A 72,089-nucleotide genomic window follows, 5' to 3' on the forward strand; every position below is an offset into this window, starting at 1 on the left:
GTCAGGTTATAGTGATGACTGGCTCCCTCCCTCTAGTCAGGTTATAGTGACGACTGGCTCCCTCCCTCTAGTCAGGTTATAGTGATGACTGGCTCCCTCCCTCTAGTCAGGTTATAGTGATGACTGGCTCCCTCTAGTCAGGTTATAGTGATGACTGGCTCCCTCCCTCTAGTCAGGTTATAGTGACGACTGGCTCCCTCCCTCTAGTCAGGTTATAGTGATGACTGGCTCCCTCTAGTCAGGTTATAGTGATGACTGGCTCCCTCCAGTCAGGTTATAGTGATGACTGGCTCCCTCCCTCTAGTCAGGTTATAGTGATGACTGGCTCCCTCCCTCTAGTCAGGTTATAGTGATGACTGGCTCCCTCTAGTCAGGTTATAGTGATGACTGGCTCCCTCCCTCTAGTCAGGTTATAGTGATGACTGGCTCCCTCTAGTCAGGTTATAGTGATGACTGGCTCCCTCCCTCTAGTCAGGTTATAGTGATGACTGGCTCCCTCCCTCTAGTCAGGTTATAGTGATGACTGGCTCCCTCCCTCTAGTCAGGTTATAGTGATGACTGGCTCCCTCCCTCTAGTCAGGTTATAGTGATGACTGGCTCCCTCCCTCTAGTCAGGTTATAGTGATGACTGGCTCCCTCCCTCTAGTCAGGTTATAGTGATGACTGGCTCGCTCCCTCTAGTCAGGTTATAGTGATGACTGGCTCCCTCCCTCTAGTCAGGTTATAGTGACGACTGGCTCCCTCCCTCTAGTCAGGTTATAGTGATGACTGGCTCCCTCCCTCTAGTCAGGTTATAGAGATGACTGGCTCCCTCCCTCTAGTCAGGTTATAGTGATGACTGGCTCCCTCCCTCTAGTCAGGTTATAGTGATGACTGGCTCCCTCTAGTCAGGTTATAGTGATGACTGGCTCCCTCTAGTCAGGTTATAGTGATGACTGGCTCCCTCCCTCTAGTCAGGTTATAGTGATGACTGGCTCCCTCCCTCTAGTCAGGTTATAGTGACGACTGGCTCCCTCCCTCTAGTCAGGTTATAGTGATGACTGGCTCCCTCTAGTCAGGTTATAGTGATGACTGGCTCCCTCCCTCTAGTCAGGTTATAGTGATGACTGGCTCCCTCCCTCTAGTCAGGTTATAGTGATGACTGGCTCCCTCCCTCCAGTCAGGTTATAGTGATGACTGGCTCCCTCTAGTCAGGTTATAGTGATGACTGGCTCCCTCTAGTCAGGTTATAGTGATGACTGGCTCCCTCCCTCTAGTCAGGTTATAGTGATGACTGGCTCCCTCTAGTCAGGTTATAGTGATGACTGGCTCCCTCCCTCTAGTCAGGTTATAGTGATGACTGGCTCCCTCTAGTCAGGTTATAGTGATGACTGGCTCCCTCTAGTCAGGTTATAGTGATGACTGGCTCCCTCCCTCTAGTCAGGTCATAGTGATGACTGGCTCCCTCCCTCTAGTCAGGTTACAGTGATGACTGGCTCCCTCCCTCTAGTCAGGTTATAGTGATGACTGGCTCCCTCCCTCTAGTCAGGTTATAGTGATGACTGGCTCCCTCCCTCTAGTCAGGTTATAGTGATGACTGGCTCCCTCCCTCTAGTCAGGTTATAGTGATGACTGGCTCCCTCTAGTCAGGTTATAGTGATGACTGGCTCCCTCCCTCTAGTCAGGTTATAGTGATGACTGGCTCCCTCCCTCTAGTCAGGTTATAGTGATGACTGGCTCCCTCTAGTCAGGTTATAGTGACGACTGGCTCCCTCTAGTCAGGTTATAGTGATGACTGGCTCCCTCCCTCTAGTCAGGTTATAGTGATGACTGGCTCCCTCTAGTCAGGTTATAGTGATGACTGGCTCCCTCCAGTCAGGTTATAGTGATGACTCCCTCCCTCTAGTCAGGTTATAGTGATGACTGGCTCCCTCTAGTCAGGTTATAGTGATGACTGGCTCCCTCCCTCTAGTCAGGTTATAGTGATGACTGGCTCCCTCTAGTCAGGTTATAGTGATGACTGGCTCCCTCCCTCTAGTCAGGTTATAGTGATGACTGGCTCCCTCCCTCTAGTCAGGTTATAGTGACGACTGGCTCCCTCGGTCTAGTCAGGTTATAGTGATGACTGGCTCCCTCCCTCTAGTCAGGTTATAGTGATGACTGGCTCCCTCCCTCTAGTCAGGTTATAGTGATGACTGGCTCCCTCTAGTCAGGTTATAGTGATGACTGGCTCCCTCCCTCTAGTCAGGTTATAGTGATGACTGGCTCCCTCCCTCTAGTCAGGTTATAGTGATGACTGGCTCCCTCCCTCTAGTCAGGTTATAGTGATGACTGGCTCCCTCCCTCTAGTCAGGTTATAGTGATGACTGGCTCCCTCCCTCTAGTCAGGTTATAGTGATGACTGGCTCCCTCCCTCTAGTCAGGTTATAGTGATGACTGGCTCCCTCCCTCTAGTCAGGTTATAGTGATGACTGGCTCCCTCCAGTCAGGTTATAGTGATGACTGGCTCCCTCCCTCTAGTCAGGTTATAGTGATGACTGGCTCCCTCCCTCTAGTCAGGTTATAGTGATGACTGGCTCCCTCCCTCTAGTCAGGTTATAGTGATGACTGGCTCCCTCCCTCTAGTCAGGTTATAGTGATGACTGGCTCCCTCTAGTCAGGTTATAGTGATGACTGGCTCCCTCTAGTCAGGTTATAGTGATGACTGACTCCCTCTAGTCAGGTTATAGTGGTGACTGGCTCCCTCCCTCTAGTCAGGTTATAGTGATGACTGGCTCCCTCCCTCTAGTCAGGTTATAGTGATGACTGGCTCCCTCCCTCTAGTCAGGTTATAGTGATGACTGGCTCCCTCTAGTCAGGTTATAGTGATGACTGGCTCCCTCAATCTAGTCAGGTTATAGTGATGACTGGCTCCCTCCCTCTAGTCAGGTTATATTGATGACTGGCTCCCTCCCTCTAGTCAGGTTATAGTGATGACTGGCTCCCTCCCTCTAGTCAGGTTATAGTGATGACTGGCTCCCTCCCTCTAGTCAGGTTATAGTGATGACTGGCTCCCTCCCTCTAGTCAGGTTATAGTGATGACTGGCTCCCTCTAGTCAGGTTATAGTGATGACTGGCTCCCTCCCTCTAGTCAGGTTATAGTGATGACTGGCTCCCTCTAGTCAGGTTATAGTGATGACTGGCTCCCTCCCTCTAGTCAGGTTATAGTGATGACTGGCTCCCTCTAGTCAGGTTATAGTGATGACTGGCTCCCTCTAGTCAGGTTATAATGATGACTGGCTCCCTCTAGTCAGGTTATAATGATGACTGGCTCCCTCCCTCTAGTCAGGTTATAGTGATGACTGGCTCCCTCCCTCTAGTCAGGTTATAGTGATGACTGGCTCCCTCCCTCTAGTCAGGTTATAGTGATGACTGGCTCCCTCCCTCCAGTCAGGTTATAGTGATGACTGGCTCCCTCCCTCTAGTCAGGTTATAGTGATGACTGGCTCCCTCCCTCTAGTCAGGTTATAGTGATGACTGGCTCCCTCCCTCTAGTCAGGTTATAGTGATGACTGGCTCCCTCCCTCCAGTCAGGTTATAGTGATGACTGGCTCCCTCCCTCTAGTCAGGTTATAGTGATGAATGGCTCCCTCCCTCTAGTCAGGTTATAGTGATGACTGGCTCCCTCCCTCTAGTCAGGTTATAGTGATGACTGGCTCCCTCCCTCTAGTCAGGTTATAGTGATGACTGGCTCCCTCTAGTCAGGTTATAGTGATGACTGGCTCCCTCCCTCCAGTCAGGTTATAGTGATGACTGGCTCCCTCCCTCTAGTCAGGTTATAGTGATGACTGGCTCCCTCCAGTCAGGTTATAGTGATGACTGGCTCCCTCCAGTCAGGTCATGTTGACGACTGGCTCCCTCCCTCCAGTCAGGTCATGTTGACGACTGGCTCCCTCCAGTCAGGTCATGTTGACGACTGGCTCCCTCCCTCCAGTCAGGTCATGTTGACGACTGGCTCCCTCCCTCTAGTCAGGTCATGTTGACGACTGGCTCCCTCCCTCTAGTCAGGTCATGTTGACGACTGGCTCCCTCCCTCTAGTCAGGTCATGTTGACGACTGGCTCCCTCCCTCTAGTCAGGTCATGTTGACGACTGGCTCCCTCCAGTCAGGTCATGTTGACGACTGGCTCCCTCCGGTCAGGTCATGTTAACGACTGGCTCCCTCCGGTCAGGTCATGTTAACGACTGGCTCCCTCCAGTCAGGTTATGTTGACGACTGGCTCCCTCCGGTCAGGTCATGTTGACGACTGGCTCCCTCCAGTCATTTGTGTGTTTAAATTATTTAATCAAATAGCATGCTTAAAGCATCAGACAAGTTCAGTACATATAGTTGATAGTATAAAAACACATGGGGCGATTTGTAGAAAGAACAGATGACTCTTGGTTGACCAAGATGTATTTTAGTTGGGGACAGCACTAGAACATGATTTTGGGGCTCCCGAGTGGCGCAGTGGACACTGCATCTCAGTGCTTGAGGCTTCACTACAGACACCCTGGTTCAAATCCAGGCTGTATCACAACCGGCCGTGATTGGGAGTTCCATAGGACGGCGCACAATTGGCCCAGCGTTGTCCGGGGTAGGAAGTCATTGTAAATAAGAATTTGTTCTTAACTGACTTGTCTAGTTAAATAAAGGTTACATTTAAATACATTTAAAAAATAGAGTTTCATGACAAACCATTTTTTACAAATCCGGCAAGGCACCAATTTTTAGAAGGGTATAAAACAAAGGTTTCAAACCAATTCATGAATGTAATTGAATCTAGGTATGTCTTGCCTTTAATGTGATGGCATGAAAAACAATTGGCTGAATATTATACAATGACTTAACAGCTCTAATAATTTGCCTCCACAGGAAATCTACACTGGCAGTTATAGAATATACTATATATCCTAGAAACCTGGTTAAACTATCATTATGACATCCTGGATGAATTCTAGAATATACTATATAGCCTAGAAACCTGGTTAAACTATCATTATGACATCATGGATGGATTCTAGAATATACTATATAGCCTAGAAACCTGGTTAAACTATCATTATGACATCCTGGATGAATAAATTTGAGTGGTTACACTCCTCCTTCCCCCATCCCTCAGCTGTTTACCAAACCAAGCCTCTGGGCAGCCATTTTGTTACTGTTGAAAAAACCCACACAACCCAGCAATCTGCCGTTCATACAACAACAAATCTGTCATTCCACCACTGTTTTGGTTATAAGATGATTATGGGGTTGGAGAAATGTAACTACTTTCAAATTCATAGACAGACCTATGGATGCAAGGACTGACCATCCATGATATCAACATTATAGTTTTAACCATGTTGAGGCTATACAGTGTTGGTTTACATTTCTAAACATTGGAGTAAAAAAAAAGCTTATTTGTGGTTCTGATGGGGAACAACAGTTGAACTAAGCTCATGAGGCATGTGGTATATTCTTCAACAATCAATGGCTATAAATTAATAATTTAAAAGTCACAATATGGATGTAGCTATTGCATATTTCCGCTTTAACACCACACATCAGTTCAACAACTGCAGAGTTTGTGCCTCTGTATTGAAGACAGTACTTACTAGTGTTAATCAGGGAACGGTTTCTCAAAACCATCTTATGGCTAATTTCACCGTTAGAACCATTGGACGCCTTAAGATGCGTTTGGGAAACCGGGCCCAGATGTCCAGTTTCCTCCTCTATGGATGTAACAGTCATCTCCCCCTCTTCCTCTTTCACTCCATAAACTGCATCCTCCTCTTCTTTTACTGTAACATCCTCCTCCTCTTTCACTCTGAACGCGTATTTTTCTTCTTTCACAGTAACGGCCTCACCCTCTACTTCTTGTTTTACTGTGATGTTCTCTTCTTTAGCAGGAGAGTAGCTCAGTGACCGCATGGTTGGGAATGTTAGCTAGCTAGGCTAATGCTAACTTAACCAGCCTGCTAGCTGAATAATAACAACAACACCGTAAATATGAAATTAAATCGGATAACTAACTAGAAGACAGTAGTGGGTTTAAAACACAGAGGCTAATATACACTAACACGTCTAATGAGCTTTATCGGTTCGGCTATTTTGTCTAGCAAGCTACCGTGGTGTCTGACTAACTGTTGCTGCTGTTGAAAGAAGAGTTCCGTCCACTAGATTATACGTCACACCAACAGCATTACCTTAAATTCCCAGACCGCCATCTGCTGACTGGAGTGGGTAACGCAGTTGAGTAAAATGTTAATTTTGTCAGACAAAAGTTAAAGGGTAGGAATAAGGGACATCGCTGGTCCTAAAATATTCATTAGCCCCCCCCCCACCCTAAATAAATCAATATCAGTCAATATATTTTTTCTGTGATTTATATTTTGTCGTCAACCGTTCCATCGCATCTTAAACTTCCTACCGGGCCGACACTAGGACCGGGGGAGGCTGCTGCTGCACTAGTGACTGTTAGACTTTCTTCAGCAATACTAGGAGAGAGGGGTACCCCTACACAGAACTGAACTGGATCAAAGATGGCGGACAGAAATACTAGGAGAGAGGGATACCCCTACACGGAACTGAACTGGATCAAAGATGGCGGACAGAAATACTAGGAGAGAGGGGAACCCCTACACAGAACTGAACTGGATCAAAGATGGCGGACAGAAATACTAGGAGAGAGGGGTACCCCTACACAGAACTGAACTGGATCAAAGATGGTGGACAGAAATACTAGGAGAGAGGGGTACCCCTACACAGAACTGAACTGGATCAAAGATGGTGGACAGAAATACTAGGAGAGAGGGGTACCCCTACACAGAACTGAACTGGATCAAAGATGGCGGACAGAAATACTAGGAGAGAGGGGTACCCCTACACAGAACTGAACTGGATCAAAGATGGCGGACAGAAACACTAGGATGGAAGCAAATGTAAGGGATTATAACGTCATAACGAATCATGCAAAAACATGTACAGTTGACAGGAATGTTAGTTAATGTAGAGACAAACGATTATGCTTTTTTTTAATCATAAAGTTCATTTACGAAAATCGCGATTTAGCAAGCTAGCTGACTAGCTAACATTAGCCAACTAGCTGACTAGCTAACATTAGCCAGCTAGCTGACTAGCTAACATTAACCAGCTAGCTGACTAGCTAACATTATCCAGCTAGCTGACTAGCTAACATTAGCCATCTAACGGACTAGCTAACATTAACCAGCTAGCTGACTAGCTAACATTAGCCAGCTAGCTGACTGGCTAACATTAACAAGCTAGCTGACTAGCTAACAATAACCAGCTAGCTGACTAGCTAACATTAGCCAGCTAACGGACTAGCTAACATTAAACAGCTAGCTGACTAGCTAACATTAACCAGCTAGCTGACTAGCTAACATTAACCAGCTAGCTGACTAGCTAACATTAGCCAGCTAGCTGACTAGCTAACATTAACCAGCTAGCTGACAGCTAACAATAACCAGCTAGCTGACTAGCTAACATTAACCAACTAGCTGACTAGCTAACATTAGCCAGCTAGCTGACTAGCATTATGGGTGTTGTGACATGAGTATGTAATTGTCATTCTGGTTGTTTTAAGGACTCCTGAAACAACCAGCAAACCTGGCTGTCGTTTTGTGAAACAGTGGATGTATATAATCTAGCTAGCTGAAGAATTTACTGAAAATTGAATGTACAATTGTGTTAACTTGCCTTGCTGATATTTGCCATGCAGATAGATGAAATAACGTAGCTAGCTATGTTCTTGCTTATTGTGCAGTGGATGATTAAAATACCTGTATGCCTATGGATGTGTAGCTAGCTATCTAGCCGATCTGTGTATGGACCCAAACGTTTGGTATACATATTAGTTCAGAACCTATGAACCTCAGCTATCATAGCCAGTTGTATCAACTTCAAAACAGCCTGAATGACATTAATGAAGCCTATGGATTGAGTAGAATATAATATCATGTTGTGCCAAGGATGCAAGTCGTATATACATGTAGTTATTACCATGCATGAGATCCCAATGGTTACACATTGTAACTAATAGACTAGAAACAGGATTTAACTAGTTAATTCATATATACAGAAATATAATGTTAAAAAACAGAACACTACACTTCCTATGCATCATGTAAATACTCAAACACTGGTTCATCTCAACATCTAATGCCCTTCATCTGCATTGATCTGATAACCACAGGATAGGTGGAGTATTTCATCACATTACACTTCATTTCAACCAGTAGAGAATGTGAAACGCTTTATTGAAAAGCTCATTATCCAAGTGTTATAAATACAAGTTCAATCTGTCCTTCAATGCACATCTGTTGTGCATTATAAAAACAGAGGAAGAAAGAGGAGGTGGTGAGAGAGGTGTAAAAGACAGAAAGGGAAAGAGGTAAGCACATAGGAGCAGGGAAGGCAGCACATGATTAATGAATCACAGTGCTACATAAATATTCTCTCAGTTCATCACAATTACATAATAGTGTCTCTCGTCGACCCAAAGGTTCTTAAAAGCAGGTGAGGTGGTGATGACGGGACTGGGGGTTGGCATCCTCTCACATCAAAACATATCTGCAGACGAGAGACAGATGGAGAGAGAGAGCATGTTTAAACCTTGTGTTTATATTTTTTATTCTAACATTGTTAGTCATCAATCAGGAGGTGAAATGCAAAACTGACCTTGGATCATTAACTCTGGGACTACTGCATCTCTATCTGTATTTCAATGTAAAGCATCTCTTTAATAATACTTCCTGTATAATATAAACTGACCTGGGATCATTAACTCTGGGACTACTGCATCTCTGTCTGTATTTCAATGTAAAGCATCTCTTTAATAATACTTCCTGTATAATATAAACTGACCTTGGATCATTAACTCTGGGACTACTGCATCTCTGTCTGTATTTCAATGTAAAGCATCTCTTTAATAATACTTCCTGTATAATATAAACTGACCTGGGATCATTAACTCTGGGACTACGGCATCTCTATCTGTATTTCAATGTAAAGCATCTCTTTAATAATACTTCCTGTTGACCTGACCAAGTGACCTCTCACCTCTGATCATGCTGTGCCCTCTATGTAGCCAGTTCAGATGCAGGAGGGGTTCACCGACACAGCTGATATAACCTAGAGGATTTAGGGAGAAGAGGAGAGAGGGATGAAGTGAAAGAGAGAGACTGTTATTGAGAAAATAAGGTAGTTAAAGCGACAGTGTTCAACAGGAATCTGTGTGTGGCCTCACCTGGTGTCCACACCACACTAAGTGGCTGCAGAGTACTTTATGCTGAAAAACATGAACGGACACACAAGGACAAACAATATAGCGTAGTTATAGAAATAATGAAGTGTCTAACTATTCTCCATGGTTGGCCCTCTTGCCTATTCTTTGATGGTGGAAGGAGCCACAGTTATACACCTGAGCCTGTTTACTGCACAACACAATCCATCAATCAGATAGATACATGAGTGTGTAGGTGTGGGTCATAGGGTGTCTAATTGTAAAAAAAAAATTCAATATGGATGATTTAAAATAGCCTGTTTTGTTTTTGTACAGACATCACACACCCTTACCTGAGAAGTAGAAATCAAAGGGAGAGAAACTGTGAATTGAATAACTGCAGTTGACATAGCTCAGTAAATGGAAGAATACTCTTATTGCAATGTGAATGGCTCTTAAAAGAGCCTTTGGTTGTGCATAGTGACGTCTATGGTGTTGTCAGGGAACAGCACCCTCTTTGATGAAGTAGGAGGTGAAGATCTCCTGCACACGGATTGCCTCTCTTGCTGCGTTGTTGGACCCCATCCTTGAAACATCCTGCAGAGCAGCAGACTCCTCCTCTGGCACACGGCGGCGAGCTGCAGATCCCCTCCTGGTCCTCGTGTCCATCCTCATGAAGTTACGCAGGACACAGGTAGCCTTCACACACCTGAATTCCTCCAGGAGGCAGTCCCAGATGACCCTGGTCACCCAACCTTGCAGTGCCCTACACGTTAACTGTAGGCAATCGTTATGAAGGAATCTCCAGTTACAAGGTCTCTGTAGGAATATGGAAGACAATGTAATTATTAGACTGTTACATCACCAGGTCATTGTGGATTACTAAAGTATAATGTCCCTGATAACAAATCATGATAACATTGGATTGATAGATGCATGGGCACACATATGTACATGTGTAGCATGTGACAATAACAGAATCATATCAAGGATGGCATCACAAATGAATACATAAATACCACTTGAAGCTTGATAATGAGTTTGAATCATTTGAATCAGCTGTGCAGTGTGAAGGCAAAAACAAAAATGTGCCCCTCTTTGAGTCCCCAGGACTGAGAACCACTGCTCTTCATTGGGACCTCTTCATATGTAGACTGGCTTTCATAGAGCTCTTTATCTGAGGACAGAAAACCTCACAAGAAACAGACTTCATTATAGTCAGATTACACCACACTGAATATTATGTTACTATTATCTCCGTCCTCACTTCTAGGGACAGGAACTACACAAAAGTACCTGCCCTATCCAGAATAGCCTCCTCTCTCACTGACAGTTGGGGCTGCTATCCTTTCACCCTCCTCCATGGCTGTTCTACATTTGGAGTTTGTTTTTTTACAGTGATAAATAGATAGCTGGTCAGATGTGAAGGAGGAGGTTGATCATCAGGAGTCAGATGTGAAGGAGGAGGTTGATCATCAGGAGTCAGATGTGAAGGAGGAGGTTGATCATCAGGAGTCAGATGTGAAGGAGGAGGTTGATCATCAGGAGTCAGATGTGAAGGAGGAGGTTGATCATCAGGAGTCAGATGTGAAGGAGGAGGTTGATCATCAGGAGTCAGATGTGAAGGAGGAGGTTGATCATCAGGAGTCAGATGTGAAGGAGGAGGTTGATCATCAGGAGTCAGATGTGAAGGAGGAGGTTGATCATCAGGAGTCAGATGTGAAGGAGGAGGTTGATCATCAGGAGTCAGATGTGAAGGAGGAGGTTGATCATCAGGAGTCAGATGTGAAGGAGGAGGTTGATCATCAGGAGTCAGATGTGAAGGAGGAGGTTGATCATCAGGAGTCAGATGTGAAGGAGGAGGTTGATCATCAGTGAACCTCTAGGATTGTGGCTGGGCTGGTGTTTACACTTCCAGCTTGGTCATATATTTTGATACATTGAATGTTGATATTGTGAACCTGTTATATATTTGCACCTCCTGTTTCAGGAAGTGATGTCACTAAGTACTGCCCCAATTTATACAGTGCTGTCGGAAAGTATTCAGACCCCTTCACTTTTTACACATTTTGTTACATTATTCTAAAATTTATGAGGAAAACATTGATTTAATCCATCTACACACAATACCCCATAATGACTTCACAATACCCCATAACGACATCACAATAGCCCATAATAACATCACAATACCCCATAATGACATCACAATACCCCATAATGACAAAGCAAAAACCGTTTTTTAGAAATGTTTGCAAATGTAACAAAAGCAACAACTGAAATATCACATTTACATACAGTACCAGTCAAAAGTTTATACACATCTACTCATTCAATGGTTTTTCTTTATTTTGACTATTTTCTACATTGTAGAATAACATTGAAGACATCAAAACTATGAAATAACACATGGAATCATGTAGTAACCAAAAAAGGTGCCACGTCCTGACCAGCAGGTGGAGTAGGTGTATAGTTTTGGTCAGGGCGTGGCAGTAGAAGTTCTGTTTTCTATGTTCTGTCTAGGTTGGGTGTTTCTATGTAGAGTTAATTGGGGTGGACTTCCAATTGAAGGCAGCTGTGTGGTGTTGCCTTTGATTGGAAGTCCTATATTAGTTGGGTGTGTTTGTCTGTGTGTTTGTGGGGAATTGTTTTTGCACTGCGTTAGTATAGCCTGCAAAACTGTTGCTGTCGTGAGTATCGTTTTTTTTTTTTTTTTTTTCTGTGGATGCTTTACTCTTGTTTTTGTGAATTAAAAGAATGAGTATCCACAACTCTGCTGCATTTTGGTCTTCCCTGCAACACCACGACATTATTTGTGACAAAAGCGTTAAACAAATCAAAATACATTTTATATTTGAGATATTTCAAAGCAGTCACTCCTTGCCTTGATGACAGCTTTGCACACTCTTGGCATTCCCTCAACCAGTTTCATGAGGTAGTCACCTGGAATTAATTTCAGTTAACAGGTGTGCCTTGTTAAATGTTAATTTGTGGAATTTCTTTCCTTCTTAATGCATTTGAGCCAATCAGTTGTGTTGTGACAAGGTATGGGTGGCTCTCATGAGGATTGCCACAGGAAATGAAGACCCAGGGTTACCTCTGCTGCAGAAGATATGTTCCTTAGAGTTAACTGCACCTCAGATTGCAGCCCAAAATATATGCTTCACAGAGTTCAAGTAACAGACACATATCAACATCAACTGTTCAGAGGAGACTGTGTGAATCAGGCCTTCATGGTCGAATTGCTGCAAAGAAACCACTACTAAAGGACACCAATAATAAGAAGAGACTTTCTTGGGCCAAGAAACATAAGAAATAGACATTAGACTGGTAGAAATGGACATTAAACCAGGGAAATTTGTCCTTTGGTCTGATGAGTCCAAATTTGAGATCTTTGATTCTAACCGCCGTGTCTTTGTGAGACGCAGAGTATGTGAACGGATGATCTCCGCGTGTGCGATTCCCACCGTGAAAAATGGAGATGTGATGGTGTGGGGGTGCTTTGCTGGTGACACTGTCTGGAATTTAGTCAGAGACTGCGTGAATCAGGCCTTCATGGTTGAATTGCTGCATGCAAAAACACTGTTTACAAATAATGTGCTTTTCTTAAAAAAAGGATATTTAAGTGACCCCAAACATTTGAACGGTAGTGGCGTATTGTTACACCATGTAGGAGCAGTATAGACCTAGTCTGTTCATTATATACATCTACATGATGTATTGTTACACCATGTAGGAGCAGTATAGACCTAGTCTGTTCATTATATACATCTACATGATGTATTGTTAGTCCATGTAGGAGCAGTATAGACCTAATCTGTTCATTATATACATCTACATGATGTATTGTTACACCATGTAGGAGCAGTATAGACCTAGTCTGTTCATTATATACGTCTACATGATGTATTGTTACACCATGTAGGAGCAGTATAGACCTAGTCTGTTCATTATATACATCTACATGATGTATTGTTAGTCCATGTAGGAGCAGTATAGACCTAGTCTGTTCATTATATACATCTACATGATGTATTGTTACACCATGTAGGAGCAGTATAGACCTACAGTAGCTGGCTACTTATTTATATGTTGTTTGACTGAATGAAACTGCCTTAAATGTGCTGTAGTAAACATTTTTTATTCTCACTAATCAATCACCACATTCCTGTCTTTGTATGTCTCAATAGTATTATTTAATTAAATCCATGTAAAATAATCTTTGTCTGAAAATAAAATCTGATCCTCAACTGCGTTTCCCTCCAGTCAGCAGACGGCGATGTGCGTCTTTCAGGCGATGCTGCAGCGTGACGTATAATCTAGTGGACGGTTCTTCATAAACAGCTCGTCAACCACCTCGGTAGCTTGCTAGCCAACATAGCCGAAAGATTCAAGCTATTTAGACGCTTTCGATCTATATTAGCTACTGTGTTTTAGACACACTTCTGTCGTATCTACTTGTTAACCTATTTAATTTAATATTACGTTATTTTTTATTAGTCAGCTATAGTAGCTGACTGGTTAAGTTAGCATTAGCCTAGTCGCTAATGATAGCTAGCTAGCTAACATCCCCGAACATGAGCTCCCTAAACTACTCCTCTCCTGTTAAAGAAGAGGAGGTCTGCTGGACGGAGAAAGAAGCTCTGGGGCTGAACATTGTCGTGAAAGAGGAGAAGGAAGAGGAGGATGTTACAGTAAAACAAGAAGTAGAGGGTGAGGCTGTTACAGTGAAAGATGAAGAGAGAGACGTTTCAGTTAAACAAGAGGAAGAAGAGGATGATGCTGTTTTTGGAGTGAAGAAGGAAGGAGAGATTACTGTCACATTGAAAGATGAAGAGGAGGAGACGGGAGATCTGATTAACACCAGTAAGTACCGCCTTCAATTCGTTTTTAACTTTGGATATTCGGAGTTGGCTCGTCAATACCTCTTCAACGGAGGGCCCTGGGATGATGACTGATATGTCTAGAATCAGACGACGTAGAGAGCAAGCTACCCCTTGTTTTCTCCGTTCCGTTTCCAAAAAGTGACTTAACATATATATTTGATGAGGGTCTATCTGCTGACCGCAGACTGGGGGCCACGGCATGTAGTGATTTTAATGTAGTGATGTTTTACTACACACCGTTCCCCCCATGAGAGCCATGTGAGAGTTGGGTTGGCTACACCAAAGATTATGGATATACTGACAAGATGTCTCTCCGTCCTAACAAGGGGAGTCGTTGTCCACAAAGCTGCACTGCGGGTCTTCTAGCTCCCGTTTATCTTTTCTTTGGAATGGTGGATACATCTTATTATTGTAATCTATTGTTTATATTCTATGAGGGTTGTTGTCGTCAACCGCCTGTATTCAATGGAGAGAGATGCTAAGCTACTAGCATGAATATGCATAGCGATCTGAAGACAACTCCTATAGTGTTTTTATCAAAGTTGTCGGTATGTCACGTGTCCACGTAACAACTTAATCATTACGAAACTTCTGTTAGATCAAGTAAACCTCACGTAGCAAATAAGCCATTCATTTTGTTGTTGACCAAATTCAACACTTTCCACATTGGGTTGATAATTGTTTCCACTTGGATACAACCTACTGTAACCTACTGGCATGACCTAGAGAGATACAACCTACTGGCATGACCTAGAGAGATACAACCTACTGTAACCTACTGGCATGACCTAGAGAGATACTACCTACTGGCATGACCTAGAGAGTTACAACCTACTGTAACCTACTGGCATGACCTAGAGAGTTACAACCTACTGTAGCCTACTGCCATGACCTAGAGAGATACAACCTACTGTAACCTACTGGCATGACCTAGAGAGATACAACCTACTGTAACCTACTGGCATGACCTAGAGTGTTACAACCTACTGTAACCTACTGGCATGACCTAGAGAGTTACAACCTACTGTAACCTACTGGCATGACCTAGAGAGTTACAACCTACTGTAGCCTACTGGCATGACCTAGAGAGATACAACCTACTGTAACCTACTGGAATGACCTAGAGAGTTACAACCTACTGTAGCCTACTGGAATGACCTAGAGAGATACAACCTACTGTAACCTACTGGCATGACCTAGAGAGTTACAACCTACTGTAACCTACTGGCATGACCTAGAGAGATACAACCTACTGTAACCTACTGGCATGACCTAGAGAGATACAACCTACTGTAACCTACTGGCATGACCTAGAGAGTTACAACCTACTGTAACCTCCTGGCATGATCTAGAGAGATACAACCTACTGTAACCTACTGGCATGACCTAGAGAGATACAACCTACTGTAACCTACTGGCATGACCTAGAGAGTTACAACCTACTGTAACCTACTGGCATGACCTAGAGAGTTACAACCTACTGTAACCTACTGGCATGATCTAGAGAGATACAACCTACTGTAACCTACTGGCATGACCTAGAGAGTTACAACCTACTGTAACCTACTGGCATGACCTAGAGAGATTCAACCTACTGTAACCTACTGGCATGACCTAGAGAGATACAACCTACTGTAACCTACTGGCATGACCTAGAGAGATACAACCTACTGGCATGACCTAGGGAGTTACAACCTACTGTAACCTACTGGCATGACCTAGAGAGTTACAACCTACTGTAACCTACTGGCATGACCTAGAGAGATACAACCTACTGTAGCCTACTGGCATGACCTAGATATATATATATATATATATATATATATATATATACAAGCATTTCTAAACTTTTTTTCTCACTTTTATGGGGTATTGTGATGTCTTTATGAGGTATTGTCTGAAAATTGATAATTGAAAAAAAAATCTATTTCATAATAAAAATATGTAAAAAGGTGAAGGGGTCTGAATGCATGTATGTTGTATGTCCTAGGGCAGATTTTAAAAAAAAATAGTATTTTCTTTCTACCAATTGATTGGTTGAAATGTTATGACGTGTATTTGTTCATATAGACACTCTCCATGTGTTTAATAAAATCAACTGTATGTGCAGAACTTGAATTGAACTGATGCTTCAAGCGTTTGATTAAATAATTAACACACACAAATGACTTGAGGAATCCAGAGGTCAATATAACCAGAAGAAAATAACCAATTCCCCACCTGCTGCTGGCCTTCGTTAATTCTGACGTAATGCTCCTGGAGTTTCCGGTAAAATAGGCAAACTTTTTCCATTTCCGTTTGAAGTGCCAATTTATCTTACCATTTCTACCGATCTGCTTGCCAGTTATGAACGAGTTACAACACCTGTTTGGCTCCTCCACTTCCTGGGTCGGTGAAGTGAGGTATTACATTTAAGGATTAAATCATTTAAGGAATATATCCAAGTCTCACGCTCATCACCTGTGGAATGCGGGGCTTCCAGCGAGGTGTGGATTTAACCTGTTAGGGCTAGGGGGCAGTATTTAAACGGCCGGATAAAAAACTTACCCGATTTAATCTGGTTACTAATCCTACCCAGTAACTAGAATATGCATATACTTATTATATATGGATATAAAACACCCTAAAGTTTCTAAAACTGTTTGAATGGTGTCTGTGAGTATAACAGAACTCATATGGCAGGCCAAAACCTGTGAGATTCCTTTACAGGAAGTGGCCTGTCTGACCATTTATTGGCTTTCTTTGACATCTCTTCCCAAAACAACTCTGCGGTAACGTGACACTTCCCACGGCTCCAATGGGCTCTCAGAGCCCGGGAAAAACCTGAATGACGTAATTCAAAGCCCTGGCTGAAACACACGAGCGCTTTTGCTAAGTGGTCTATCAGAGGACAAAGGGCTTAGGCTCGTGCACTGGCCTCCCCCGTCTTTCTGTTTTTCCCTCTATTTACCGAAACGTAGATTCCCGGTCGGAATATTATCGCTTTTTTACGAGATAAATTGCATAAAAATTGATTTTAAACAGCGGTTGACATGCTTCGAAGTACGGTAATGAAATATTTAGAATTTTTTTGTCACGAAATGCGCCATGCGCACGACCCGTATTTACCATTTCGGATAGTGTCTAGAACGCACGAACAAAACGCCGCTGTTTGGATATAACGATGGATTATTTGGGACCAAACCTACATTTGTTATTGAAGTAGAAGTCCTGGGAGTGCATTCTGATGAAGAACAGGAAAGGTAATAACATTTTTCTTATAGTAAATCTGATTTTGGTGAAGGCTAAACTTGCCGGGTGTCTAAATAGCTAGCCCGTGATGGCTGGGCTATGTACTTAGAATATTGCAAAATGTGCTTTCACCAAAAAGCTATTTTAAAATCGGACATATCGAGTGCATAGAGGAGTTCTGTATCTATAATTCTTAAAATAATTGTTATGCTTTTTGTGAACGTTTATCGTGAGTAATTTAGTAAATTGTTAGTAAATTCCCCGGAAGTTTGCGGGGGGTATGCTAGTTCTGAACGTCACATGCTAATGTAAAAAGCTGTTTTTTGATATATATATGAACTTGATTGAACAAAACATGCATGTATTGTATAACATAATGTCCTAGGTGTGTCATCTGATGAAGATCATCAAAGGTTAGTGCTGCATTTAGCTGTCTTCTGGGTTTTTGTGACATTATATGCTAGCTTGAAAAATGGGTGTCTGATTATTTCTGGCTGGGTACTCTGACATAATCTAATGTTTTGCTTTCGTTGTAAAGACTTTTTGAAATCGGACAGTGTGGTTAGATTAACAAGAGTCTTGTCTTTAAAATGCTGTAAAATAGTCATATGTTTGAGAAATTGAAGTAATAGCATTTCTAAGGTATTTGAAAATCGCGCCACAGGATTCAACTGGCTGTTACGTAGGTGGGACGATTTGGTGCCACCTAGCCCATGGGCCTCAGAGCTTGGACTCGAACCCAGAATCTCTAATGGCACAGCTTAGGCCACTTGCTCACCATTTTTGCTCCAGGCAGATATACTACATACATAGCTAGCAGTTTCTGCATTAGCAGGGAGGTGTTTCTGCAATCAAATTGTGTGTGCATCGCCCTTGTCGCAATATTAGGAAACACAGAAAGGTGCCTATATTTGAGAACAAAAGTCGCCTGGCACACTGCTTAGGAGTTCAACACCTTTTACTTATTTCTAGTTACTACTAATGTGAAAACAAGACTAAATATGACTATTGTTGCTCACTTGACTGTCTTAAGACAATTGTCAAGTAATTTTAACATTCATTACAGACGTCAATTGTTGTACAGTATCATGGCTACGCTGTTGGCATCACCTTTTTCAGTGGATTTCTGCTGTTGTGAGCCTTTAACTATCTGTCTGACTTGTTCACACAGGAGAGAGACGTGACTATCATGGATCCTCTGGGGAGCCTCAACATCATGATGCTAACGAGTCAGAGAAGAGTCTGTCCAGATTCTATCACCTCAAGAAACACCAGCAGAGACCCACAGGGAAGAAATCTATCTGCTGCTCTGACTGTGGAAAACATTGCAAATCTTCATCAGAACTTAAAATACACCAGCGAACACACACAGGAGCGAAATCTCACCACTGTTTTGATTGTGGGAAGAGTTACTTAAGATTAAAAGCACTAAAAGTACACCTGAGAATTCACACTGGAGAGAAACCTTACAGCTGTGATCAATGTGGGAAGAGTTTTACTACATCTTTCTCTCTGACTCTACACCAGAGAATACACACAGGAGAGAAACCGTACAGCTGTACTGAATGTGGGAAGAGTTTTACTCAGTCAAGCAACCTGTTATCACACCAGAGGATACACACAGGAGAGAAATCTTTTAGTTGTAATCAATGTGTGAAAAGTTTTATTTCATCTAGTGACCTGACTGTACACCAGAGAACACACACAGGAGAGAAACCTTATAGCTGTGATCAATGTGGGAAGACTTATATTTCATCTTGCCATCTGACTAGACACCAGCGAGTACACACAGGAGAGAAACCTTATAGCTGTAATCAATGTGGGAAGAGTTTTACTCGGCCAGACAGCCTGATATTACACCAGAGAACACACACAGAAGAGAAACAATATAGCTGTGATCAATGTGGGAAGAGTTTTGCTGCATCTGGCTCTCTGACTCTACACCAGAGAACACACACAGGAGATAAACCTTATAGTTGTGGTCAATGTGGGAAGAGTTTTACTACATTTGGCTCTCTGACTCGACACCAGAGAAGACACACAGGAGAGAAACCTTATAGCTGTGGTCAATGTGGGAAGAGTTTTACTACATCTGGCTATCTTACTCTACACCAAAGAACACACACAGGAGAGAAACCTTATAGTTGTGATCAATGTGGGAAGAGTTTTACTACATCTGGCTCTCTGACTCGACACCAGAGAAGACACACAGGAGAGAAACCTTATAGCTGTGGTCAATGTGGGAAGAATTTTACTACATCTGGCTATCTTACTCTACACCAAAGAACACACACAGGAGAGAAATCTTATAGTTGTGATCAATGTGGGAAGAGTTTTACTACATCTGGCTCTCTGACTCGACACCAGAGAAGACACACAGGAGAGAAACCTTATAGCTGTGGTCAATGTGGGAAGAATTTTACTACATCTGGCTGTCTCTCCAGATCAAAACACCTCAAGAAACACCTGCAGAGATCCACAGGGAAGAGATCTCACTGCTGCTCTGACTGTGGGAAGAGATTCACCTCTTCGTCAGGCATTAAAATTCATCAGAGAACCCACACAGGAGAGAAACCTTTTAGCTGTACTCAATGTGGGAAGAGTTTTACTTCATCTTTCTCTCTGACTCTACACCAGAGAATACACACAGGAGAGAAACCTTTCAGCTGTGATCAATGTGGGAAGAGTTTTGCTGCATCCTGCTCTCTGACTCGACACCAGAGAAGACACGCAGGAGAGAAACCTTATAGCTGTGGTGAATGTGGGAAGAGATTCTCCGGTAAAAGACATCTGATCAAACATCAGAAAATACATGAATGAGTTGTTTCATGATATCAATGATATAATGTCACAATGTAGAATGTTTAAACATTGTAGAAGGAGTATTTTAATGATGTCACAATGTAGAACCCTAAACGTTTGTCCCCTGTTCTATTGATTTCAACATGATATGGATATTAGCCTCAGGGGGAAAATCCAGGCTCTGAAATGGAAGAGTTACTATTTATGAGATTTAACAAAAAGTGATTAACAAAAAAAGAGCTGTGTTACACTTACCATGTTGGTGACCCACTTGAATCAAAATGCAACACTTCAAAATGTAGCTAGCAGCTTTCTACAAGTTGTCCTCTGACCAGGGATGTACACATTATTCCCAGATTCCATGTGGTTTTTCAGCTGTTCGTTTTAACAGGATGTGCAACCTCATGTCCCTCCTCTTGCATAATTGATTTCAACATGATATCGATGAGTGATGACAAATAAGTTCCTTTGTTTAGCGACCCCTACATTTAAATGCATCACTCCAAAATGTAGCTGACTGTCTTCTGCAGGTTGTCCTCTAATCAGTGAGGTAAAATATATCTCCCATTTCCATGTGTTTTGTTTAGTTCTGTTAGTTTCAACATCATGTACAACCTGATTTCCCCCCTAATTGATATCAGTGATTTATTGCTACTTGTCAAAACAACAGCGTTTCTGGTGCAGTTTATAAGGTGCTTGTTTTAAAAATTACAAGTAATATGATTATTGTGGCAGATGTTTGTGTATATAGCACATTTTATGTTTAGGTTTTCAATTTATCACAAACTGTTTCTGCTTATTGGTTATTGATTTGGACACGTTAAAACTGTGTTTTGACATCGGGGATATCCCATCTAGCAACATGTAATTGAAAAGAAGACTATGCCCCGTTTTTTCAGTGACTTGAAAAAAACTTAATTTCAACTTTAGTTGCAGGTAGCCTAGTGGTTAGAGCGTTGGGCCGTCATTGTAAATCAGAATTTGTTCATAACTGACTTATTGACAATTATTGCCTACCGGGGAACAGAGGGTTAACTGCCATGTTCAGGTGCAGAACGACAGATTTACCTTGTCAGCTCGCGATTCAATCCAGCAACCTTTCGGTTACTGTTAAATGAAGGTTAAAATAAAGAAATAAATACACATGGACGCAGTATAATCATTTGGTCTGTAATCAATTTTATTAACAATCCTACATCACTCCAGTATTTCTTCACAACATTCAAGCGTTAATTGTCTTTATTCCACTACTGAAGAATCATGTCTCAAATCACCTCATATTTCAAACATTCAGCCTGACAAAATATACGTTTTATTATTCCATGCCTCACCATTAAGTTAATTATTGCCAATACATATTAACCAAGGGGTGTACATTTGATCACAATTCATTTTGACTTTTTCCGTTTTGCAGATGTTTTGTTTGGGCTCGTTCCAAGTGGACCAGAGTTCTAGAAGCTAGTGAGTTTTAGGAAGACGAGAGTTCTAGAAGCTAGTGAGTTTTAGGAAGACGAGAGTTCTAGAAGCTAGTGAGTTTTAGGATTCTATAGAAAGAAGAGAAAAAGGAGAAAAAAATATTTCAATTGTATATTATTATTTAGAAATAAGTGTGTTTTTCTTGTTTTTAATTGTTGACAGGAGGTGAAGCATTTTAGTTGATTTTAATATGAAATGGAAGTTGTTTTCTGTTGGTGGTGAGCAAACTTGTCCAACAAAAATATAGGATATATTTGTTGTCTTAAGGGGAAGGTGTTACAGGCTTTGGTTTTTCCATTTATGTTTTGAGGTTGGACTTTAGCCCGTCTAGCTCGTTAGCCCGTCTAGCTCGTTAGCACGTCTAGCTCGTTAGCACCACTAGCTCGTTAGCCCGTCTAGCTCGTTAGCCCGTCTAGCTCGTTAGCCCGTCTAGCTCGTTAGCACGTAGGACTCACTGATTGGTGTCACCTCGTTAGTCAGTATGTGTTACACCTGTGCTGGCTTGTCCATCTCGTTAGTGGGAAGGTGTTTCACCTGAGCTGGTCCAGGTTCTATTTAAGAGTGTCTGGCCCAGTGCTCCAGTTGTCTTGATACATGTGGAGAGTCAACACCTTTAGTTGCTCCACCTTTTTGGTTTGCTTCCTGTCTTTAAGTTTGGTGTGGGTTTTTCTTTTGTTTGCCTCTTCTTGGGCAGATTTAGTGGGTCTCATGGTGGGTGTCTTTTATGTCCCAGTTGTTGTTACTAGTCAACTTCCAGTGGACACCCCCATAGTGTCTTTCAGAGCCCCTCCTAAAAAACAAGCTTATATTTTGGGTTGGATGTTGCATCCAATTAATATTTTAATCAATGGCATTTCCATAGAATGCTCATTAGTCTTTCAGTTGTTAGTCTTCTGTTTGTTGTTTACTAAATATTTCTGTTTATTTTCATTTTTAAATTTTTTTCCTGTGAAGCCATTGTGTTGCATCCATGTCTGAAATGTGCTGTATAAATAAAGCTGGATTTGATTTCAACAAATTAACCCAATGACTGGCCAATCAACAGACTCTTGGTATGAAAAACAGTATCACGTTTCCAGCCTGCTGAAGGCGTGGTGGAGTGGTAAACACCACCCCCGGCTCTACCAGGGGCTTGAGGTGGTCTCCCACAGCTCTGCTTATGTCATGTTCTGTGGCCTTGCTGTTCCATATCTGACTGCCCCTGCAACACAGAAACACATTTAGTCATATTATATACAACACTCAAAGTAATGGATATGGAGCATCTATGGCCTCAGTTACACCTGGCACCTAAATGTGACTTCTGTCATCCGATCACTCCAAGCTGCATTAGGTTCAGATCTACCAGGATGGGCCTTTGACATAGTCTGGACGCAGTCAGGCCACTGATTATGCATAAGCAATGTAAAGAGGTGGGGTGAATGAGGGGAAAAGTAAATTTGACACAAATTACCTTCATAATAAATCAAATGTTGTTGGTCACATACAGGTGTTCAGCAGATGTTATTGCAGGTGTAGTGAAATGCTTGTCCTTCTAGTTCCCACAGTGCAGTAATATCTAACAATTAATATCTAACAATTTCACAACAAATACCTAATACACACAAATCTAAGTAAAGGAATGGATTTAGGAATATATAAATATATGGATAAACAATGTCAGAGCAGCATAGACTGAGATACAGTGGGGGAAAAAAGTATTTGATCCCCTGCTGATTTTGTACGTTTGCCCACTTACACTTTCACTGACAAAGAAATGATCAGTCTATCATTTTAATGGTTTATTTGAACAGTGAGAGACAGAATAACAACAACAAAAAATCCTGAAAAACGCATGTCAAAAATGTTATAAATTGATTTGCATTTTAATGAGTGAAATAAGTATTTGACCCCTTTAACTTGTTGTCTGAAGATAAAATGTACATTTTACTGAACTGCGTCCAGTCAGCAGATGGACTAGATGCCTCTTAGGCCGCCCATTGTGACTCCGTCAAGAATTCAGCAGAGCAAGTTTGTATGAAGGTCTGGTTCTTAAATGGGTATATAGTTCAATAGTAATATCCTCTAAAACGCTCTGGTGACAAACTTTACTGCCCTGTTTCCAGTTGTCCACATGGCTGGGAGAACCTATTCAAGTAAGTAAGTAAATAGATTATGAAAATGTAAAAAAAACAACAATGTATTATTAGCTAACTAACTACAGTGCAGGCTAACTCAGATGAGCTGCTAAATGAGCTAGCTATCTATCTAGACAACTACACATACTGTATAGATAGATAGCTAAGTGAATGAAATATCACCATCTACCTAACTACATATTAGCTAGCTATCTTGATGTATTTATCACTGTAAAAAACAAACTCCACATGCATTTGTAGGTAGCTAGCTAACAGCCATGGAGGAGGGTGAAAGGATAGCAGCCCCAACTGTCAGTGAGAGAGGAGGCTATTCTGGATAGGGCAGGTACTTTTGTGTAGTTCCTGTCCCTAGAAGTGAGGATGGAGATAATAGTAACATAATATTCAGTGTGGTGTAATTTGACTATAATGAAGTCTGTTTCTTGTGAGGTTTTCTGTCCTCAGATAAAGAGCTCTATGAAAGCCAGTCTACATATGAAGAGGTCCCAATGAAGAGCAGTGGTTCTCAGTCCTGGGGACTCAAAGAGGGGCACATTGTTGTTTTTGCCTTCACACTGCACAGCTGATTCAAATGATTCAAACTCATCATCAAGCTTCAAGTGGTATTTATGTATTCATTTGTGATGCTATCCTTGATATGATTCTGTTATTGTCACATGCTACACATGTACATATGTGTGCCCATGCATCTATCAATCCAATGTTATCATGATTTGTTATCAGGGATATTATACTTTAGTAATCCACAATGACCTGGTGATGTAACAGTCTAGTAATTACATTGTCTTCCATATTCCTACAGATACCTTGTAACTGGAGATTCCTTCAAAACGATTGCCTACAGTTACCGTGTAGGGCACTGCAAGGTTGGGTGACCAGGGTCATCTGGGACTGCCTCCTGGAGGAATGGACACGAGGTTCATAGGTTCTGAACTAATATGTATACCAAACGTTTGGGTCCATACACAGATCGGCTAGATAGCTAGCTACACATCCATAGACATACAGGTATTATAATCATCCACTGCACAATAAGCAAGAACATAGCTAGCTACGTTATTTCATCTATCTGCATGGCAAATATCAGCAAGGCAAGCTTACACAATTGTACATTCAATTTACAGTAAATTCTTCAGCTAACTAGATTCTATACATTCACTGTTTCACAAAACGACAGCCTGGTTTGCTGGTTGTTTCAGGAGTCCCTAAAACAACCAGAATGACAATTTCATACTCATGTCACAACACCCATAAAGCTAGCCCAGCTAGCTGGCTAATGTTAGCTAGTCAGCTAGCTGGCTAATGTTAGCTAGTCAGCTAGCTGGCTAAAGTTAGCTAGTCAGCTAGCTGGCTAATGTTAGCTAGTCAGCTAGCTGGCTAATGTTAGCTAGTCAGCTAGCTGGTTAATGTTAGCTAGTCAGCTAGCTGGTTAATTTTAGCTAGTCAGCTAGCTGGTTAATGTTAGCTAGTCAGCTAGCTGGTTAATGTTAGCTAGTCAGCTAGTTGGCTAATGTTAGCTAGTCAGCTAGCTTGCTAAATCGCGATTTTCGTAAATGAACTTTACGATTAAAAAAAAGCATAATCGTTTGTCTCTACATTAACTAACATTCCTGTCAACTGTACATGTTTTTGCATGATTCGTTATGACGTTATAATCCCTTACATTTGCTTCCATCCTAGTATTTCTGTCCGCCATCTTTGATCCAGTTCAGTTCTGTGAAGGGGTACCCCTCTCTCCTAGTATTTCTGTCCGCCATCTTTGATCCAGTTCAGTTCTGTGTAGGGGTACCCCTCTCTCCTAGTAAAAAATATATTGACTGATATTGATTTATTTAGGGGGGGGGGGGGTAATGAATATTTTAGCGATGTTCCTTATTCCTACCCTTTAACTTTTTGTCTGACAAAATTAACATTTTACTCAACTATGTTACCCACTCCAGTCAGCAGATGGCGGTGTGGGAATTTAAGGCGATGCTTTTGGTGTGACGTATAATCTAGTGGACGGAACTCTTCTTTCAACAGCAGCAACAGTTAGTCAGACACCACGGTAGCTTGCTAGACAAAATAGCCGAACCGATAAAGATCTTTAGACGCGTTAGTGTATATTAGCCACTGTGTTTTAAACCCACTACTGTCGTCTAGTTAGTTATCCGATTTAATTTCATATTTACGGTGTTGTTGTTATTATTCAGCTAGCGGGCTGGTTAAGTTAGCATTAGCCTAGCTAGCTAACATCTCCGACCATAGGGTCACTGAGCTACTCTCCTGCTAAAGAAGAGAATATCACAGTAAAACAAGAAGTAGAGGGTGAGGCCGTTACTGTGAAAGAAGAAAAAGACGCGTTCAGAGTGAAAGAGGAGGAGGATGTTACAGTAAAAGAAGAGGAGGATGCAGTTTATGGAGTGAAAGAGGAGGAGGAGGAGGAGATGACTGTTACATCGATAGAGGAGGAAACTGGACATCTGGGCCCGGTTTCCCAAACGCATCTTAAGGCGTCCAATGGTTCAAACGGTGAACTTAGCCATAAGATGGTTTTGAGAAACCGTTCCCTGATTAACACTAGTAAGTACTGTCTTAAAAACAGAGGCACAAACTCTGCAGTTGTTGAACTGATGTGTGGTGTTAAAGGGGAATTAAGCAATAGCTACATCCATATTTGGACTTTTAAATTCTTTATTTATAGCCATTGATTCTTGAAGAATATAACACATGCCTCATGAGCTTAGTTCAACTGTTGTACCCCATCAGAACCCCAAATAAGCTTTTTTTTACTCCAATGTTTAGAAATCTAAACCAACACTGTATAGCCTCAACATGGTTAAAACTATAATGTTGACATCATGGATGGTCAGTCCTTGCATCCATAGGTCTGTCTATGAATTTGAAAGTAGTTAAATTTCTCCAACCCCATAATCATCTTATTACCAAAACAGTGGTGGAATGACAGATTTGTTGTTGTATGAACGGCAGATTGATGGGTTGTGTGGGTTTTTTAAACAGTAACAAAATGGCTGCCCAGAGGCTTGGTTTGGTAAACAGCTGAGGGATGGGGGAAGGAGGAGTGTAACCACTCAAATTTATTCATCCAGGATGTCATAATGATAGTTTAACCAGGTTTCTAGGATATATAGTATATTCTAGAATTCATCCATGATGTCATAATGATAGTTTAACCAGGTTTCTTGGCTATATAGTATATTCTAGAATTCATCCATGATGTCATAATGATAGTTTAACCAGGTTTCTAGGCTATATAGTATATTCTAGAATTCATCCATGATGTCATAATGATAGTTTAACCAGGTTTCTAGGATATATAGTATATTCTAGAATTCATCCATGATGTCATAATGATAGTTTAACCAGGTTTCTTGGCTATATAGTATATTCTAGAATTCATCCATGATGTCATAATGATAGTTTAACCAGGTTTCTAGGCTATATAGTATATTCTAGAATTCATCCATGATGTCATAATGATAGTTTAACCAGGTTTCTAGGCTATATAGTATATTCTAGAATTCATCCATGATGTCATAATGATAGTTTAACCAGGTTTCTAGGCTATATAGTATATTCTAGAATTCATCCATGATGTCAAAATGATAGTTTAACCAGGTTTCTAGGCTATATAGTATATTCTAGAATTCATCCATGATGTCATAATGATAGTTTAACCAGGTTTCTGGGCTATATAGTATATTCTAGAATTGCCAGTGTAGATTTCCTGTGGAGGCAAATTATTAGAGCTGTTTATAAGTCATTGTATAATATTCAGCCAATTGTTTTTCATGCCATTACATTAAAGGCAAGACATACCTAGATTCAATTACATTCATGAATTGGTTTGAAACCTTTGTTTTAAACCCTTCTCAAAATTGGTGCCTTGCCGGATTTGTAAAAAATGGTTTGTCATGAAACTCTATTTTTTAAATGTATTTAAATGTAACCTTTATTTAACTAGGCAAGTCAGTTAAGAACAAATTCTTATTTACAATGACTGCCTACCCCGGACAACGCTGGGCCAATTGTGCGCCGCCCTATGGGACTCCAAATCACGGCCGGTTGTGATACAGCCTGGATTTGAACCAGGGTGTCTGTAGTGATGCCTCAAGCACTGAGATGCAGTGTCCACTGCGCCACTCGGGAGCCCCAAAATCATGTTCTAGTGCTGTCCCCAACTAAAATACATCTTGGTCAACCAAGAGTCATCTGTTCTTTCTACAAATCACCCCATGTGTTTTTATAAAATCAACTATATGTACTGAACTTGTCTGATGCTTTAAGCATGCTATTTCATTAAATAATTAAAACACACAAATGACTGGAGGGAGCCAGTCATCACTATAACCTGACTAGAGGGAGCCAGTCATCACTATAACCTGACTAGAGGGAGGGAGCCAGTCATCACTATAACCTGACTAGAGGGAGGGAGCCAGTCATCACTATAACCTGACTGGAGGGAGCCAGTCATCACTATAACCTGACTAGAGGGAGCCAGTCGTCAACATGACCTGACTGGAGGGAGCCAGTCATCACTATAACCTGACTGGAGGGAGCCAGTCATCACTATAACCTGACTGGAGGGAGCCAGTCATCACTATAACCTGACTGGAGGGAGGGAGCCAGTCATCACTATAACCTGACTGGAGGGAGGGAGCCAGTCATCACTATAACCTGACTGGAGGGAGGGAGCCAGTCATCACTATAACCTGACTAGAGGGAGGGAGCCAGTCATCACTATAACCTGACTAGAGGGAGGGAGCCAGTCATCACTATAACCTGACTAGAGGGAGGGAGCCAGTCATCAACATGACCTGACTGGAGGGAGCCAGTCATCACTATAACCTGACTAGAGGGAGGGAGCCAGTCATCACTATAACCTGACTGGAGGGAGCCGACCAGTTCTGAAAGCCTTTAGCCGTGCCCTCATCCTACTCCTCTGGTGATGTAGACGTTATCCCAGGCCCTGTGTGTCCCCAGGCGCTCTCATTTGTTGACTTCTGTAACCGTAAAAGCCTTGGTTTCATGCATGTTAACATCAGAAGCCTCCTCCCTAAGTTTGTTTTACTCACTGCTTTAGCACACTCCGCCAACCTTGATGTCCTTGCCGTGTCTGAATCCTGGCTTTGGAAGGTCACCAAAAATTCTGAAATTTCCATCCCCAACTACAACATTTTCCATCAAAATGAGAGGAGTTGCAATCTACTGCAGAGATGGCCTGCAATGTTCTATCATACTTTCCAGGTCTAAGCCCAAACAGTTCAAGCTTTTAATTAAAAAAATTAATCTCTCCAGAAATAAGTCTCTCACTGTTGCCGCCTGTTACAGACCCCCCTCAGCTCCCAGCTGCCCTGGACACCATATGTGAATTGATTGGCTCCCATCTATCTTCAGAGTTTGTTCTGTTAGGTGACCTAAACTGGGATATACTTAACCTCTCTAGGGGGTTTTCAAAACGTTTGAAATGCTATTACTTCAATTTCTCAAACATATGACTATTTTACAGCTATTTAAAGACAAGACTCTCGTTAATCTAACCACACTGTCCGATTTCAAAAAGGCTTTACAGCGAAAGCAAAACATTAGATTATGTCAGCAGACTACCCAGCCAGAAATAATCAGACTACCCATTTTTCAAGCTAGCATATAATGTCACAAAAACCCAAAAGACAGCTAAATGCAGCACTAACCTTTGATGATCTTCATCAGATGACACACCTAGGACATTATGTTATACAATACATGCATGTTTTGTTCAATCAAGTTAATATTTATATCAAAAAACAGCTTTTTACATTAGCATGTGACGTTCAGAACTAGCATACCCCCCGCAAACTTCCGGGGAATTTACTAACAATTTAATAAATTACTCACGATAAACGTTCACAAAAAGCATAACAATTATTTTAAGAATTATAGATACAGAACTCCTCTATGCATTCGATATGTCCGATTTTAAAATAGCTTTTCGGATGAAGCACATTTTGCAATATTCTAAGTACATAGCCCAGCCATCACGGGCTAGCTATTTAGACACCCGGCAAGTTTAGCCTTCACCAAAATCAGATTTACTATAAGAAAAATGGTCTTAACTTTCCTGTTCTTCGTCAGAATCCACTCCCAGGACTTCTACTTCAATAACAAATGTAGGTTTGGTCCCAAATAATCCATCGTTATATCCAAATATCCTCTGTTTTGTTCGTGCGTTCTAGACACTTTCCCAATGGTAAATCACGGTCGCACGCATGGCGCATAACGTGAAATTTTTTTGAAATATTCCATTACCGTACTTCGAAGCATGTCAACCGCTGTTTAAAATCAATTTTTATGCAATTTATCTCGTAGAAAAGCGATAATATTCCGACCGGGAATCTGCGTGTCTGTAAAATGAGGGAAAAACAGAAAGGCGGGGGCGGCCAGTGCTCGAGCCTAAGCCCTTTGTCCTCTGATAGACCACTTAGCAAAAGCGCTCCTGTGTTTCAGCCAGGGCTTTGAATTACGTCATTCAGGTTTTTCCCGGGCTCTGAGAGCCCATTGGAGCCGTAGGAAGTGTCACGTAACAGCAGAGATCCTTTGTAATGAATAGAGATGACAAAGAAGGGCAAGAAATGGTCAGACAGGGTACTTCCTGTACAGAATCTTCTCAGGTTTCGGCCTGCCAAATTAGTTCTGTTATACTCACAGACACCATTCAAACAGTTTTAGAAACTTTGGAGTGTTTTCTATCCAAAGCTAATAATTATATGCATATTCTAGTTTCTGGGTAGGACTAATAATCAGATTAAATCGGGTACGTTTTTTATCCAGCCGTGAAAATACTGCCCCCTAGCCATAAGAGGTTAACCTCTCTAGGGGGTGTGGGACGCTACCGTCCCACATGGCCAACATCCAGTGAAATTGCAGAGCACCAAATTCAAAAACAGAAATACTCATAAGAATTCATAAAACATACAAGTGTTATACATCGGTTTAAAGATTAACTTCTTGTTAATCAAACCACGGTGTCAGATTTCATAAAGGCTTTACCGTGAAAGCATACCATGCGATTATCTGAGAACAGCGCCCAGCAGACAAATCATTACAAACAGTTAGCAGCCAAGTAGAGGAGTTACACAAGTCAGAAATAGCGATAAAATGAATCACTTACTTTTGATGATCTTCATATCGTTGCAACTCACAAGACTCCCATTTACTCAATAAATGTTTGTTTTGTTCGATAAAGTCTCTCTTTATATCCAAAAACCTCCGTTTTGTTCATGCGTTTTGTTCAGTAATCCACAGGCTCAAAGGCAATCACAACAGCCAGACGAAAAATCCTAAAAGTATCAGTAAAGTTCGTAGAAACATGTCAAACGATGTTTATAATCAATCCTCAGGTTGTTTTTAGCCTAAATAATATATAACATTTCAACCGGACAATAACGTCGTCAATATAAAAGGTAAACAAGAAAGGTGCGCTCATTCAGAGTGGTCTTACTCTCTCATTTTTCAGGATGCAAGCCTGAAACTATTTGTAAAGACTGTTGACATCTAGTGGAAGCCATAGGAAATGATATTTGAGACCTAAGTCAATGGAATCTGTATAGGCAGTCATTGGAAAACTACAACAACAACAAATCCCACTTCCTGGTTGTATTTTTCTCAGGTTTTCGCCTGTCATATCAGTTCTGTTATACTCACAGACATTATTTTAACAGTTTTGGAAACTTTAGAGTGTTTTCTATCCAAATCTACTAAGTTTACTTTGGCACGCTTTTCATCCAGAGGTGAAAACAGTGCCCCCTACCCTAGTGAGGTTAACACCCCGGCCGTCCTACAATTCAAGCTAGATGCCCTCAATCTCACACAAATTATCAAGGAACCCACCAGGTACAACCCCTAAATCTGTAAACATGGGCACCCTCATAGATATTATCCTGACCAACTTGCCCTCCAAATACACCTCTGCTGTTTTCAATCAGGATCTCAGAGATTACTGCCTCATCGCCTGCATCCGTTATGGGTTTGCGGTCAAACGGCCACCCCTCATCACTGTCAAATGCTCCCTAGAACACTTCTGCGAGCAGGCCTTTCTAATCGACCTGGTATACATATTCGTCGCCAAACCCACTGGCTCCAGGTCATCTATAAGTCTTTGCTAGGCCGACTTCACTCAGCTCACTGGTCACCATAGCAACACCCACCCATAGCACGCGCTCCAGGAGGTATATCTCACTGGTCATCCCCAAAGCCAACACCTACTTTGGCTGCATTTCCTTCCAGTTCTCTGCTGCCAATCACTGGAACGAATTGCAAAAATCACTGGAGTTGGAGACTTATATCTCCCTCACTAACTTCAAGCATCAGCTATCTGAGCAGCTTACCGATCGCTGCAGCTGTACACAGCCCATCTGTAAATAGCCCATCCAACTGCCTACCTCATCCCCATGTTTTTATTGACTTTTTTTGCTCTTTTGCACACCAGTATTTCTACTTGAACATCTATCACTCCAGTGTTAAATTGTAATTACTTAACTACTATGGTCTATTTATTGCCTTGCCTCCGTACTTCATTTGCACACACTGTATATAGATTTTTGTATTGTGTTATTGACTGTTCGTTTGTTTATCCAACGTGTAACTCTGTTTTTTTTTGTCGCACTGCTTTGCTTTATCTTGGCCAGGTTGCAGTTGTAAATGAGAACTTGTTCTCAACTAGCCTACCTGGTTAAATAAAGGTGAAATACATTTTTTTTTTTTTTTAATCTTAGCTTTATTGACAACACTCAAATGGATACTGTCATTAACGCAGTTCTTCAATAATTACACATAATACTTAATACTGTAGATGTTTAGTTACAGTCACATGATCAACTATCAGAAGATCCAGGAAATACTTTTCTGAATGACAGTCAAATTACAAACATCACGACATGCAACAACAACCAAAGTGCTTCTTCATTCATTACTCTGGTAAAGACAGTTATGCCGTGCTCCATGTTGGATCCAACATCCCTAACAAATTGATGTTTATAAAGTGTTATTGTCTACTTGATTTACTGTAGGGTCTCGTTAGTCTGTTTGGAAACGGAGATACTTAGCTCATAATGTGTAGAGAACTGTTCCTTGATGGATAGGCTATTGTTCAACACACAGAGCTATTTTCCTATATTTGTTGTTAGGTGTAGTTATGGGTCCTACAGTAGGTCTATGTTATTGTTAGGTGAAGTTATGGGTCCTACAGTAGGTCTATGTTATTGTTAGGTGAAGTTATGGGTCCAACAGTAGGTCTATATTTGTTGTTAGGTGAAGTTATGGGCCAATTTGGCAAACAGTGTACAAACCCTCATTGTCAGGCTGATGGAAAAGCCAAAGAGCATTTTACTGGTTGAAGTGTTTAAGTACAAAGCGGTTGATTTGCGATGACGACACAAACATTATATTAAGCAGGAGATTCAAGCGAGCCTGACAATTATAATCCAAAGTAGTGTGAAATGAACTCATAAGCAACCTGGTAATGGAGGTTACTCCCCTGAGCAAACATCTTTTCTCACCAGCAAACATAGAAAAGGGCCTCCAATCTTAGATGTTACTACTAATGTGAAAACAAGACAAAATATGACTATTGTTGCTCATTTTAAGACAAATGTCAAGTAATCATTACATTCATTACAGATGTCAATTGTTGTTCAACATCATGGCTACGCTGTTGGCATGACCTTTTACAGTGGATTTCTGCTGTTGTGGGCCTTTAACCATCTGTATGACTTTGTCATTCACACAGGAGAGAGACGTGACTATCGTGGATCCTCTGGGGAGCCTCAACAACCTCATGATGCTGATGAGGCAGAGAAGAGTCTCTCTAGATCAGAACTCCTCAAGAAACACCAGCAGAGACCCACAGGGAAGATAATTAACCTCTCTGACTGTGGGAAGAGATTCACCTCATCAGGCATTAAAATTCATCGGAGAAGCCACACAGTAGAGAAAGCTTATTGCTGTACTCAATGTGGGAAGAGTTTTGATACATCTAGCCATCTTATTGTACACCAAAGAACACACACAGGAGAGAAATCTTATAGCTGTGATGAGTGTGGGAAGAGTTTTGTTCAATCTGGAGAACTGAAGATGCACCAGAGAAGACACACAGGAGAGAAACCCTATAGCTGTACTCGATGTGGCAAGAGTTTTGTTCAATCTGGCAAACTGAAGATACACCAAAGAACACACACGGGAGAAAAACCTTATAGCTGTGGTCAATGTGGGAAGAGGTTTGCTGCATCTAGCACTCTGACTCAACACCAGAGAACACACACAGGAGAGAAACCTTATAGCTGTGATCAATGTGGGAAGAGTTTTACTACATCTAGCACTCTGACTCTACACCAGAGAACACACACAGGAGAGAAACCTTATAGCTGTGATCAATGTAACAAGAGATACTCTGATAAAAGACATCTGATCAAACATCAGAAAATACATGAAGGAGTTGTTTCATGATATCAATGAAATGTCACAATGTAGAATGTTTTAACATTGTAGAAGGAGTATTTTAATGATGTCACAATGTAGAACCCTAAACGTGTGTCCCCTGTTCTATTGATTTCAACATGATATGGATATTAGCCTCAGGGGGAAAATCCAGGCTCTGAAATGGAAGAGTTACTATTTATGAGATTTAACAAAAAGTGACTAACACAAAAAGAGCTGTTACACTTACCATGTTGGTGACCCACTGGAATCAAAATGCAACACTTCAAAATGTAGCTAGCTGTTTTCTACAAATTGTCCTCTAACCAGGGATGTACACATTACTCCCAGATTCCATGTGGATTTTGAGCTGTTAGTTTAACAGGACGTGCAACCTCATCTCCCTCCTCTCACACAATTGATTTCAACATGATATCGATGAGTGATGACATAAATGTTGTGTTCCTTTGTTTAGTGACCCCTACATTTAAATGCATCACTCCAAAATGTAGCTGACTGTCTTCTGCAGGTTGTCCTCTAATCAGTGAGGTAAAATATATCTCCCATTTCCATGTGTTTTTTTAGTTGTGTTAGTTTCAACAGCACGAACAACCTGATTTCCCCCTAATCGATATCAGTGATTTATTGCTGCTTGTGCAGTTTAAGGAGCTTGTTAAAAAAATTACAAGTAATATGATTATTGTGGGAGATGTTTGTGTATATAGGGAAGGAATATATGGGAAGGTGTTTCACCTGAGCTGGTCCAGGTTCTATTTAAGAGTGTCTGGCCCAGTGCTCCAGTTGTCTTGATACATGTGGAGAGTCAACACCTTTAGTTGCTCCACCTTTTTGGTTTACTTCCTGTCTTTAAGTTCGATGTGGGTTTTTATTTTGTTTGCCTCTTCTTGGGCAGATTTAGTGGGTCTCATGGTGGGTGTCTTTTAGGTCCCAGTTGTTGTTACTAGTCAACTTCCAGTGGACACCCCCATAGTGTCTTTCAGAGCCCCTCCTAAAAACATGCTTATATTTTGGGTTGGATGTTGCATCCAATTAATATTTTAATCAATGGATTTTCCTTAGAATGCTAATTCGTCTTTCAGTTGTTAATCTTATGTTTGTTGTGGTAAATATTTCTGTTTATTTTCATTGTTTTATTTTTTTCCTGTGAAGCATCCATGTCTGAAATGTGCTGTATAAATAAAGCTTGATTTGATTTGAACATATTGCAAAACTAATGAACCCAATGACTGACAATCAACAGACTCTTGCAAAACCAATACGCATCTTTATCCATCTTAGTATGAAAAACAGTATAAATTCAGTATATCTCCCACTATGTCAAAATAGTGCTGGTATGTACGTTTAGTATCACTTTTCAACCAACCCAGTGCATTTGTTGAAGATAAATGTTTAATTCAACAATACGTCAAAGGATTCAACTACTGGAAACAGACACAAACAAATGGATCAACCAGATCAATCCCACTTTTCCAGCCTGCTGAAGGTGTGGTGGAGTGGTAAACACCACCCCCGGCTCTACCAGGGGCTTGAGGTGGTCTCCCACAGCTCTGCTTATGTCATGTTCTGTGGCCTTGCTGTTCCATTTATTGACTGCCCCTGTAACACAGAAAGAAATGCATTTAGTCATATTATATAAAACACTCAAAGTAATGGATATGGAGCATCTATGGCCTCAGTTACACCTGGCACCTAAATGTGACTTCTGTCATCTGATCACTCCAAGCTGCATTAGGTTCAGATCTACCAGGATGGGCCTTTGACATAGTCTGGACACAGTCAGGCCACTGAATATGCATAAGCAATGTAAAGAGGTGGGGTGAATGAGGGGAAAAGTACATTTGACACAAATTACCTTCGTAATAAATCAAATGTTGTTGGTCACATACAGGTGTTCAGCAGATGTTATTGCAGGTGTAGTGAAATGCTTGTCCTTCTAGTTCCCACAGTGCAGTAATATCTAACAAGTAATATCTAACAATTTCACAACAAATACCTAATACACACAAATCTAAGTAAAGGAATGGATTTAGGAATATATAAATATATGGATAAACAATGTCAGAGCAGCATAGACTGAGATACAGTTTATACATATGAGATGAGAAATGATATGCAAACATTATTAAAGGGCCAATGATTTCATGATGCCTGTTTAACAGTCTGATGGTCTGGAGATAGAAGCTGTTTAACAGTCTGATGGCCTTGAGATAGAAGCTGTTTACCAGTCTGATGTCCTGGAGATAGAAGCTGTTTATCAGTCTGATGGTCTGGAGATAGAAGCTGTTTAACAGTCTGATGGTCTGGAGATAGAAGCTGTTTAACAGTCTGATGGTCTGGAGATAGAAGCTGTTTAACAGTCTGATGGCCTGGAGATAGAAGCTGTTTATCAGTCTGATGGCCTGGAGATAGAAGCTGTTTAACAGTCTGATGGCCTGGAGATAGAAGCTGTTTAACAGTCTGATGGCCTGGAGATAGAAGCTGTTTATCAGTCTGATGGTCTGGAGATAGAAGCTGTTTAACAGTCTGATGGCCTGGAGATAGAAGCTGTTTTTCAGTCTGATGGTCTGGAGAGAGAAGCTGTCTGATGGTCTGGAGATAGAAGCTGTTTAACAGTCTGATGGCCTGGAGATAGAAGCTGTTTAACAGTCTGATGGCCTGGAGATAGAAGCTGTTTAACAGTCTGATGGTCTGGAGATAGAAGCTGTTTAACAGTCTGATGGTCTGGAGATAGAAGCTGTTTAACAGTCTGATGGCCTGGAGATAGAAGCTGTTTATCAGTCTGATGGCCTGGAGATAGAAGCTGTTTAACAGTCTGATGGCCTGGAGATAGAAGCTGTTTTTCAGTCTGATGGTCTGGAGAGAGAAGCTGTCTGATGGTCTGGAGATAGAAGCTGTTTAACAGTCTGATGGCCTGGAGATAGAAGCTGTTTAACAGTCTGATGGTCTGGAGATAGAAGCTGTTTAACAGTCTGATGGTCTGGAGATAGAAGCTGTTTAACAGTCTGATGGTCTGGAGATAGAAGCTGTTTACCAGTCTGATGGCCTGGAGATAGAAGCTGTTTATCAGTCTGATGGCCTGGAGATAGAAGCTGTTTAACAGTCTGATGGCCTGGAGATAGAAGCTGTTTAACAGTCTGATGGCCTGGAGATAGAAGCTGTTTAACAGTCTGATGGCCTGGAGATAGAAGCTGTTTTTCAGTCTGATGGTCTGGAGAGAGAAGCTGTCTGATGGCCTGGAGATAGAAGCTGTTTAACAGTCTGATGGTCTGGAGATAGAAGCTGTTTACCAGTCTGATGGTCTGAAGATAGAAGCTGTTTACCAGTCTGATGGCCTGGAGATAGAAGCTGTTTACCAGTCTGATGGCCTGGAGATAGAAGCTGTTTATCAGTCTGATGGCCTGGAGATAGAAGCTGTTTAACAGTCTGATGGCCTGGAGATAGAAGCTGTTTAACAGTCTGATGGTCTGGAGATAGAAGCTGTTTAACAGTCTGATGGTCTGGAGATAGAAGCTGTTTAACAGTCTGATGGCCTGGAGATAGAAGCTGTTTTTCAGTCTGATGGCCTGGAGATAGAAGCTGTTTAACAGTCTGATGGCCTGGAGATAGAAGCTGTTTAACAGTCTGATGGCCTGGAGATAGAAGCTGTTTAACAGTCTGATGGCCTGGAGATAGAAGCTGTTTAACAGTCTGATGGTCTGGAGATAGAAGCTGTTTAACAGTCTGATGGTCTGGAGATAGAAGCTGTTTACCAGTCTGATGGCCTGGAGATAGAAGCTGTTTATCAGTCTGATGGCCTGGAGATAGAAGCTGTTTTTCAGTCTGATGGTCTGGAGATAGAAGCTGCTTAACAGTCTGATGGCCTGGAGATAGAAGCTGTTTAACAGTCTGATGGTCTGGAGATAGAAGCTGTTTAACAGTCTGATGGTCTGGAGATAGAAGCTGTTTACCAGTCTGATGGCCTGGAGATAGAAGCTGTTTATCAGTCTAATGGCCTGGAGATAGAAGCTGTTTATCAGTCTGATGGCCTGGAGATAGAAGCTGTTTATCAGTCTGATGGTCTGGAGATAGAAGCTGTTTATCAGTCTGATGGTCTGGAGATAGAAGCTGTTTATCAGTCTGATGGTCTGGAGATAGAAGCTGTTTTTCAGTCTGATGGTCTGGAGAGAGAAGCTGTCTGATGGTCTGGAGATAGAAGCTGTTTAACAGTCTGATGGCCTGGAGATAGAAGCTGTTTATCAGTCTGATGGCCTGGAGATAGAAGCTGTTTATCAGTCTGATGGTCTGGAGATAGAAGCTGTTTAACAGTCTGATGGTCTGGAGATAGAAGCTGTTTAACAGTCTGATGGCCTGGAGATAGAAGCTGTTTAGCAGTCTGATAGCCTGGAGATAGAAGCTGTTTTTCAGTCTTTCAGTTCCAGCTTTGATGCACCTGTACTGACCTCACCTTCTGGATGATAGCAGGCTGAACAGGCAGTGGCTCGGGTAATAACAAAGAAGAAATGTCTGTGCCTGAGGGGAAATTAACTTTCATACAGCCAAAAGGGGTGAGAAATTACACCCATATCAGTGGACAATTTGCACTAATGTAAATAAACATAGATGATGGAACATATTCCCTTTAGCTGACGTGATGAACCACTAAGGGGACATAAATATTTACCATCTAAACCATGTGTGACCTCTCACCTCTCTGGATGTAGAAGTGTTCTTCCTAACCAGTCCCTCAACAGCTCTCTGACTGAGCTCCACCCTCACTGGGTCTTCAGAGGAGAGGAAGGCTGAGTAGGGATGGAAGGATGAATGGATCAGTCAGTCAATAAAGTGTAGAGCTGCTGTCTATGCTGTCTGACAAAATCACAATTTCAGTAGTTCATTAAAGTAAATAAGGCTTTATGACTGCTGAATACCAACGATCAATCACTTAGATCATGTATTTTCAGGTAGAGATACATCCTTGGGACGTCCCTAGCCCGTTGAAGTTGACATTTAAAATGGTTAAGGTAGGGGTTAAGGTTAGGGGTTAGGGTAGGGATGTCCCAAGGATCCCAGATAGCATTGACCATTGTGCATTCTTCTGTCTCTTTTACATAGCAGGTGATGGGTTCTGAACTTGAAAATATTAAATATCCTTATTATGTGAAATTGTATGAAACAATAATGTATGTTGATGCTAATATGATGTACAATATTCCATCATGTTTCTATCTGATAACAATAGAGTAATATATTTAATATGACAAATACAATTTTTTAATAGTATCACTAATTCATTTTAATTAACTTAATCATTATGATTCAACATCAGTTCACCGTCTCACCTCATACTGTATTGGAGCAGCAGCAGCTGACTGCCCGGTTCAACATCAGTTCACCGTCTCACCTCATACTGTATTGGAGCAGCAGCAGCTGACTGCCCAGTTCAACATCAGTTCACCGTCTCACCTCATACTGTATTGGAGCAGCAGCAGCTGACTGCCCAGTTCGACATCAGTTCACCGTCTCACCTCATACTGTATTGGAGCAGCAGCAGCTGACTGCCCAGTTCAACATCAGTTCACCGTCTCACCTCATACTGTATTGGAGCAGCAGCAGCTGACTGCCCAGTTCGACATCAGTTCACCGTCTCACCTCATACTGTATTGGAGCAGCAGCGGCTGACTGCCCAGTTCAACATCAGTTCACCGTCTCACCTCATACTGTATTGGAGCAGCAGCGGCTGACTGCCCAGTTCAACATCAGTTCACCGTCTCACCTCATACTGTATTGGAGCAGCAGCAGCTGACTGCCCAGTTCAACATCAGTTCACCGTCTCACCTCATACTGTATTGGAACAGCAGCAGCTGACTGCCCAGTTCAACATCAGTTCACCGTCTCACCTCCTACTGTATTGGAGCAGCAGCAGCTGACTGCCCAGTTCAACATCAGTTCACCGTCTCACCTCATACTGTATTGGAGCAGCAGCAGCTGACTGCCCAGGTCAACATCAGTTCACCCTCTCACCTCATACTGTATTGGAGCAGCAGCAGCTGACTGCCCAGTTGAACGTCAGTTCACCATCTCACCTCAAACTGTATTGGAGCAGCAGCAGCTGACTTGACAGTTGATACTAATCATCATGTTTGAATCTGAGAGTAAATAGAGCCGACTACACTCTAAAAATGAAGGGTTCAACTGGAGTTGTTCTCAGATCCCCTAAGAACCGTAGGGTTCTTGGTCAATAAAAAACAGCCCCAAAAGGTTCTTCAAAGAACTTGTTAGAAGGTGGGTTCATCGAGGAACCTCCGTTGTTGCTGGACTTCTTCCGGGAACTTCGCAATTACAACTGAAAACGATGGTGACAAGTTTGGATGCGACAACAGTTAAAAAGGTTAAGTTGGGTTGATGTTTGGCTCTGAATATGTCTCGAAATCATTTATTATAATAATATAACATACTAATAATGAATAACGAAGACAATGATGGTTTTCTGTGAATATCTTCCATAACGTTACGATAGTTAATGAACGTAAATATTAGAAAGCCGGGTTTGACCGTCGGCGTTGTATGAGCTACAGTACAGTACCGTTAGCTAGCTAGCTAACGTTATGTCCTAACTAGGCACAACTAGGTTTGGATTATTTCCTCAACTATATTCTTTCCCATATATTGTATATCGTTTCTATAAAGCCAACATGGCTTTACACTCATTAACGTAAGTTTCCAATCTAGAGCAGTTCTCACTTTTGTGATAATGAACTAGCTAACGTTAGCTTCGTTAACTAACTAACTAACTAACTAAGGACGGTGACCTGTCCAGACGAGATGTTACAACGAACTGAATCGTCAATGGAGGTCTTCCTCTTTATATAGGCTGCTACAGCATGCAATACTATTAACTCACAAGGGGGCAGAACGTTACATGGACAATACTATCCCATTTTGGACACGTTACATGTACAATACTATCCCATTTTGGAAACGTTACATGTACAATACTATCCCATTTTGGAAACGTTACATGGACAATACTATCCCATTTTGGAAACGTTACATGTACAATACTATCCCATTTTGGAAACGTTACATGTACAATACTATCCCATTTTGGAAACGTTACATGGACAATACTATCCCATTTTGGAAAAGTTACATGTACAATACTATCCCATTTTGGAAACGTTACATGGACAATACTATTCCATTTTGGAAACGTTACATGTACAATACTATCCCATTTTGGAAACGTTACATGTACAATACTATCCCATTTTGGAAACGTTACATGTCCGCCCCCTTGTGGAGGGAAATTAATATCTTAGATGGTACAGAACATGGACACAATGCAATTGGGATCAAGAAGAAGGTACAGATATGTTGTAGGACAGCTGCATTTGAAGTGTACATTTAACCTACATAGCAGTCAATACAAACTGACATCTATTAGCATACAAATGTGTGCAAATGATCTTTTCAGATCTTCTCAGAAATGAATTAGGTCCATGGAATGGATATAGACAAAAATATAATTCAAGGACTATCAGAGGTAGAGAGGCGAGGCAGGGGTGAGGACATCATCCTGCTATTTTGACAGTCCCTGAAGGACAATACAGAAGAGGGATTTGCTCTTATTCCTTCCCTTTCTCTAATGTATTTTGTAATAAAATGAGCAAGTGTAGTAAGATCATTGCTTTACTTTACTAGGACTGGAGACCACAGCAGTGATTCTGCTCTTGCCCTACCTCTTCAATGAGGACCCGAGTGGCCTTTATGTCCGTGACAAGGTATGCCTATGCACCAATCATCTGTTTCTTCATAAACATAGGTGTGCATGCTTATATAAAACTACAGCTTAACATTTGTTATGTTCTTTGTTAATTGTATGTGTATTAATCATTTCTTACTTTTGTTGACACAGATTTCACCGCTCTTCACTCCTTTACTGCACATCGGTGGAAATCCATTTCACCATGAGAGTGAAATCCCGCTGGCCTTTGATGGGGAGAACATCCAGGCCCTAGAGGACGTCCCCATGGGACTTGGGGCTCTGCTACGGCTGGATTTTTTATTTTCCCTTCAATTTCCCAAAAATGTCAGAAAAACACTTATGTTGTTAAGTTACTGTGTTCTGGGGATCAGAGAAGTTGGGGTGAAGTTACCAGGGCCGGTCATAAAGATGGAAAACTTACTAACATAACTAAGTGGATACAATATACACACTAAAGCTGAAAAATCTGTATTTAGCATCAAGTCTACAATATTGTTAGTTTACCTGTGATTCACTCCAGTTTCATCGAACTGCCCAGACTTTGTATTTTCTCAACTGCGATACCAACTCCAGTCAGCAGATGGCGATGTGCATCTTTCAGGTGATTCTGCCACTGTGACGTATAATCTAGTGGATGGGACGATTCTTCAGCATCAACAGCTAGTCAGCCACCTTGGTTCACTCTAACTTTATGGAAAAAGGTTTATTCAATAAATCTAGCAACTCCTCTCATACTGGGAAGAACCCCCCCCCAGCCTTAAGGGCAGTTTATTTCAAAAGTAGTACCTGGACGGAGAAAATCCAATTAGCGTTTTATAGTTACATCGTTAGGGTAACTTAACCTAAAGTGGACACACTCCCATCAGTTTCTGAGACAACTGCCCAGACTTTATAGACAGTTTAATAATGCTTAAACCTCATCTTTATCAAATGATCCATTAAAGATACCAACTCAAAACCTACGTTCGTCTACATATGGGTTGTTTAAATTGTATCTAATTGTATTACTTTATCAAATCTCTAGTAATCGATTATACACACATATAATTCATCATATTTTCATATATTCACAGAATCCATATAAAACATAAGACATTCTTAGGTACTCATGACAACCATTCCATTTGCTTTTTCAGGGACTCTCCATAGCAACGAAGCAGCTCTCCAAACATCCTCCCAGCGGAACCAAAAATATACGTTTGTTTCCAGGACAATGACCGGATCGTCAACGGTTCTCTAACCTCCCAGAGACCACGGCAAAATCAAGCCTCCCAGGAACTATAGATCTTCCGCTGCTTTCTAAAATATCATCCCCCTCTCAATACCACCCCGTGATCTTCTATGATGGGCAGTGAAGGAACCCCAAGATAACGTTATATCAAAGCTTATTATCCACATGTCAATCATCTGATTAAGCATATTTCTATATGAGGAACTATAGATCTATCTCTATGAGGAACTATAGATCTATCTCTATGAGGAACTATAGATCTATCTCTGAGGAACTATAGATCTATCTCTATGAGGAACTATAGATCTATCTCTATGAGGAACTATAGATCTATCTCTATGAGGAACTATAGATCTATCTCTATGAGGAACTATAGATCTATCTCTATGAGGAACTATAGATCTATCTCTAGGAGGAACTATAGATCTATCTCTAGGAGGAACTATAGATCTATCTCTAGGAGGAACTATAGATCTATCTCTAGGAGGAACTATAGATCTATCTCTATGAGGAACTATAGATCTATCTCTATGAGGAACTATAGATCTATCTCTATGAGGAACTATAGATCTATCTCTATGAGGAACTATAGATCTATCTCTATGAGGAACTATAGATCTATCTCTATGAGGAACTATAGATCTATCTCTAGGAGGAACTATAGATCTATCTCTAGGAGGAACTATAGATCTCTAGGAGGAACTATAGATCTCTGTGAGGAACTATAGATCTCTGTGAGGAACTATAGATCTCTGTGAGGAACTATAGATCTCTGTGAGGAACTATAGATCTCTAGGAGGAACTATAGATCTCTAGGAGGAAATATAGATATGTGAGGAACTATAGATCTCTGTGAGGAACTATAGATCTCTGTGAGGAACTATAGATCTCTAGGAGGAACTATAGATCTCTGTGAGGAACTATAGATCTCTGTGAGGAACTATAGATCTCTGTGAGGAACTATAGATCTCTGTGAGGAACTATAGATCTCTAGGAGGAACTATAGATCTCTAGGAGGAAATATAGATATGTGAGGAACTATAGATCTCTGTGAGGAACTATAGATCTCTAGGAGGAACTATAGACCTCTAGGAGGAACTATAGATCTCTAGGAGGAAATATAGATATGTGAGGAACTATAGATCTCTGTGAGGAACTATAGATCTCTAGGAGGAACTATAGATCTCTAGGAGGAACTATAGATCTCTAGGAGGAACTATAGATCTCTGTGATGAACTATAGATCTCTAGGAGGAACTATAGATCTCTGTGAGGAACTACAGATCTCTGTTGCTATCCAAACTTCAGATTAAGACACAATCACACAACTCTCATATCACAGTCACACAATGCTATTCCCAAACTTACCTAATCAATTAGTTGTTTTTGAACAATATTTTAACCTGCAGGAATATTTTCACATTTCTATGTCATGGTTAGTTCCTAGGATAATATAACTCATACATTTACATCTTTCAATACTTCTAAAATGGGGTACAGGTTTAAAATAATTACAGATACACCTTACTATCTTATACTATATCATAAATGGTCTTAACTAGTAAACACAGATTCTAGTTTTCATCCAGTTTGCACAGATAGCTGACTCAGCCTCAGAGCCTTCTGACTGGGCCCTGTTTACACCTCCACACAGGAATACACACTCAGAGCCTACTGACTGGGCCCTGTTTACACCTCCACACAGGAATACACACTCAGAGCCTCCTGACTGGGCCCTGTTTACACCTCCACACAGGAATACACACTCAGAGCCTACTGACTGGGCCCTGTTTACACCTCCACACAGGAATACACACTCAGAGCCTCCTGACTGGGCCCTGTTTACACCTCCACACAGGAACACACACTCAGAGCCTCCTGACTGGGCCCTGTTTACACCTCCACACAGGAATACACACTCAGAGCCTCCTGACTGGGCCCTGTTTACACCTCCACACAGGAACACACACTCAGAGCCTCCTGACTGGGCCCTGTTTACACCTCCACACAGGAATACACACTCAGAGCCTCCTGACTGGGCCCTGTTTACACCTCCACACAGGAACACACACTCAGAGCCTACTGACTGGGCCCTGTTTACACCTCCACACAGGAACACACACTCAGAGCCTACGAGGCTTTTCTAAAAACTACACTTTGCGTGTTTCTCTAACCTCTTTTTTTTTAAACTAGGTTTGAGATGTATCCACTCAGCTCGCTGTCTCTCAGGTCAAAGGTGGGTCTATCTGCTCTGTTCCCAAAGTGTGGTCTCCCTGAGATCAAGTTAGAGGGATCCCTGGAGCACCACTTACCCAGGTCATCAGGAGCGGTTTTAACATCCCCAAATGTGGTTAATTTCTTTCATAACAAATGAATAGACAAACTTGTCACACAAGTCAGAGTTATTCTGAAACTAAATCTTTATTCACTTATAAGGGAGCAGGTCAATACAACACACATATAAAGTCAATCAATTGGGTGCCCTATGATAATGATGGCTGGTCGAACAATCACCCCCAGATGATTCGTTGAGAGCCCCGAGACAAAAGTACAAAGGTCTTTTACAGCCAAGATGCACCCCTTTTAACCTACATGACCAACAACAGATGTATAGAACGGGTCACAAGGTTAAGATCTGTATGAAAGATACTGTCTGCTGAGAATAATAAGTATCTGCTGTAAAAACAGTACTCTTTGTGTAGAGACCAGGGTCTGGCCCTGGGGTCATCTCTCCCTGATACCATATAGAACAGAAACATTAACTCATGCTCTGGAATGCGGTCTCTTTAGGTTTTATCACCCAAAAGACATTGTAAATCTCCTGTCAGTGTTTTCTCCCAGAGGCCCATCCTCAGTAGAACACACAGACACAATAGTTCTAAGAACCCTCTATTCTGTTGCATAAAACAACCATTTGATGCAATAAAAGTATTATAACATAATCTTGTAGTTTTGCTCTCAGTGTCCACTGAAAGTTGACTAGTAACAACAACTGGGACCTAAAAGACACCCACCATGAGACCCACTAAATCTGCCCAAGAAGAGGAAAACAAAAGAAAAACCCACACCAAACTTAAAGACAGGAAGTAAACCAAAAAGGTGGAGCAACTAAAGGTGTTGACTCTCCACATGTATCAAGACAACTGGAGCACTGGGCCAGACACTCTTAAATAGAACCTGGACCAGCTCAGGTGAAACACCTTCCCACTAACGAGATGGACAAGCCAGCACAGGTGTAACACATACTGACTAACCAGGCGACACCAATATGTACCCAAGACACATTTCAGTTGAATGCATTCAGTTGTACAATCAATCAATTCAGATCAAATGTATTTATATAGCCCTTCTTACATCAGCTGATATCTCAAAGTACTGTACAGAAACCCAGCCTAAAACCCCAAACAACAAACAATGCAGGTGTAGAAGCACGGTGGCTAGGAAAAACTCCCTAGGAAAAACTCCCTAGAAAGGCCAAAACCTAGGAAGAAACCTAGAGAGGAACCAGGCTATGAGGGGTGGCCAGTCCTCTTCTGGCTGTGCAGGGTGGAGATTATAACAGAACATGGCCAAGATGTTTAAATGTTCATAGATGACCAGCAGGGTCAAATAATAATAATCACAGTGGTTGTCGAGGGTGCAACAAGTACCTCAGGAGTAAATGTCAGTTGGCTTTTCATAGCCAATCATTCAGAGTATCTCTACAACTTCCATTTCACATTATAATCATCTACAAAGCTTCACCTTCACGAATATAAACATGGTGTCTACTGGCTGTCAACAATTAAAAACAAGAAAAAACACATTTCTAAATAATAATATACAATCAACAAATAAAAACAAGAAAGCAAAATAATAATTATTTATTACACGTATAATTTTTTTATCCTTTTTCTTTCTATAGAATCCTAAAATTCTAGCTTCTAGAACTCTCGTCTTCCTAAAACTCACTAGCTTCTAGAACTCTCGTCTTCCTAAAACCCACTAGCTTCTAGAACTCTCGTCTTCCTAAAACCCACTAGCTTCTAGAACTCTCGTCTTCCTAAAACTCACTAGCTTCTAGAACTCTTGTCTTCCTAAAACCCACTAGCTTCTAGAACTGTCGTCTTCCTAAAACCCACTAGCTTCTAGAACTCTCGTCTTCCTAAAACTCACTAGCTTCTAGAACTCTCGTCTTCCTAAAACCCACTAGCTTCTAGAACTCTCGTCTTCCTAAAACTCACTGGCTTCTAGAACTCTCGTCCACTTGGAACGAGCCCAAACAAAACTCATCTCCAATACGGAAAAACGTGCAGTCAAAATAAATTGGGATCCATGGCAACGCAATGGCTAAACACAAAACATTTTTGACTGCCCAGCCTTGAGACAATCAGCAACCAAGTTGCCCTGAAAACGGACATTTCTGATTTCAAGAGGAAACTCTGGCAATATCCGTAGTAACTTTCCACCTCAGCTTCTCTCCCTTTTCAGGGTTCACTAGATAGGCATGTTGTTGGATCGGGGCCCAGTCCCCAATGTCATGCTCTAGTACATTTAGGTTGGCACATCTGAGAATGAACACAGATATTCTAAAATGACATTATAAAATGATCCCTGATATTACGTCAATATAATTGTACCCAAAAATGGTCAGTTGGTTGCATAAATCATTGATTACTAAATGCTACATTAATTGTAAATATGAAATATCAAACCAAATGTACACCCCTTTGTTAATATGTATTGGCAATAATTAAATTAATGGTGAGGCATAAAATAATAAAACATGTATCTTTTGTCAGGCTGAATGTTTGAAATATGAGGTGATTTGAGTCATGCTTCTTCAGTAGTGGAATAAAGACAATTAGCACTTGAATGTTGTCAATAAATGCTGGAGTGATGTAGGATTGTTAATACAATTGATTATAGACCAATTTATTATACTGAGTCAATGTGTATAGGCTGCAAGGACGTTGAATTTAAGTTGTTTTCAAGTCAATGAAAAAAACGACATCTTCTCAACTTTCACTTTCAACTAAAACTGAATGTGTATTGGATGTTGGGCATAGTCTTATTTTCAACATCTTTTCAATTACATTTTGCTGGGTGGGATATTTTCCATGCATGGAAAGGGGTTGGAGGCAAAGGACAAATAAATAAGTGCTACCAAACATAACAAGCATTTCACAAACACTACAGTGTATAAATAAGACGCATTAAATAAAACCACAATGAGGACAAGTTTTCATTGGGTATATCGTACGAAAAGCATCAGAATTATCTTAAATAGGAAAACAATTCAAGTTTAGAATCACAACATAAAATACATAGGCATTTCATCATTAAGTCCTTTAGGAAATAATGTCTGGTGGGCTGTCCAAATCAAAAACCAAAATGCAGAAACAGTTTGTGATGTATTGAAAACCTAAACATAACATGTGCTATATACACAAACATCTGCCACAATAATCATATTACTTGTATTTTTATTAAACAAGCTTCTTATAAACTGCACAAGCACCAGAAACGCTGTTGTTTTGATAAGTAGCAATAAATCACTGATATCGATTAGGGGGGAAATCAGGTTGAACGTGATGTTGAAACTAACACAACTAAAAAAAACACATGGAAATGGGAGATATATTTTACCTCACTGATTAGAGGACAACCTGCAGAAGACAGTCAGCTACATTTTGGAGTGATGCATTTAAATGTAGGGGTCACTAAACAAAGGAACACAACACTTATTTGTCATAACTCATCGCTAAAATCATTTGTGTGACAGGAGGGAGATGAGGTTGCACATCCTGTTAAACTAACAGCTCAAAAACCACACGGAATCTGGGAATAATGTGTACATCCCTGGTTAGAGGACAATTTGTAGAAAACAGCCAGATACAGATACATTTGAAGTGTTGCATTTTGATTCAAGTGGGTCACCAACGTGGTAAGTGTAACGACCCTTTCAGAGCCTGAGGCTAATATCCATATCATGTTGATGAAGGGGCAAACGTTTAGGGTTCTACATTGTCCTACTACAATGTGTTAACATTCTACATTGTGAAATTAATTTATTGATATCATGAAACAACTCCATGTATTTTCTGATATTTGATCAGAGATCTTTTATCAGATTATCTCTGGTCAGAGCTAAAAGGTTTCTTTCCTGTGTGTGTTCTCTTGTGTACAGTCAGATTGCGAGATGCAGCAAAACTCTTCCCACATTGATCACAGCTATAAGGTTTCTCACCTGTGTGTGTTCTCTGGTGTAATGTCAGCTGGTCAGATCTAACAAAAGTCTTCCCACACTGATCACATGTATAAGGCTTCTCCCCTGTGTGTATTCTCCTGTGTACAGTCAGACTCCCAGAATGAACAAAATTCTTCCCACATTGATCACAGCTATAAGGTTTCTCTCCTGTGTGTGTTCTCTGGTGTAAAGTCAGCTGGCCAGATCCTGAAAAACTCTTCCCACATTGATCACAGCTATAAGATTTCTCTCCTGTGTGTGTTCTCTGGTGCACAGTCAGCTGCCCAAATTGACCAAAACTCTTCCCACATTGATCACAGCAATAGGGTTTCTCTCCTGTGTGTATTCTCTGGTGTAGAGTCAGATTGCTAGATGCAGCAAAACTCTTCCAACATTGATCACAGCTAAAAGGTTTCTCTCCTGTGTGAGTTCTCTGGTGTAATGTCAGCTGGCGAGATTGAACAAATGTCTTCCCACATTGACCACAGCTATAAGGTTTCTCACCTGTGTGTGTTCTCTGGTGTAATGTCAGCTGGTCAGATCGAACAAAAGTCTTCCCACACTGATCACATGTATAAGGCTTCTCCCCTGTGTGTATTCTCCTGTGTACAGTCAGACTCCCAGAATGAACAAAATTCTTCCCACATTGATCACAGCTATAAGATTTCTCTCCTGTGTGTGTTCTCTGGTGTAAAGTCAGCTGGCCAGATCCTGTAAAACTCTTCCCACATTGATCACAGCTATACGATTTCTCTCCTGTGTGTATTCTCTGGTGTCTTGTCAGATTGCCAGATCCTGTAAAACTCTTCCCACATTGATCACAGCTATAAGGTTTCTCTCCTGTGTGTGTTCTCTGGTGTAAAGTCAGCTGGCCAGATCCTGTAAAACTCTTCCCACATTGATCACAGCTATAAGGTTTCTCTCCTGTGTGTATTCTCTGGTGTCTTGTCAGATTGCCAGATCCTGTAAAACTCTTCCCACATTGATCACAGCTATAAGGTTTCTCTCCTGTGTGTATTCTCTGGTGTAGAGTCAGATTGCTAGATGCAGAAAAACTCTTCCCACATTGATCACAGCTAAAACGTTTCTCTCCTGTGTGTATTCTCTGGTGTAATGTCAGTTCGCTAGATCTTGTAAAACTCTTCCCACATTGATCACAGCAATAGGGTTTCTCTCCTGTGTGTATTCTCCTGTGTACAGTCAGCTTCCCAGAATTAACAAAACTCTTCCCACAGTCAGAGCAGCAGTGAGTTCTCTTCCCTGTGGATCTCTGCAGGTGTTTATTGAGGTGTTCTGATCTGGAGAGACTCTTCTCTGCCTCTTCAGCATCATGAGGTTGTTGAGGCTCCCCAGAGGACCCACGATAGTCCCGTCTCTCTCCTGTGTGAACAACAAAGTTAGACAGATGATTAAAGGCCCACAACAGCAGAAATCCACTGTAAAAGGTGATGCCAACAGCGTAGCCATGATGTTGTACAACAATTGACATCTGTAATGAATGTAAAAATGATTTGACAATTGTCTTAAAATGAGCAAGAATAGTCATATTTTGTCTTGTTTTCACATAAGTAGTAACATCGATGATTGTAGGCTAGAAATAAGTTATTCATGTTGTTGAACCTCTAAGCAGTGTGCCGGACGACTTTTGGTCTCCAATATTCTGCCCCTTTCTGTGTTTGGACTATAAGGGCGACACAATTTGGTTGCAGAAACTCCTCCCTGCTAATAAGGAAACCACTAGTTATGGATGTAGTATATCTGGTAATGAGGAAACCACTAGTTATGGATGTAGTATATCTGGTAATGAGGAAACAACTAGTTATGGATGTAGTATATCTGGTCATGAGGAAACCACTAGTTATGGATGTAGTATATCTGGTAATGAGGAAACCACTAGTTATGGATGTAGTATATCTGGTAATGAGGAAACCACTAGTTATGGATGTAGTATATCTGGTAATGAGGAAACCACTAGTTATGGATGTAGTATATCTGGTAATGAGGAAACCACTAGTTATGGATGTAGTATATCTGCTAATGAGGAAACCACTAGTTATGGATGTAGTATATCTGCTAATGAGGAAACCACTAGTTATGGATGTAGTATATCTGGTAATGAGGAAACCACTAGTTATAGATGTAGTATATCTGGTAATGAGGAAACCACTAGTTATGGATGTAGTATATCTGGTAATGAGGAAACCACTAGTTATGGATGTAGTATATCTGGTAATGAGGAAACCGCTAGTTATGGATGTAGTATATCTGGTAATGAGGAAAACACTAGTTATGGATGTAGTATATCTGGTAATGAGGAAACCACTAGTTATGGATGTAGTATATCTGGTAATGAGGAAACCACTAGTTATGGATGTAGTATATCTGGTAATGAGGAAACCACTAGTTATGGATGTAGTATATCTGCTAATGAGGAAACCACTAGTTATGGATGTAGTATATCTGGTAATGAGGAAACCACTAGTTATGGATGTAGTATATCTGGTAATGAGGAAACCACTAGTTATGGATGTAGTATATCTGGTAATGAGGAAACCACTAGTTATGGATGTAGTATATCTGGTAATGAGGAAACCACTAGTTATGGATGTAGTATATCTGGTAATGAGGAAACCACTAGTTATGGATGTAGTATATCTGGTAATGAGGAAACCGCTAGTTATGGATGTAGTATATCTGGTAATGACGAAACCACTAGTTATGGATGTAGTATATCTGGTAACGAGGAAACCACTAGTTATGGATGTAGTATATCTGGTAATGAGGAAACCACTAGTTATGGATGTAGTATATCTGGTAAATAACCACTAGTTATGGATGTAGTATATCTGGTAATGTGGAAACCACTAGTTATGGATGTAGTATATCTGGTAATGAGGAAACCACTAGTTATGGATGTAGTATATCTGCTAATGAGGAAACCACTAGTTATGGATGTAGTATATCTGGTAATGAGGAAACCACTAGTTATGGATGTAGTATATCTGCTAATGAGGAAACCACTAGTTATGGATGTAGTATATCTGGTAATGAGGAAACCACTAGTTGTGGATGTAGTATATCTGGTAATGAGGAAACCACTAGTTATGGATGTAGTATATCTGGTAATGAGGAAACCACTAGTTATGGATGTAGTATATCTGCCTGGAGCAAAAATGGTGAGCGAAGATGATCGTTTTTCACAATGTATTCTGAATATTACAGCGCACTATCAGGACAAGATCAGGAGTGCTACTCAAGTAAACTCACATTAAGTTCTGTCTATTCACTAATTCAGCACTGTGGGGGAAAACTCAGGAGAGTTCTCATAGGCTGACAGCAAAAATAGCCTCCATTTACAGGTTGCATATGAGTGCATTTCACATTACTTTTGGATTATAATTGTAAAGCTCGTTTGAACCTCCTGCTTAATATGTTTGTGTTATTGTCGCAAATCAACTGCTTTACACTTAAAAAACACTTCAACCAGTAAAATGCTCTTTGGCTAGCTTTAACATCAGCCTGACAATGAGGCTTTGTACACTAAGTGTTTAACAAATTGGCCCATAACTTCACCTAACAATAACATAGACCTACTGTAGGACCCATAACTTCACCTAACAACAACATAGACCTACTGTAGGACCCATAACTTCTAACAACAACATAGACCTACTGTAGGACCCATAACTTCACCTAACAATAACATAGACCTACTGTAGGACCCATAACTTCACCTAACAACAACATAGACCTACTGTAGGACCCATAACTTCACCTAACAACAACATAGACCTACTGTAGGATTCAGATTCAGATCAATAACCTAAACCACAAGGCCAAATCTACACTGGAGGAGCTTACCAAGATGACATTGAATGTTCCTGAGTGGCCTAGTTACAGTTCGGACTTAAATCATCTTGAAAGTCAATGCAAGACGAGAAAATGGCTTTCTAGCAATGATCAACAACCAACTTGACAGAACAGGAAGGATTTTAAAAAGAATAATGAATATTCACATGAATATCAGTCTCCTATTGGATGACATCACGACTTCCCATCAAGCCAACTCCTTGAAGGCCTTACTATGACATCACTCACTCCGTCTAGTTTGCAGTTGTCTAAAAAAACACTATTTTGCTCAAAACATTTATTTGTTTCCCATTAGTGTGTTTATACTTTACTGTATTTATATCACTTTTCAACAGGAAAGGACGTCATGAACAATTCCGACAGTACAAAAACATATTCAAGTGTAGAATGCCCTTTTAAAATCACACATTAGTTCAACAACTGCAGAGTTTGTGTCCCTGTTTTATAAGATAGTACTCACTGTATTTACTGGTGTTAATCAGATCAATGTCCCTGTTTTATTAGATAGTACTCACTGTATTTACTGGTGTTAATCAGATCAATGTCCCTGTTTTATTAGATAGTACTCACTGTATTTACTGGTGTTAATCAGATCAATGTCCCTGTTTTATTAGATAGTACTCAACTGTATTTACTGGTGTTAATTAGATCAATGTCCCTGTTTTATTAGATAGTACTCACTGTATTTACTGGTGTTAACCAGATCAATGTCCCTGTTTTATAAGATGGTACTCACTGTATTTACTGGTGTTAATTAGATCAATGTCCCTGTTTTATTAGATAGTACTCACTGTATTTACTGGTGTTAATCAGATCAATGTCCCTGTTTTATTAGATAGTACTCACTGTATTTACTGGTGTTAATCAGATCAATGTCCCTGTTTTATTAGATAGTACTCACTGTATTTACTGGTGTTAATCAGTTCTCCAGTCTTCTCTTCTTCGTCCTCCTCTAATGTGACAGTAATCTCCCCCTCTTCATCCTTCATTCCAAAAACGTCTTCATCTTCTTTCACTTCATCCTCCACTACAAAAACTGCTTCCTCCTCTTCTTTCACTCTGAACGCTTCCTCTTCTTTCACTGAAACGTCTTTCTCTTCTTCTTTCACTGTAACAGCCTCACCCTCTACTTGTTTTTGTATTGTAACAGCCTCCTCTTCCTCCTCCTCTTTCACCAGAGCTTCTTTCTCCGTCCAGCAGACCTCCTCTTCTTTAACAGGAGGAGAGTAGCTTAGTGAACTCATGGTCGGAGATAATAGCTAGTTAGCATTAGCGACTAGACTAGTGCTAACTTGACCAGACAGCTAGTTGACTTACAACGTAAATATTACATAAAATGGAGTACTATGTTTAAATCACAGTGGCGATTAAACCACGAAATTGTCTAAAGAACTTGAATGTTCCGACTTTGTCGGCTAGCGAGCTACCGAGGTTGCTGCAGTTGTTGAAGAAGCGTTCCGTCCACTAGATTATACGTCACACTAGAAACATCGCCTGAAAGACACATATCGCCATCTGCTGTCTGGAGGGAGGAAACGCAGTTGAGGAGGGAAAACTATTTTTATTCTTTCATTGAATTATAATATTATAAAGCAGTTTAGGGAAACGTTTTTTTCTCTCTATTAAATATGAATATTATATCAACACGTACAAAGAGCAACAAGTGTTGTTTGATTAGTTCAGATTTTTTTTATGAGAATTTAAAACAAACTCTACATCTACTCCACATCTGTATTTCTGATTCGGTCAAATAACTAGATATCAAAATAAGCACCTAGTTATTGATACCCTTGATAAAGACGAGCAAAAATTACTGTATAAAATAAATAAATAAACTTTACCCACTACCAGGATATTTTAGCCCAAAACCTGGTTACCTCTCTGCTAGGAGGCTGAAACTTGGCCATAAGTGGATCTTCCAGCAAGACACATCAACATCCATGAAGAAATGGTTAATTGGGCACAAAATCAACATTTTCAATGGCCATCTCAGTCTTCGGACTTGAACTCCATTGAAAACCTGTGGTTTGAATTGATCAGGGCAGTCCATAAGACAGACTAAATAAATCAAGGACCTGGAGAGATTCTGTATGGAGGAATGGCTTGTTCGACATTGCAAGCGACTGCCGATTGACTGATCTACAAATTCCCTGTTGCTGCTGTTGAAAGAAGCGTTCCGTCCACTACATTATACGTCACACTAGCATCGCCTTAAAGCCCCACATGATGTATTGTTACACCATGTAGGAGCAGTATAGACCTAGTCTGTTCATTATATACATCTACATGATGTATTGTTACACCATGTAGGAGCAGTATAGACCTAGTCTGTTCATTATATACATCTACATGATGTATTGTTACACCATGTAGGAGCAGTATAGACCTAGTCTGTTCATTATAGACATCTACATGATGTATTGTTACACCATGTAGGAGCAGTATAGACCTAGTCTGTTCATTATATACATCTACACGATGTATTGTTACACCGTGTAGGAGCAGTATAGACCTAGTCTGTTCATTATATACATCTACATGATGTATTGTTACACCATGTAGCAGCAGTATAGACCTAGTCTGTTCATTATATACATCTACATGATGTATTGTTACACCATGTAGGAGCAGTATGGACCTAGTCTGTTCATTATATACATCTACATGATGTATTGTTACACCATGTAGCAGCAGTATGGAGGTACAGTGGGGGACAAAATTGTTGACACTCTTGATAAAGATGAGCAAAAACGACTCTATAAAAAAAATTCAAATACTGAGCTATATTGTGTCAAAAATACAGGGAAATGATTTTATACTAATACAATAGCTCAGAGAAAGATATTTAGTTTAACATGTAATTCTCAAAAGGTAGGGGTCTGAATTATTGCCACCCATGTTTTCAATACTCCAGCACCTTCCCCTTGGGAGAATAAAGACACTGAAATGTTTTATGAGATTAGAGAACACATTGGGTGGGATCTTCAAGCCCAATACCAAACCAATCAGGTGGTTGTTTGATGAAATGAAGCTTCAGACGCCATTGATGACGTGCTGCTGATAAAGTGATACAGGCATCGGTACACTGCTTTGAAGTTTACTGCTTAGCGATTTGGACGCAGGCGTCGTAGCTCCGGTATCAAAAGTAACATCCCTACTGACAACAAGGCAGCAGAGTCTACCGTGCTAATGCGTTCCCACTAGATATCACAACCACACAGTATATGAAAGCATGAGGTGTGGCTGACGTTTACAAGCTGGAGCTAAATACCGAGCTAGCATACAAACTCTGTAGCACATAGTGCATTGTGGGTAGTTTAGAAGATATCCGGAAATAAGTCAAGAAATATGTAACAACGCAAAAACATAACTGTTTGTACTTATAGGGAACCATATCGTGACTACAACTAGCTTACTACGTCTTTAACCACACTGTGTTGTTACACTAGCGAGTAAAAATGAATGCTTCCTATACTTTAACCTTTTGTCTGAAAATTAAAATAAACATTTTACTCAACTGCGTTACCCACTCCAGTCAGCAGATGGCGGTGTGGGAATTTAAGGTAATGCTGTTGGTGTGACGTATAATGTAGTGGACGGAACGCTTCTTTCAACAGTAGCAACAGTTATTCAGCCACCTCGGTAGCTTGCTAGACAAAATAGCCGAACCAATAAAGCTCTTTAGACGCTTTCGTGTATATTAGCCACTGTGTTTTAAACCCACCACTGTCGTCTAGTTAGTTATCAGATTTAATTTCATATTTGCGGTGTTGTTGTTATTAGTCAGCTAGCGGGCTGGTTAAGTTAGCATTAGCCTAGCTAGCTAACATCTCCGACCATGAGTTCACTAAGCTACTCTCCTCCTGATAAAGATGATGTTGTTGTTGAACTGATGTGTGGTGTTAGAGGGGAAATATTCAATAGCTACATCCATATTGTTACTTTTAAATTAGTTATTTATGGCCATTGAGTCTTGAAGAATATAACACATGCCTCATGAGCTTAGTTCAACTGTTGTACCCCATCAGAACCCCAAATAAGCTTTTTATACTCCAATGTTTAGAAACAATTTAAATGATAAACAAACACTGTAAACACTCACACTCAAAACATGGTTAAAACTATGTTGATATCATGGATGGTCAGTCCTTGTATCCATAGGTCCGTCTATGAATTTGAGAGTAGTTACATTTCTCCAGCCCCATCATCATCTTATTACCAAATCAGTGGTGGAATTACAGCTTTGTTATTGTTTGAACTGCAGATTAATTGGTTGATTGTGTGGCTTGTTTAAAGGGACAACCTAGTTTTTAAACAGAAACAAAATGGCTGCCCAGAGACTTGGTTTGGTAAACAGCTGAGGGATGGGGGAAGGAGAAGTGTAACCACTCTGAAATTCATAGAGAAAGCTATTGTAGCAACCGTAACCCAACACCTAGCGACCTCGTCAAGAAGTTCAGACATCTTGGTGTAACAGTTATAAGCTGTTGACTTGACAGTCGCTGGACCCAGGTTTGAGTTCAGCTCAGGACTACCCCCTGAATTCACTACACTCTGAATACAAGGACTGGCTGGCCATAAGGTCAAAATTATAGTTTTAACCAGATTTCAAGGCTATACAGTGCTTGTTTACAAACAGTGGCGTTTTTCAAGCTTATGTTTTGGTTTCTGATGGGGTAATACAGTTGAAACATTTGAGGCATTTCTAAGTTATATTCTTCAAGAATCAATGGTTATATAGTAAATGGGTCTTTCTATAACTGCCAGTGTAGATTTTCCTGTGGGGGTCAAATTGTTAGAGCTGTTGATAAGTCATTAGCTGTGTTAGAATACTCATACTAACCGTACTATTTGTGATGTTAATTGAGTATATAGTGTGCTTATTGGTCATAGTATGATATAGTTAGTATGCCAAAACCTCCCGGATGTCGTACTAAATTCGCCATAATATGACGTAAACACGCAGTACGTTAGGGCCCATAATGCAATTCTTCAGGAAATGGGCGTGGCTTCACATCGTTTTCAGATTTGAAGAAAATTGCAGAAAATATGCAGCCGAAGTCCAACAAGAGCCGAATCAAATTCATTGCTTTAACTAATTATGACAAATGTTAAGAAAATGTTGAGCAATGTAATAAAATAATTACTTTTCAAATAAGTTACTTTACACGTCATTTTGGCTGACTATTTGCTAGCATGTTATTACAGCAGTATGTACCGGTATGTTAACTAGCTACCTAACGTTAGTTGGCTACTTATACATCAAACTTGCCAGTATATGAACTATATTCTATCTAACTAACTACCCAACGTTTATTGACTTGATTATTCCCGTCATTCTTAGCTTAGCTAAATGGTATAGTCGTTGTGCTTTCTCAATGGACATTCGGGTGCTTTCATAAATTCACTCTGATTGACTATCTACTCTGATTTCTGAGCACTCTCGTCTGAGTACCAGAGAGCAGAATAATGAATTTACTAGCGCTCAACACCCGTTCAATATGTCCAGGTGTCAGTAAACGTAGGCAACAAAAACCGTAAATAAATGTTTTCCAGCAGCACAGTTACAGTCACCCTGGATAACATGAAAACTGCCTAACAGCTCTGCTAGGGCGAGTAAAATGGTCAGAGTCTCATTTGTGTCTGGAAGTAGCAAAGATAATATTCAGAATACATTGTGAAAAACTAAAATCTTTGCTCACCATTTTTGCTCCAGGCCGATATAGTACATCCATAACTATCGGTTTCCTCATTAGCAGGGAGGAGTTTCTGCAATCAAATTGCCCTCGTGCCACAATTTTAGCAAACATAGAAAGGGGCCTATATTGGAGACCAAAATTCGTCTGGCACACTGCTTAGAGTTTCAACAACATGAATAACTTATTTCTAGCCTACAATCATCGATGTTACTACTAATGTGAAAACAAGACAAAATATGACTATTATTGCTCATTTTAAGGCAAATTTCAAATAATTGTAACATTCATTACAGACGTCAATTGTTGTCAGACATCATGGCTCCGCTGTAGGCATCACCTTTTACAGTGGATTACCGCTGTTGTGGGCCTTTAATCATCTGTCTGACTTTGTTGTTCACACAGGAGAGAGACGTGACTATCGTGGATCCTCTGGGGAGCCTCAACAACCTCTTGATGCTGAAGAGGCAGAGAAGAGTCTCTCCAGATCAGAACACCTCAATAAACACCTGCAGAGATCCACAGGGAAGAGAACTCACTGCTGCTCTGACTGTGGGAAGAGATTCACCTCATCAGGCATTAAAATTCATCAGAGAGTTTTACTGACTCTAGTGGTCTGACGAAACACCAGAGAATACACACAGGAGAGAAACCTTATAGCTGTGATCAATGTGGGAAGAGGTTTGCTGCATCTACCAGTCTGACTCTACATCAGAGAACACACACAGGAGAGAAATCTTATATCTGTGGTCAATGTGTGAAGAGTTTTGCTCGATCTGGAGAGCTGACAGCTCACCAGAGAATACACACAGGAGAGAAATCTTATAGCTGTGATCAATGTGGGAAGAGTTTTGCTGCAACTAGAACTCTGACACTACACCAGAGAAAACACACAGGAGAGAAATCTTATAGCTGTGATCAATGTGGGAAGAGTTTTTGTCGATCTGGAGTGCTGACAGTGCACCAGAGAAGACACACAGGAGAGAAACCTTATAGCTGTGATCAATGTGGGAAGAGTTTTACTACATCTTTCTATCTGACTAAACACCAGAGAATACACACAGGAGAGAAATCTTATAGCTGTAATCAATGTGGGAAGACTTTTACTCAGTCAACCAACCTGGTATCACATCAGAGAACACACACAGGAGAGAAATTTTATAGCTGTGGTGAATGTGGGAAGAGTTTTACTCAGTCAAACAGCCTGGTATCACATCAGAGAACACACACAGGAGAGAAATCTCATAGCTGTAATCAATGTGGGAAGAGATACTCTGATAAAAGATCTCTGATTAAACATCAGAAAATTCATGAAGGAGTTGTTTCATGATATCAGTGAAATAAAATGTAGAATGTTTTAACATTGTAGTAGGAGTATTTTAATGATGTCACAATGTAGAACCCTAAATGTTTGTCCCCTGTTCTATTGATTTCAACATGATATGGATATTAGCCTCAGGGGGAAAATCCAGGCTCTGAAATGGAAGAGTTACTATTTATGTGATTTAACAAAAAGTACTAACACAAAAAGAGCTGTGTTACACTTACCACGTTGGTGACCCACTGGAATCAAAATGCAACACTTCAAAATGTAGCGAGCTGTTTTCTACATGTTGTCCACTAACCAGGGATGTACACATTATTCCCAGATTCCGTGTGATTTTTGAGCTGTTAGTTTTAACAGGACGTGCAACCTCATCTCCCTCCTGTCGTACAATTGATTTCAACATGATATTAATGAGTGATGACAAATAAGTGTTGTGTTCCTTTATTTAGTGACCCCTACATTTAAATGCATCACTCCAAAATGTAGCTGACTGTCTTCTGCAGGTTGTCCTCTAACCAGTGAGGTAAAATATATCTCCCATTCCATGTGTTTTTTTAGTTGTGTTAGTTTCAACAGCACGTACAACCTGATTTCCCCCCTAATCGATATTAGTGATTTATTGCTACTTGTCAAAACAACAGCGTTTTTGGTGCTTGTACAGTTTTATAAGGTGCTTGTTTTAAATAATACAAGTAATATGATTATTGTGACAGATGTTTGTGTATATAGCACATGTTATGTTTAGGTTTTCAATTTATCACAAACTGTTTCTGCATTTGGACTACTGATTTGGACACGTTTAAGCTGTGACATTGGGGATATCTCACCTAGCAAAATATCGTAGAAAATAAGACTTTGCCCGACATACAATATAAGTTTGGTTTTAGTTGAAAGTGAAAGTTGAAAAGAAAACAATTTAATTTCAACATACTTACAGCCTATACACATAGTCACAGTACAATAATCAATTATATGAACAATCCTACATCACTCCAGTATTTATTTACAACATTCAACTACTAATTGTCTTTATTCCACTACTGAAGAAGCATGACTCAAATCACCTCATATTTCGAACATTAAGCCTGACAAAAGATACATTTTATGCCTCACCATTAAGTGAATTATTGCTAATACATATTAACAAAGGGGTGTACATTTGGGTTTTATATTTCATGTTTAATATTCATGTAAGATTTAGTAATCATAATTATTCATGCAACCAACTGACAATTTTTGGGTACAATTATATTGACATTGTTACCCTGCTTTTAGAATATCAGGAATCATTCTCAGATGTGCCAACCCAAATATACTAGAGCATGACATTGGGGACTGGGCCCCGATCCAACAACATGCCTATCTAGTGAACCCTGAAAAGAGAGAGAAGCTGTGAGGTGGGAAGTTACTACGGATATTGCAGGAGTTTCCTCTTGAAATCAGACATGTTCGTTTTAAGGACAATTTGCTGATTGTCTCACGGGTGGGCAGTCAAAATGTTTGTGTTTTGCGTTTAGCCAGTGTGTTGCCATGGATCACAATTTATTATAACTGCATGTTTTTCCGTATTGGAGATGAGTTTTGTTTGGGCTCGTTCCAAGGGGACGAGAGTTCTAGAAGCTAGTGAGTTTTTGGAACACGAGAGTTCTAGAAGATAGTGAGTTTTAGGATTCTATAGTAAGAAAAAGGATAAAAAAATATTTTGATTGTATATTATTATTTAGAAATGTGTTTTTCTTGTTTTTAATTGTTGACAAGTATAGCTCGTTAGCACGTCTAGCTCGTTAGCCCGTCTAGCTCGTTAGCACGTAGGACGCACTGATTGGTGTCACCTCGTTAGTCAGTATGTGTTACACCTGTGCTGGCTTGTCCATCTCGTTATGAGAGAGTCAACACCTTTAGTTGCTCCACCTTTTTGGTTTACTTCCTGTCTTTAAGTTTGGTGTGGGTTTTTCTTTTGTTTTCCTCTTCTTGGGCAGATTTAGTGGGTCTCATGGTGGGTGTCTTTTATGTCCCAGTTGTTGTTACTAGTCAACTTCCAGTGGACACCCCCATAGTGTCTTTCAGAACCCCTCCTAAAACCCACCTGTTTAGTTGTGGTTGTTGTCAGTGACTCTTTGTTAGTTCCCTCTTCAATTTAAGGGACGTTTCTGGTTTCTTGCTGGTGAACGTAACAACAAACAATGGAGTAAAACAAGCTTATATTTTGGGTTGGATCCATCCAATAAATATTTTAATCAATGGATTTTCCTTAGAATCTTCATTAGTCTTTCAGATGTTATTCTTTTTTTTAATCCTCTTCTTTTCATTTTTCCTGTGAAGCCATTGTGTTGCATCCATGTCTGAAATGTGCTGTATAAATAAAGCTTGATTTGAACATGTTGTAAAACAAATAAACCCAATGACTGACCAATCAACACTAAGCAAACCAATGAACAAATGTGCAAAAGCAACACATAACTTACTATGAAAAACAATATACATTCAGTATATTTTCCACTATGTCAAAATAGTGCATGGTATGTAGATTTAGTATCACTTTTCAACCAACCCAGTAGATTTGCTGAAAATGATAAATGCCCCTGCAACACAGAATCACATTTAGTCATATTCTATAAAACACTCAAAGTAATGGATAGTCTATGGCCTCAGTTACACCTGGCACCTAAATGTGACTTCCGTCATCCGATCACTCCAAGCTGCATTACGTTAAGATCTATCAGGACGGGCCTTTGATGTAGTCTGGACGCAGTCAGGCCACTGAATATGCGTAAGATATGACAAAGAATAACAAATTACTCATGTGTGCCTGAGGGGAAATTAACTTTCATACAGACAAAATGGGTGATAAATTACACCAATATCAGGGGACAATTTGCACTGCTGCTGAAAAACATCTCCACAGTAATGATGTTGCCACCACCATGCTTCACTGTAAGGATGGTGCCAATTTTCCTCCAGACATGACACTTTGATTTCAGGCCAAAGAGTTCAGTCTTGGTTTAATCAGACCAGAGAATCTTGGTCTGAGAGTCCTTCAGGTGCCTTTTGGCAAACTCCAAACGGGCTGCCATATACCTTTTACTGAGGAGTGGCTTCTGTCTGGCCTCTCTACCATAAAGGTCTTATTGATGGAGTGCTGCAGAGATGGTTGTCCTTCTGGAAGCTCTGTCAGAGTGACCATCGGGTTCTTGTTCACCTCCCTGACCAAGGCCCTTCTCCCACGATTTCTCAGTTTGGCCGGGCGGCCAGCTCTAAGATGAGTCTTGGTGGTTCCAAACGTCTTCCATTTAAGAATGATGGAGGCCACTGTGTTCCTGTGTTCTTGGGGACCTTCAATGCTGCAGACATTTTTTGGTACCTTTTTGGTACCTGTGCCTCGACACAATCCTGTCTCAGAGCTCTACGGACAATACCTTTGACCTCATGGCTTGGTTTTTGCTCTGACATGCACTGAACTGTGGGACCTGATATAGAGAGGTGTGTGCCTTTCCAAATCATGTCTAATCAATTGAATTTACCAGAGGTGGACTCCAATCAAGTTGTAGAAACATCTCAAGGGTGATTAGTGGAATCAGGATGCATCTGAGTTCAATTTCGAGTCTCATAGCAAAGGTTCTGAATAGTTAAGTAAATACATTTGTAAAAATGTCTAAAAACCTGTTTTGGGTTTGTCATTGTGGGGTATTGTGTGAAGATTGATGAGGATTAAAAATTATTCAACATTTTTCTATTTAATCCATTTTAGAATAAGGCTGTAACATAACAAAATGTGGAAAAAGTGAAGGGGTCTGAATACTTTACAAATGCGCTGTATACCGCTGGCAGAGTTTTCTACCATTGGCAGTTTTGTACACAGTCACGTGAGACATGGTAAAGAAAAACCCAATCTTAGGAGAGTACATGGGAGGCACTATACTGTGTGTCTGCAGGTGTCTATCTGGTCAAAACCACTGTTACAGGAGCCCCTCCACCCTCTGGTGGGATGGATCATGTCTACAGAGAAACCTAGATTCAAATACTTAGATGTGTGTGTATTGGGTATATGTTGTGAAATTGTTAGATATTACTTGTTAGATATTACTGCACTGTCGGAGCTAGAAACACAGGCATTTTGCTACACCTGCAATAATATCTGCTAAACACGTGTATGTGACCAATAAAATGTGATTTTGATTTGAAATAAACGTCCTATTTATCAAAGGTGCTTTTGTCTGGGGTCAAAATGACTCCAAAGGATTTGAATTTGTTAAAAGTCCATATTGATACAGAAACACTAAACCATGATTTAGATTTATTAACAACCAGTTGATTGACAAAGTCATGAAAAATTGGAAGAATTGAATAAAATACATTTTGGCCATGATAAAAGATGGGGTCAAAATGATCCATGTCAGAAGTATGGTTCAATGCAAATATGTAGTGGGTGTAAAGTTTGTTTTAAATTCTCACTCATTAAAAACGAATCAATCAACACATGCTTCTCTTTGAACGACTTAATATAATATTAAACTTTTCTGAAATAAATGAAAAATAAACGTTTGGTTCCTCAACTGCGTTGCCCACTCCAGTCAGCAGATGGCGATGTGCGTCTTTTAGGTTCAGGCGATGCTGCCAGTGTGACGTATAATCTAGTGGACGGGACGCTCCTTCAACAACAACAGCTAGTCAGACACCTCGGTAGCTTTCTAGCAAACATAGCTACAACATTCACGCTCTTTACACTGTTTTGGTGTATATTAGTCGCTGTGTATTAAACACACTTCTGTCGTATGTACTTGTTGGCCCATTTAATTATATATTTACGTTGTTTGTCAGCTAGCTGGTTTGCTAAGTTAGCTTAGAACGAGGCTAGTCGCTAATGCTAACTAACTAACATCTCGACCATGAGTTCTCTAAGCTACTCTCCTGCTAAAGAAGAGGAGGTCTGCTGGACGGAGAAAGAAACTCTCGTCAAAGAGGAGGAGGAAGAGAAAGATGTTACAATACAAAAACAAGAAGTAGAGGGTGAGGCTGTTACAGTGAAAGAAGAAGAAGACGCGTTCAGAGTGAAAGACGAGGAGGAAGAGAAAGAGGAGGCAGTTTTTGGAGTGAAAGAGGAGGAGGGGGAGATGACTGTTACATTGGAGGAAGAAGAGGAGGTTGGAGATCTGTTTAACACCAGTAAGTACCGTCTCTGCAGTCGTTGAACCAATATGCAGTAAAGGGGTTCTACACTTTAATGTTGTTCTGTAGGAATGGCTGAAGCTTCACTGTAACGTGTAGAACATCAAGAGTGGACCATCAACAAAACGTTAACAATTGATCAAATGCATCCAATGACAATGCCTGAAATACTGTAGTCCTCAATATCTCCTATTAGATTAGCCCAAGATGTTCTCTTAAAGGGGCAATCAGCAGTTGTTACATCCATTTTGGGACTTATACATTAATGATATGTACCCATTGTTTCTTGAAGAAATCACTTATAAATGCCTCATGAGCTTAGTTCAACTGTCATACCCCATCAGAACCCAAAATATAAGCTTTTATTCACTCCAATGTTTGTCAGTAAATATAAACAAACACTGTATATCCTCAAAACATGGTTAAAACTAGAATGTTGATATCATGAATGGTTACATTTCTCCAGCCCCATCCCTCAGCTTTTTACTGAAACGGGCAGGGAGTTCGCTTTGTTATTGTTTCTACTGCTGATTGCTGCCCCCGTTACTCCTCAAGGTCCAAGGACTGTATGTTATTTTCAGAGGTAGACTGGCTCTGGTAGCTAAAATAGTCAACTATTCCATCTAAATGTGAATCGATTCTCAATTAAGATACATTTCTAGAAGCATAAATTGATGTACTTTCATATCAATTCAGAATAATTTCACACAATATTTAAATATCACATCAAAATAATTTCACATAATACTTTCCGGACTAGTCTCCCAGTCCCTGCTGCTGAAAAACATCCCCACAGCATGATGCTGCCACCACCATGCTTCACCATAAGGATAGTGCCAGGTTTCCTCTAGACGTGACTCTTGGCAGTCAGGCCAATGAGTTCAATCTTGGTTTCATCAAGCCAGAGACTCTTGTTTCTCATGGTCTTAGAGTCTTAACCTCTCTAGTGTAGGGGGCAGTATTTGCACGGCCGGATAAAAAACGTACCTGATTTAATCTGGTTATTACTACTGCCCAGAAACTAGAATATGCATATAATTGTTTGATTTGGATAGAAAACACCCTAAAGTTTCTAAAACTGTTTGAATGGTGTCTGTGAGTATAACAGAACTCATATGGCAGACAAAAATCTGAGAAGATTCCAAACAGGAAGTACCCTCTCTGACCATTCCTTGGACTTCTTGGCTCTGTTTATTGAACATTTAGGATCTTTGCTGTAACGTGACACTTCCTACGGCTCCCATAGGTTCTCGGAAGGTGGCAGAACATTGAATGATGACTTTGCAGGCCATGGCTGAAAAACACTAGCGCATTTGGATAGTGGTCGCTCTGAGAACAATGAGACTGGGGGCGCGTGCACGAGCCGACACCATGTTTTTATTTTTTCGTCTTTGAACGAAAACAGGGTTTCCCGTTCGTAATATTATCGCTTTTTTTACAAGAAAAATGGCATAAAAATTGATTTTAAACAGCGGTTGACATGCTTCGAAGTACGGTAATGGAATATTTCGATTTTTTTTGTCACGAAACGCGTCGGGCGCGTCACCCTTCGTCACCCTTCGGATAGTGTCTTGAACGCACAAACAAAACAGAGGATATTTGAACATAACTATGGATTATTTTGAACCAAACCAACATTTGTTATTGAAGTAGAAGTCCTGGGAGTGCATTCTGACGAAGAACAGCAAAGGTAATCCAATTTTTCTTATAGTAAATCTGAGTTTGGTGAGGGCTAAACTTGGTGGGTGTCAAAATAGCTAGCCCGTGATGGCGAGCTATCTACTCAGAATATTGCAAAATGTGCTTTCACCGAAAAGCTATTTTAAAATCGGACATAGCGATTGCATAAAGGAGTTCTGTATCTATAATTCTTAAAATAATTGTTATGTTTTTTTGTGAACGTTTATCGTGAGTAATTTAGTAAATTCACCGGAAGTTTGCGGTGGGTATGCTAGTTCTGAACGTCACATGCTAATGTAAAAAGCTGGTTTTTGATATAAATATGAACTTGATTGAACAAAACATGCATGTATTGTATAACATAATGTCCTAGGAGTGTCATCTGATGAAGATCATGAAAGGTTAGTGCTGCATTTAGCTGTGGTTTGGGTTTATGTGACATTATATGCTAGTATGAAAAATGGGTGTCTGATTATTTCTGGCTGGGTACTCTGCTGGCATAATCTAATGTTTTGCTTTCGTTGTAAAGCCTTTTTGAAATCGGACAGTGTGGTTAGATTAACGAGAGTCTTGTCTTTAAAATGGTGTAAAATAGTCATATGTTTGAGAAATTGAAGTAATAGCATTTCTAATGTATTTGAATATCGCGCCACGGGATTCCACTGGCTGTTGAGTAGGTGGGACGATTTCGTCCCACATACCCTAGAGAGGTTAAGGTGCCTTTTGTCAAACTCCAAGCAGGCTGTCATATGCTTTATACTGAGGAGTGGCTTCTGTCTGGCCACTGTACCATAAAGGTCTGATTGGTGGAGTGCTGCAGAGATGGTTGTCCTTCTGGAAGGTTCTCCCATCTCCACAGAGGAACTCTGGAGCTCTGTCAGAGTAACCATCAGGTTTTTGGTCACCTCCCTGACCGAGGCCCTTCTCCCCTAATTGCTCAGTTTGGCCGGGTGACCAGCTCTAGGAAGAGTATTCCATTTAAGAATGATGGAGGCCACTGTGTTCTTGGGGACCCATCCCCAGATCTGTGCCTCGACACAATCCTGTCTCGGAGCTCTACAGACAATTCCTTCGACCTCATGGCTTGGTTTTTGCTCTGACATGCACTGTCAACTCTGGGACCTTATATAGACAGGTGGAAACAAGATGCACCTGAAAGCAATTTTGAGTCTCATAGCAAAGGGTCTGAATACTTCAGTAAATAAGGTATTTTTGTTTTTTACCTGTTTTCACTTTGTCATTATGGGCTATTGATGACACCCCTCTGAAATAAGAGCCTAACCATCAGAAAAAAACCTCTTCCTTAGCCTACTCCTCCCGCTGCTGCTTGCCTTCGTAAATGTTGATGTTATGCTCCTAACGTTTCTGGTGATGGTGATGCATTGTGCAGACCTCACTACCCTCTGGAGAGCCTTTCGGTTATGGGCGGAGCAGCTGCCATACCAGGCGGTGATACAGCCCGACAGGATGCTCTCGATTGTGCATCTGTAAAAGTTTGTGAGTGTTTTTGGTGACAAGCCGACCATTACACTGGATAATCGCAGCTAGCTAGCTGCTACCGAGTGGCCCAGCCTCGAAGCTAGCCTTGAGCCAGGCCCATCTCCCAGCCTGCTCAGTGGACCCTATGATCACTCGGCTACACAGCTGATTCCTCCCAGACTCTTCACTAAGACGACTAGAAGCCAATACATCACCGGATTCCTGCCGTAAGCTCTGGACCTTTGCACCAGATTGGCTATAGTGGCTAACGCCCTTGTCCCGAAGCTAGCACCAGTTAGCCTCGAGCCAGGTGCTTCTCCCGGCTAGCAAACAAAATTACTCCAGCTACAATAGCTATTTTGCCACTTGGCCTGTACCCTTTGTCAACACGGAGCTCCACCGATCCATCACGACTGGTCTGCCGACGTAATTCCGTCCGATGTGCCCTCAACCGGCCTTTGCCAGACGTCGGTGACGCCCTTGTCCCGAAGTTAGCTCCAGTTAGTCTCGAGCCAGGCGCATCTCCCGGCTAGCGTAGTAACGACTACCTAACTGCTTCCCTGTTTCATATATTCCTGTTCACTGGACCCTATGATCACTTGGCTACATAGCTGATGCCTGCTGGACTGTTCATTAATCACGGTACTCCATTTTGTTTGTTTTGTTTATCTGTCGGCCCCAGCCTCGAACTCAGGCCCTGTGTGTAGTTAACTGACCCTCTCTGCCCATTCATCACCATTTTACCTGTTGTTGTTGTCTTAGCTGATTAACTGTTGTCTTACCCGTTGTTGTCTTAGCTAGCTCTCCCAATAAACACTTGTGATTGCTTTTTGCCTCGCTTTATGTCTCTCTAATGTCAATATGCCTTGTATACTGTTGTTTAGGGTAGTTATCATTGTTTTATTTTACTGCGGAGCCCCTCGTCCCACTCAACATGCCTCAGAGAGCTCTTTTGTCCCACCTCCCACACATGCGGTGACCTCTGTGGTGGTTAATTTCTTTACTATCAAATGAGGAGAGACAAACTTCACACAAGTTAGAGTTATACTTAAACTAAATCTTTAATAATAAGATCTTTACAATAGCAATGACTTATCAACGATTCACCATTTTCTAATGATCCGTTGAGAGTGGCAAAACAAAAGTACAAATATCTTTTATAGCCAAGATACACCCCTTTCAACCTACATGACGAACAACAGATACATAGAATGGTCACAAGGTTAACATTTGTATGAAAGATATCTATAATACATAGCAGACAGCATCTGCTGTGTCAGCAGTTTTCATTGTAAAGACCAGTGTCTGGTCCTCCTACTCCAAACTGGAACCGTCTCTTCCTGGTACGGTATAGAATAGAACCATTAACTCATGTTCTCTGGAATGCTCTTTAGGTTTTATCACCCAAAGACATCGTAAATCTTCTGTCCGTGTTATCTCATAGAGGCCCATCCTCAGTAAAACACACACAATAGTTAACAAAATACTCTATTCTGTCAAATAAAACAACCATTATAATGCAATACAAGCATTATAACATAATCTTGCAATTTCCCTGACACCTCACCTAGCATAACTGGTGCCTCCAGAAATGCAACCTCTCTTATCGTCACTCAATGCCTAGGTTTACCTCCACTGTACTCGCACCCTACTATACCCGTCTGTACGTTATCCCTTGAATCTATCCTACCACGCCCAGAAATCTGCTCCTTTTATTCTCTGTTCAAAACGCACTAGACGACCAGTTCTGATAGCCTTTAACCATTCCCTCATCCTACTCCTCTGTTCCTCGGGTGATATAGAGGTTAACCCAGGCCCTGTGTGTCCCCAGGCGCTCTCATTTGTTGACTTCTGTAACCGTAAAAGCCTTGGTTTCATGCATGTTAACATCAGAAGCCTCCTCCCTAAGTTTGTTTTACTCACTGCTTTAGCACACTCCGCCAACCTTGATGTCCTTGCCGTGTCTGAATCCTGGCTTTGGAAGGCCACCAAAAATTCTGAAATTTCCATCCCCAACTACAACATTTTCCGTCAAGATAGAACTGCCAAAGGGGGAGGAGTTGCAATCTACTGCAGAGATGGCCTGCAATGTTCTATCATACTTTCCAGGTCTAGGCCCAAACAGTTCGAGCTTCTAATTAAAAAAAAAATTCTCTCCAGAAATAAGTCTCTCACTGTTGCCGCCTGTTACAGACCCCCCTCAGCTCCCAGCTGTGCCCTGGACACCATATGTGAATTGATTGCCCCCCATCTATCTTCAGAGTTCATTCTGTTAGGTGACCTAAACTGGGATACCTGGTTGTTCTTTAAAAGTAATTTCCTCACCACCTTAAATAAGCACGGCCCTTTCAAAAATGGTAAAACTAACAACAGATATAGCCCTTGGTTCACTCCAGACCTGACTGCCCTCGACCAGCACAAAAACATCCTGTTGCGTACTGCACTAGCATCGAATAGTCCCCGCGATATGCAACTTTTCAGAGAAGTCGGGAACCAATACACAGTCAGTTAGGAAAGCAAAAGCTAGCTTTTTCAAACAGAAATTTGCATCCTGTAGCTTTAACTCCAAAAATGTTGGGACACTGTAAAGTCCATGGAGAATAAGAGCACCTCATCCCAGCTGCCCACTGCACTGAGGCTAGGAAACACTGTCACCACCGATAAATCCACGATAATCGAGAATTTCAATAAGCATTTCTCTACGGCTGGCCATGCTTTCCTCCTGGCTACCCCAACCCCGGCCAACAGCTCCCCACCCCCCGAAGCTACTTCCCCAAGCCTCCCCAGCTTCTCCTTCACCCAAATCCAGATAGCAGATGTTCTGAAAGAGCTGCAAAACCTGGTCCCGTAAAAATCAGCTGAGCTAGACAATCTGGACCCTCTCTTTCTAAAATGTTCCACTGCCATTGTGGCAACCCCATTACTAGTCTGTTCAACCTCTCTTTCGTATCGTCCGAGATTCCTAAAGATTGTAACGCTTCCACGGTCATCCCCCTCTTCAAAGGGGGTGACACTCTAGACCCAAACTGTTACAGACCTATATCCATCCTGCCCTGCCTTTCTAAAGTCTTCAACATCCAAGTTAACAAACAGATCACTGACCATTTTGAATCTCACCGTACCTTCTCCGCTGTGCAATCCGGTTTCCGAGCTGGACACGGGTGCACCTCAGCCACACTCAAGGTACTAAACGATATCATAACCGCCATCGATAAAAGACAGTACTGTACTGCCCTCTTCTCCGACCTGGCCAAGGCTTTCGACTCTGTCAATCACTGTATTCTTATCGGCAGACTCAACAGCCTTGGTTTCTCAAATGACTGACTCGCCTGGTTCACCAACTACTTCTTAGATAGAGTTCAGTGTGTCAAATCAGAGGGCCTGTTGTCCAGACCTCTGGCAGTTTCTGTGGGGGTACCACAGGGTTCAATTCTCA

The 72,089-nt window shown here is 40.9% G+C and overlaps 3 protein-coding genes across 3 annotated transcripts; 2 read left to right on the forward strand and 1 right to left on the reverse strand.

Moving 5' to 3' along the window:
• The first annotated feature begins 13,579 nt into the window (after positions 1 to 13,579).
• Positions 13,580 to 21,288, forward strand: LOC145876352 (uncharacterized). The gene is made up of 2 exons (XM_082972143.1): positions 13,580 to 14,092; positions 18,515 to 21,288. Exons 1-2 carry the CDS (start codon positions 13,804 to 13,806, stop codon positions 20,161 to 20,163), a joined length of 1,938 nt encoding a protein of 645 aa, XP_082828269.1. The 5' UTR covers positions 13,580 to 13,803; the 3' UTR covers positions 20,164 to 21,288.
• Positions 21,289 to 33,455: 12,167 nt separating this feature from the next.
• Positions 33,456 to 34,329, forward strand: LOC145876326 (uncharacterized). Its single transcript, XM_082972118.1, has one exon. It carries the CDS (start codon positions 33,456 to 33,458, stop codon positions 34,239 to 34,241), a length of 786 nt encoding a protein of 261 aa, XP_082828244.1. The 3' UTR covers positions 34,242 to 34,329.
• Positions 34,330 to 47,978: 13,649 nt separating this feature from the next.
• On the reverse strand, positions 47,979 to 58,480 carry LOC145876327 (uncharacterized). Its single transcript, XM_082972119.1, has 2 exons — positions 58,453 to 58,480; positions 47,979 to 50,815 (listed from the first exon to the last, which is right to left on the reverse strand). The coding sequence occupies exons 1-2, from the start codon at positions 58,478 to 58,480 to the stop codon at positions 49,320 to 49,322; spliced, it is 1,524 nt and encodes a 507-aa protein (XP_082828245.1). The 3' UTR covers positions 47,979 to 49,319.
• Between the last annotated feature and the right edge of the window lie 13,609 nt (positions 58,481 to 72,089).

Source organism: Salmo salar, unplaced genomic scaffold, assembly GCF_965601325.2.
Source record: "Salmo salar unplaced genomic scaffold, fSalSal1 ptg000578l, whole genome shotgun sequence".
NCBI lineage: Eukaryota > Metazoa > Chordata > Actinopteri > Salmoniformes > Salmonidae > Salmo > Salmo salar.

Coding starts and splice junctions, on each gene's coding strand:
- LOC145876327 (XM_082972119.1), bottom strand. CDS start 58,480: ATGACGTGTAAAGTAACTTATTTGAAAA. Junction 50,816..58,452: donor TAAAGTAACTTATTTGAAAA/GTAATTATTTTA, acceptor TTGTTCACACAG/GAGAGAGACGGGACTATCGT.
- LOC145876352 (XM_082972143.1), top strand. CDS start 13,804: ATGAGCTCCCTAAACTACTCCTCTCCTGTTAAAGAAGAGGAGGTCTGC. Junction 14,093..18,514: donor GGGAGATCTGATTAACACCA/GTAAGTACCGCC, acceptor TTGTTCACACAG/GAGAGAGACGTGACTATCAT.
- LOC145876326 (XM_082972118.1), top strand. CDS start 33,456: ATGACCTTTTACAGTGGATTTCTGCTGTTGTGGGCCTTTAACCATCTG.